The sequence below is a fragment of the Harpia harpyja genome, chromosome 11 (assembly GCF_026419915.1).
Source record: "Harpia harpyja isolate bHarHar1 chromosome 11, bHarHar1 primary haplotype, whole genome shotgun sequence".
Taxonomy (NCBI): Eukaryota; Metazoa; Chordata; class Aves; order Accipitriformes; family Accipitridae; genus Harpia; species Harpia harpyja.
In genome coordinates this window covers 6,955,476-7,026,077 of record NC_068950.1, presented here as the reverse complement: position 1 = coordinate 7,026,077, position 70,602 = coordinate 6,955,476, and the positions used below count along the sequence as shown (strand labels likewise).

General features: G+C 52.4%; 1 protein-coding gene across 2 annotated transcripts; it reads left to right on the top strand.

Annotated features, from left to right (window-relative positions):
• Positions 1-32,843: 32,843 nt before the first annotated feature.
• Positions 32,844-70,216, top strand: TMEM121 (transmembrane protein 121). Of its 2 annotated transcripts, none has more exons than XM_052802272.1 (2): positions 32,844-32,942; positions 67,468-70,216. In XM_052802272.1, the coding sequence occupies exon 2, from the start codon at positions 68,109-68,111 to the stop codon at positions 69,045-69,047; it is 939 nt and encodes a 312-aa protein (XP_052658232.1). In that variant the 5' UTR covers positions 32,844-32,942; positions 67,468-68,108; the 3' UTR covers positions 69,048-70,216. The 2 variants fall into 2 exon arrangements, with proteins under 2 accessions (XP_052658232.1, XP_052658233.1); XM_052802273.1 differs by lacking the exon at positions 32,844-32,942 and adding an exon at positions 51,434-51,730.
• Positions 70,217-70,602: the final 386 nt, after the last annotated feature.

The window sequence follows — 70,602 nt, the reverse complement described above, 5'->3', positions numbered from 1 at the left end:
AAAAAGCAAGCAAAGTTTCCGATTAATCATTTCTTATGTTTGAAGAAGAAATTCTTTGGTTTTGAGTTCTTCTGAAAACAGAGTCCTTCCATGCTGGGCAAACAGAGTTACCCAGCAACAAGGCAGGGAAAAATAAAGGGAATGGGAGGTGAGGAGGGAGAGGAGCAGAGCCTGTTTTCTCCTCAATGTCCTTGGAGGGCTCTGCGTGCAAATGCAAGGCTGGGTGGCCTGAACTGCTGCATCTCCTGGGCCATCAGCCACTGCCTGGCTGTCCACTGTCCTCCACCCCAACACTTTGGTTAGAGGCTGGTGTGGAACAAGCCCGCTCCTTGGCAAGGAGTGGGAACAGCCCCCAGCCATCCATGGATGCTCCTTGCTCCATGGAGGGGCACCTGCTCCGAGAGACACAGCACTGGGCATTGCTCAGACCCCCGCGGAGTATTGTTTGCTTGTTCCAGCCAGCTCAGCAAGAGGTTTACCTCTAGCTACACCATGACTCTTTAAAGAGTCCTCGAAATCTGGCTTTGAAATGCTGCATAATGGAACAGCTTGCCTGGAGTTGTGGTGGAGCATCTGAGGGTCAATTACGCTCCCTGCATAAAAACATTAGGACATCCTGTCCTTAATCTTTTTTATGGCTTTGCTTGCTAGATTTAAAAGCCCTGTATATAAACAAGCCCTTAAATAAATAGGCCTGGAAGTATAATCTCCTCACATAGATTCTTACAAAATTGTGCTCAAACCATCTCGATCTTTGGACAAACTAAATGGATTGAGACCATTAGGTTTCTCCTTGTAAAGTGGCTTTTAGAGATGACCCTTCTCTGAGCTCACCCAGTTTTCCTACATGTGCTTTTAGATGCGTAGGCAAGTCAGTAAATGCCAATACCAGCCCATATCTCTGCTTAGCTTTTTCCTTTTTATTCGGCCAAGGATCTCATCAGTCCATTTGTGCACAGCATTAAACTCCTCACGAGCACTCATAATTCCTCTGCGTCCTGACAGTGTCTTCATCCACAACTGCACAGCACTTTGGAAGAATTACACTGTATTTGCTACCTGGCTGATCATCACAGTCCTCCATCATTAATAAAAGCCTGCATGATCAATGCCCCATTGGATCAGGAAGGTGATATTTTTAGAGGCATAATCCTTTAAGAGAGGTTTTGGGGCTAACCTATGCTCACCCAAGTACCAGCTGGAAGCTGTGAGCTTCTTTGTCCTGACCAGGACAAAGTGCTGCTTCCACCCTTCGACTGTTTTTCACGTGAGAGAAGTTGTAGCCGAGCCACGGTTGGAAGAGGGGTCAGGCACATGATTTATGGTATAAGTACAGTTCATTGTATCTCCAGCTGGCAACTTCATAAGCCAGACATAATTCATCTTTCCATCTTGTGGCTGCTGGGAGCGCTATTTAAGAAGGAAAAGATTGCACCAGGAGAAAACAAATGGAGGTGTACAAGCAAAAACCCACGTGAAGCACTCTGCCAGTTCAGGGGGGCAGGAGAAAGGGAGCACAGAGACGTGGGGATGGTGGGAAGCATCACAATTCCTTCGGGTGTGTTCCTCAGGAAGCTTTACTCTGAATTTCTGCGTGTTGCATTCATCTGTCCTCTCAATAACCCCCCCTATTTTGTAGGTGCAGACAGCAGTATCATCCCCCAAGCCTCCTTTCCTGAGCAGACCCGGTGCCCTTGTCCTCTCCTCAACTGTCCAGTGCTCTGTCCACCGCAACATCTTGGTGGCCTCCACTGGACTCACTCCAGTATATCCACAGCCTTCTTGTGCTGCTCGTTTTTCTTGTGTCCAGGGCAGAAATGCTTGTCTTACTTCTCTCTGAGCCTTGCAGCCATGTGGCCAGGCCTGGTTTAGAGATGAAAGGCTTTCCTGACAGCCTGCCTGTGACTGCTGCTCCTTAGATATTGTTGTGCCTCCTTGTGTTTGAGCTAATATCAATATCCAGCCAAGCCTAAGGAGAGGAAAATCATTACAGTGCACCAGTTCCTCCTCTCTTTTACTTAGTGAAGAAAAAAAATCATGCTGGCAGCAGATCTGGAAGCAGTGTATCATGTACTTTTAGGCAGAGACATCAGCTAAGTCCTTCCCAGGATGAGAACAGCCCTGAGCATCCTGAGCCAAACCAAGGACCTCCAGGCTCTGCAGGGGCAGGGTTTGCAGAGTCCCCTCGGTAGGACCATGGTAGGGACAGGATAGCAGCAGTACAGAAACACAGGCTGCTAGGTCACTGACCTGCCTGGACCAGGCTCCCTGGCCAGCCGTCCAGCTGCTGTGGCTGGCTGCACAAAGATGCCAGCAAGCAACCTGCGTTAAACGCTCCAGAAACGGTCTTGGTACAGAGCACGTAGCTTTATCACAAGTGGTCTTTCAGCAGGAACTGAAGCCACCACAGCTCCTCTCCTCAGCTGCCCTGTCCCAGGCTCTGTCCCGGGCATTTATTCTCTTGCTGGTCCCCCAGACCCATTTCTTTCTCCCTCTCCCTCCCAAAGGGCAGGTAACACCCTCCCTTCATGTTTCCCTGGTTCCTTTGCTTGGTGTTAGCTGCCTTCCTGGGGTCCATCACCTGCAGAGCTCTCCTGGTCAGATGACCAGGTACTCACCAGTGCTGTCTGACACAGCATCTCATCTCCAGCTCCTTTTGGTGTCTGTGTATCTCCTCCTCTTCCCAGCCTGCCTAATGGCCTGAAAGGAAAGGGACATTATCTTTTCAGTCCCATGGAGCAGGCTAAGCATTTGTATGTAGGGCTATATGCAACTCAAAAGTCATCATTAGCCTAATTCATTAAGCTATTAATGATGCTAAAGCATGCAAAGTACATTAAAAACCTCTTCTTAAGCAGCAAATTCATCCCATGGCTTTTAGGGTCAGTGCAAATTTATATGCACGGCATTAGTGCCGCTGCAGGATTTAAGAGCTCTTGCAGAGCACTGGCCAGTGCTGCCCTCTCCTCCCCACAGCAAGACACAGGAACCTCTGACCCGCAGAGCTGCCAAAATTGCTCTGAAGTTCTACAGCAATCTGCCCTACAAGGCATGCCTGGCCAGAGAGATTTATTTTTTCCTTTCTGCAGGTGACAGCAGTTAGACATAATTTATGGTGCCAGGCCAGCACAGGGAAATGTAAGAAGCATTACCTGCAGCACGGATCCAGCTGAAGGCATGCCGAGGGTCACAGCCCACATGCCTGCCCCAGACATGTGCTCAGCGAGCACCGCGCTGCTGGGGCTTGTCTCTGATCCCCCAAAGGCAGGAGGTGGGCGCAGGGGCCCAGGGCAGAGGCTGGGGTGCCCACAGTGGGGGGAGCACCGTGTGGAGCAGGCGTGGGTGGGAGGTGGCTGCGGGATGCTTGCATTCCCTGGGAAATGGCAGGCGTGGGCTGGAGCCCAGGAGGTTGGAAGAAGTTTTCCAGAGGGATATAGTTTGGGGATAGCGCACGGGCTGCACATATCTCCATCCGTATTTGGTGGTGCTTCTTCTGGACAAAGCCATTTGTCTTCTCCTGAGACACTGCTGCTGTTTCACTGGACTCGAGGTGGCAGTTACAGTTGGGTCCGCGAGCTTTTCTGGAGAAAGCAGATTTCCATCTTTGAAGAACCCGAAGGGCTACCTTCGGCTTTTGAATTGCTGCCCAGCTGAGCAGAGGCACTGAGCAAACCCCTACCTCTGTCAGCCAAGAAAATCCAGCCACATCCTGCAGCTTTACTCTTGGTGTAGCACAGGGTGTGAGAGCATGGAGGGAGGAGGCAGCAGGTCTTTATGTAGGTGAACTTTAAGGGTCCCTCTGTAGTCCTAAATAACTTGGTGCTCTCCAACACTTACTCTTTTTCCCCCAATGTTTGAAGTTACATCGATCTGGCCACCTCAGTAAATAAACGGGTTTGTATCAAGGGAGCCATCTGAAAAAAAAAAATTGAAGAATTCACTTTTTTGGGAATAAGTATATCATGCCGAGCTTCCTTTGTTGTCCTCTGTCACAGGGACCTGTGACAGGCTTTCTGGTGAGATGCTGAGATATTGAGGCACCTCATCCCATTTTCTCACTTCCAGGATTTGAAAGGAACATCATATGACAACTTTTATTCTGCTTGAGAACTGCAAATTAGGATGTCTTCAACACACAGGGGATGCAGCACAGGGCTGGCAGGGCTGCCACCACCGAAGGAATTGGTGTTTACTCTTGCTGCCTTCACCTTGTCCCAGGGCACTCCTTCAGAGAAAGCAAATGGAGGCAAGAAAGGAGTTCGGCTTCTGCCACTTGTTCCACTCTCGGATGATGCCGAGATTATTTCTGTAGCGGTGCACAGCACCCCGGCAGTCGGGACCTCCCATTTCAGGCAGAGCATCACCCCCTCCTGAAGGCTCAGCCTTTGTGCATGGTGCTGGCCAGCCAATATCAGCCAGCTCCAAACCCAGCTCCCGAAGCAAGTGCAATCTCAGTGAGGCCTCTGCGGCTTCTCCCAGCACAAGATAAAAGTGGTTTATTGCACAGCGCTAACAATGTGATTTGCTAACACATTACCCAGGGGTGGCACAATCTGTACTGGTTAAAGGGAAATGTTAAAACTGTCACTTCAGCAGGAGACGTTCGAATGTGCTAAACGGGTCATGTCGTTAAAACAAATATTCCCAACCTAAATTTATAAAGTACTGTAAAGGGACAGATATCTGAATGCTGCAGCATCCGGAGCCGCTCTCTAGCCAGCAGCCACAGCATCAATCAGGTGCCGGCGCATGGCTGAGACTCCTTTTGTGCAAACATAGAAATTCCTGTACAAGATGACAAGTGGACTGGCAAGGGACGGAGCGGTCACGACACGGGCAGGGGCTGTCGGTGTTCCCAAAATTTCCTTTTCTCCCTCATCTATTCCACAGCATTATTCTCAGCTGGCCACTTCAATGGGAAATAAAACATTTGAACCAGTGTCAGACACTGGTGCTGGCCTGGCCCGTGGTACATCTCACTGGGAGGAGAGCAGAGACCCAGCCTGGAGCTTGTGTGAGCCGCAGCTCGCCCTCTTCTCCCAGCTGCGGGGAGCCCATGGCATGCAGAGATCTGAGCCCCCACGGGCTGTTTCATCCCTCGTATGTCAGCTCAGCTGCGCTCTCACATCTAGCCCTCGCTGCTCATCCGTTCAAAAGAGCGAAGAGAGTTGTTGCCCCCCACGCTGCCTGCGAGAGCAATCCTGCCTGTGCCACAACCAGAGCTTTGGCCAGCAGCGCTCAGTGGGAACGATACGGCAAAAGGTGAATCCTGCCATTCCCGTGGATGGGTAGTGAGATGAAGGATTCCTTGAGGGTCCCTCAGTCTTCCTGCTTGCACAACCCCCTGGCATCTGAGCAAGGCACTCTTGCTCAACCATCCCCTCCAGGTACCTGCTTTGCTTAGATTAAAAAGAAAAAACCAGCTGCCTCCTGTCCCAGCTGCTCCAGGGACAGCAGCTTTTGGGTGCAGAAGGAGCTGTGTCTTCCTCTGCAGCCAAGGTCTTTGCCTAGCTAACTGCCCCGGGAATGACTGGGAACTTCTGTGAGATCCAGCCACTTCAATCCACACTGGACCCCAACAGGGTTTGTGCTTTCTGACCCCAGGGAAGAAGAATCTTTGAGCTCTGGGTACCCCTGCAACATCAAGGGACCTAGGGATATTCCTTCAAGAGCTGCTACCAAACGGCACAGCTGAATTTGCACGCCTCTATCTTCCTGTATTACAGCTCTATTATCTGATCTTTTCTTCCTTGGACATGCTGATAAGCACATAATGAAAATGCCTCCTGCGCTATGAGTAGGAGCACAGTGAAATGCATACAGTAGTTTGTATCTTGCAGTAACTATTTCAGGCTCTCTGCAAATCCTAGCAGCTGTCTCCAATTCAATGACACATTTTCCATTCTGAAACCATCAGTTACAAAGTAAGAAGCATTATTTTTGCTCATGCAGAAGGTCAGGGATGGGGAAGAATTCCCATCTTTGATGGAAGAGCAAAAAATATATTCAACATTGCCATGAACTCCAAAGCTCTAAAATAATGCAGTAGCGAGCCAAGTGAATATACTGCCTCTTAATAGAATATAAAGCAATCAACAGCAATAGAAAAGTATCTTAAAACTAGATATTGATTTCCTGTCCTGTAAGATATATCTCAGCCATTTCCCAGCCTCACTGAAGTCACAGCCATGGGGCTGGAGCCCCGTGCTCAGGCTGGCACAGGCAAGGAGAGCCCTGACCATTAGCGAGACCCAGAGTTGCCCCCTTGCCTTCCGGAGAGCTTAGATCAGAGTAAACCAGGAAAAATGAGATGAGGTCTGTTTCAAAAGCATCAGAAGCAGAAGTCCCATACCAACAGCAACAGCCTGGAAACATTATTTTAAATTAAGAGTCGTTGCATAGTGCAGCCCCCAGCTGCTTTGTCATCTACTGTCCTCTTATCTCAGTCTGTAACAGAAGCGTCGCCACACACCTGCCTTTCACAGAGTACTGGAAATGCTGCAAATATAATTCCTTTGGAGAAGTCTCCTTTGCACGCATACCTGTGCAAACCCCAGGCCTGTATGCAGGCAGCTTGCTGCAGGGCAGCAGCCGAACTTGCGCAGAGATGCTCGTGCAACCGGTGAACACCATCGGCTGCATGGCAGAGTCATGGGCAAAGCATGGGCCATGACAGAGCATGGCTATCCAAGAGCAAAACCAGCCCCGCTGCTATTTATAATTGTCCATGAGAGGTTTATTTTCTATTAGCTACCTAGGAACTTTTCAAAGCCATGTGGATGCTTATTACTGACTGCACCCTGTGATGTTGGGGTCAACCATTTAAGTACCCACCACGTGGAAAGGAGTAAGGATGTCCCATATGCAGGGATTTGTCCTGGTCTTCCAGCCCTCACCAGCACAGACCCCTAGGCTGGCACTTGGAGTCACGCTGGCATGTGCAGTAGGAAGCTTTATTCAGAGGATCTCAGGATTGCATTCCTGCCCCAGCAAGGCACAGAGCCACTCCCAAACAATTTATTTTTGTCATACCAGTACAAAAGAAGTATTTCTTTTGGTTGCTATTTTGGGAAATCAGGAGAGGACTAATGGACCAGCAGAAAATGCAAAGGGACTCTTGTATGCTGCCCATCATATTCTTATTCCTGACCTTCCATCCGCTCTTAGCTGCTCAGGGTGCCTTTGGGCATGAGTGAGCCTTAGTCACCCCTGGAAACACCCAGGGCTGAACAGCAAAATGTAGAGTTCTTGGGCTGCTTTGATCATGCTCTGCTTTTCCTGGGATTTGCTACCAAGGCCATTAACCAAAGGAAGAACTGGGAACGACTCTGCTGCCCGCCTGTCACTCCCACCTGTGGTAATGCCTGCCATTGTTGCAGATTTGCAGGCAGATGAACTGGCAGGGATCTTTCTCTAGGCAGAGGGAGACAAAATTAATTGGCATAATTAATAGCATAAGGAACGTCTTTGGTTTATCAGTCCATTGACCAGAAGAGAATTTCTAGCAGATAATCTGTGGGTTGCCAGCATGCTAAAACCAGGAGGGAACAGACTTTTCCAACTTTGCCATTTCTAATCTTTCAAATGTTATACTGAGAGTCACTAAATATGGATAAAGATGAGCACTAGTTGGATAATAGGACCTAGGTGCATAAAACCTGGATTCAGTAAAGCAGAAGATCAAGGTATGCCAGAAGAGTAGGGGACATTGGAGGGAAGGCTGAGATTTTGCTTTTTTTTGTTTTTAAATCTGACCTAGGGTTATTAAACCTTGAGTTGGGGGTGATGTAGCATACTCAAAACACATTCCCATGGGCAAATGTACTGTATTTTACCTTATGGAGCTCTCAATTTGGCAGCAGAGATTTGGTATACTCATGTAAGTCAACATGTAACAGCTAAGTATAGTCATCTCGTTGCTATTACCTTGTTAACGAACAACCTATGCTATTCTTGCTCTGTATGACATCATTCTCTGAAACCCCCAGGGCATTACACTGTCACTGCAGGTCACTGGTAAGGAAAAAAAAAAAAAAAAAAAAATCAGTGGAGGTTTTTCACAGGTTGGCCCTGCAGTAAGAGAAAGGCAGAGCCCAGGCTGGGTTCCCCTGCATGGCAGAGACCATGATCTTGCACCACACCAGGCAGGTTTCTGCTCCCTGAGCTGTACCAGCAGCAAGTGCCCCACTGGGACCTCAGCCAGACCTCAGCCTCTCTGCTAACGAGCAGCCCTAAGGGAGAGCAGAGCTCTTCACCTCTCCTGTGATCCTGGAGGCAAATTACTCAGGCTTCAGAGGCTGCCTGGGGAACTTTATTTTTAGAGGATCCTCTGAATTATGCATGAAACATAGGCAGAGAAGGTGGCATTTTATAGGAAATTGTAGCGTGGGGCTGTATCAACCCCTTCTTGACATGGGGACTGGGAATTCAATCAGGCACCTGCACGGAGTGCAGGACCGCTCCGGCAGGAGCTGGAAGGAAAGGTTTGCTGCAAGTACACCCTCTGAACCCACACCAGCCCCAAAGCCAGCTGCAAGCTCAGCTTAAAGCACAGAGAAGCTTAGAGGGGAGCTATAAAGGATCACTGGATTGGGACCCCAGTGCTCAAGGTTCCCCTTGCCCAGTGGCCACCAGCCCCGTGCAGTGCAGGGGTAGTCCCAAGAAACACGGCACTTGGATCCCACTCATCTGAGCACGGTGCCTCCAGGCAGAAAACTGTGCCAAGGAGCAGCCTAACACATCCCTTAAAGCAGCACTGTGCGGGGAAGCCCACCAGTGCTCACCCTGGCTCCTCTGGGACCCTCCTCAGTAGGGCGCCTGCACAGCTGGATGGAGAGGTCAGATCCCAACAGCTGTCAGAGATGGGTCCAGCTGCTGCCCGTTTGCACACCCATCCAGCTGCAGGGTGGTCTCCAGTAATTGCCATGCAGGCTGCAGGGATGGGGCAGAGGTGGAGATACAGCAGGGAGACCACAGCTGGGAGGTGATGCAAAGCTCTTTCTCATCTGGTCTCCCAGGGAAATAACCAAACATGAATTTGCTACAAGTCAGGGGTAATTTGGGGGTGTTTTTTCCCCTCCCAGCTACACTATTTGGAAAAGTTCATCCCTGCTGGCTTGCTTTCCTTAATCCTCCTTTCCCTGCTTTTGCAGAGGCAGGAAACCTCCCAGAGATTTCCGAGATTCAGTGATCCAGGCTCTGGCAGCAGCAAGCAGCTTTGGAGCAGCTGATCCAGCTCACGGTAGACAGGAGCATCCACAGGGTAGCACTGACTCTTCCTGAGATGGCATCAAGCCTGCAGGTTTTGCTCTTAGAGGCGAGTTGCATTTCAGAGCTTCAGGCAAACCCTTCCCATCTCCCCCAGCAGAGCCAGCGGTAAGGGCACAGCCATGCTGTGATACCCGGCTCCGGGCAGGGGGACCGAGGGGACATGGGAGGAGAGGGGCCAGGGACAACCCAGGCATCCAAGAGACCGGACAGGGATGGCGATGGAATAAGTAAACACGTTGCTAGGAGACACCAAACTTGGGATCAATAATTCATGAGATCTCTGCAATGAAGTGAATAATTCAGGGGTGTGGCAGGCAGGGGGAGAAATGGGGAAGAGGCTTTAAAGCCCCTCACCCAGCCCATGACTTGGAGCAGGGAGGCTGGCACCCAAAGAGCCAGGATGGGGCTGGGGGTGCCCCCAACCAAAATCAGTCACCTCCTCCCAGCAGGAAGCCTATCATCACTGGTCCCCTGCCTGCACATCATGCCAAAACAGCACCCAGCCTCACATGGACGAAGAGAAAGACCTGGGGCTTCTCCATTCCTGGAAGGAACATCCAAGACACCAGCTCAGCCTGGCCACGTCGGCGTCAGCGGACCCCAAACAAGGCTCAGGAAACACAGGCATCTGTTTAGAGGCTGTTCACCATTTCAGACTCACCTAAATGATTGTACATTTGGCAAAGTGTTTTTCCTTCCCCCAAATATTATAGTTTCTAAGTCATAATGTTAAATAGAAGCAATCCTGAAAGGCTCCAATGATCCATTAGAAATGTTTCATTTAGAAATCAAGCTATATTTAAATGAGAATGGTAAGTACTGCAGAACAAAACCAAAGTGTTTTCTTTTGAGTTGAATCGAGTGCTTCATTCAACATGAAATAAGGATTATTTAGAAAAAAACAACTCTGGTCACTGAACCAGTAAGAAAACCCAATCTTTTTTTGCAGAGCGCTGCTCAAAATGCATCTCTGCAAACGAGTTTAGGGAGGTAACTTGGCTGATAACACATGCATGTTTGGATGCTTCCCTGAATATGAGTTCAAGGCTCTACCCAGCCTCTCAAGAGACAGGACCGAGCCTGACATCCAGTTTTTCCCCCAGCCACACAGGTTCATGTCAGCTTCCCTGTATATCCCTTCCCCACTTTGGAAGTCAAATAGCCCACTGGAGGATGGACCAGCTTCTTTCCCCTGGGAAAGAAAAGATGTCCTTGGGGGTCTCAGCACTATGTGCAGAAGCATGGAGGGACCTGGGAACCATCTTAACCACTGCTGGTTTGAAAAGGGTACCAAAGCTAGGAGAGGAAAAAAAATCTCCCCACCTGCCCCACCCCCCTTTAAGAAAGGCCAGTACATTGGGTCTGCTGGGAAGATCTCCGATAGCCCCGTAAACCTCACTATTCATTAGCATTCAAGAGAAAGACCGTTGTTTGGAATTGCCTCAGCTCCTCACAAGCCAGAAACACAATTGGAAGAAAACAACCAGAGTTTGATTTGCTCTGAAATGAAATGGACTTTGGACAGGGACTGGTTCCAAAATTGCCTGGTACTACCCAAGCAGTAAAAGCTGAATGAGTGAGCTGTTCACCGAGCAATGAAGAGGGGTTTTTTTTTTCCCCACAGAAATATCACTTTGCCAGTAGCAAAGACTTTGTGAGCAAGGAGGGTCAAATGTCATTTCCAAACCCGGTTACATCCTACCGTCAGGCTTGGGAGTCCTCCTGACAGCAAGGCTTTCTGCACTCCGCAGCTCTGAGCTGGGCGGTGGGGGTGCCGACCACCCTGCGGGAAGTGCTCTGGGAAATGGCTGAAATGGAGAGAAATGAATTACTCAGAGCCTGGCAAACAAGCCAGTGACCTGAGGGGTTTTCAGTAACAGAGAAACCAATTCTACTCTAGCTGCAATATTATATCCCCTTGCTATGGGCTTTATAAAGTGCTGGACCCTGAAGAGCTGACCTTTTCCTCTGAACACATTTTTGGGGATAGAACTGTAAGAAGCTCCTTGCAGGAGACTGAGAGTAAATTAAACAAAATAAGTACTGATGTGCTTTTGGATCCAAGAAGACTGGGAAATGCTGTGGCAATAACTCCAATTTGCACAGCTGACAGGAGGGAGAGGGCTTGGCATGAGGAGCAGCCCACACACCCATCTCCTCCAGCCTCCCCATCCACCACTGCTGGCACAGGGGCTTATGAGCATCACTGAGCTGTCAGAGGTCTTCAAAGAGGGAAATAGATCAACTCACAATTTCTAAAAGGACAAAGCTCAGCTGATCTCAACACCCCTTTCTTGCACACACTGTGCAGTTGTAAGACATAGTCACATTACAATGATCTACAGGATCTTTTGCTGGAGCCTTGCCACATCCTGGCTGGGTTCCCAGAGGAGCTTGCACGCCCTGCAGAGGCAAAGGCTTCAATGCTCTGTGGCCACATTTCCCTCTCCCCATTAGATCCCATTTTCCTCCTCCCAAAACGCATTCATTGCCACGCTGCAAGTAGACATCCCTTTTTGGTGCTGCATCTTGTGCTGCCAAAGCAGTGCTTCGCAGCATATTCAACAGCAAGCGGTGGTGGTTTTACTTTCACAACAATAATTACTCTACAAGGCGCTTGTCAGTTATTGTGCTCTGTGGTAATCAAAACCTCCACTTTGAAAATACAGGGCGTATTCCCGTCTGTTTCTGCTCTGTTCTGTGTGGGAAGATCACTCATTCATGGCTCTGTCTTGCAGCCAAGTCATGACAGATGGGTGGGTTGGAGTGAAATTCAGGACTCGGTGACTCATGAAATTGCTCCGGCAGCTCAGGGGTTTCACTCTCCCTCCCAGTACCCAAAATTGTGGCTGCCGTTCCCTGTGCAGCGTCCCATCTCCCCAAGATGTGTGGTTGTCCCTCTTGCAGCTTCTGGGCCAGGCACCCTGCTGCATTGTGCCCCTATAGCACCTCCTGAGCAGGGCTGGGGGCTGCGGGGGAGCCCATCCATCTCGCCCCGACAGTAAGGAATGGGGAGGCATCACTGGTGATTCATCCCTGTTAAGGGAACGCAAGCAATCCTCACCTGTCTAACTCCACGGCTGGCCTCATTAACTCCCAGCTCCCTCCGTCACTGGATCAATCATACGATAAAGCTGCACGTCAGCACTTGGCACTCTCCTGGCCTCGACCCCAGCAAGATCCCACGCAGATGGCCTGACAGAGCTGGCTGAGCTCAGCCACTCGAGCCATGCCCTGGAAACCCTTCTCCCAGCTTGGGGGAGGTCCGGAGGGTCTGTGGGGTCCAACACAGGGTCCTGTGATGCTCTGTGCACCATCGTCCACAGCAGGCAGCCACCACTGCAGCTTGCAAGTGGCAGGTCCTGGGATCTGCTGCCAGACCTGGAAGAAAACCATACTGTACCGGCAGGCAGAGACACCAACCCAAGGGTCTGCGTGCAGCCACATGCCATGGCCACTTCAGCACGAGCAGAGCCCACCCCCCCATGCCCAGGACCGTGCATGCAGCATGCGTGACTGTGGGCCGGGATGTACGCCGCTGCCTGCTCCAGCTCCTCGCAGCCCTGGAGATGTTTGTGTGAGCTGAGCATTTCCAACAAGGCATGTATCCCACGGATCCAACTTTTCCAGCCTCTGATGTTGGGGCCGGGAGCTTTAAAAACCCAGCTCTCCTGAAATCTGTGGCTGTCACCAAGGCTTGTCTCAGAGCCCATTGAGTGTTTGCTACCAGGATGGCAACAGAATATGTTTCCTGATCAGCTAAACCTTCAGGCACTTTGGCTGAGAGAAAGGTGCATGCAAAAGGTCAAATTCTTTTTTTTTTTTCATGCTGGAAAATTGCTCTGCAGGGCATGCCACCTGGACCTGGTGTACCAAGGACTGCAGCAGGCATATCCCCTGGGAGGTGAAACAACGTGCAACCTGGGTGACAAGTTTCAGCCTGAGAAGCGTTTTGCCTGAAGGGCAGAGACTGCTTGGGCAGGGGGAGCACCGAGAGCCGAGCACAGCACGATGGAGCAGGCAGAAGTGACACATCTCAGCTGCGGGAGCACATAGCAGGCCCCTGCACCATGACCAAGGGATGCAATGCTTTCTCCCGTTTCTCCAGGATGGGCCTGCAGGCAGGGGCAGGAGGCTGTCCCCGAGAGGAGGACACAGCACGAGGAAGCCCAATGAACCAGGGCAGCCATCTGACACAGTGCCAGGCAAGAGCCGTTGAGTGCAGCAGCGACGTCTCTGCCACGATAGCTAATGCATAATACTGCAGTTGTCTGGCTACAGGTGCCTGAATCTAATTGGGTATTTCAGCACAACAACCATTTTACTTAAGTAAAGCCAACTGCCTCGGCTGGATGTGCTAGTATCTGAAATTCCCAGGCAAGTTTCCACTGCATCTCCCCCCACCCTGCAGTTCATTTCCTCTGCTTTGTAAACAGTTAGTTTGAACAAAAAGCCATTTTTTTCCCAGGTATGACACAACAAAACCAGCCCTCAAGAACAGGCACAACGTTCCCGAGACATCAGGGATGGGGCATGAAATGCACGTCAGGGGCTGTGCACATTGCAGGGTGCATGCAGGGCTTTGGTCCAGGCTGGACCCCCCATCCCACTGACCAGAAGATGGTAACACAATGGCAACAGCTTCAGCTGCAGTGGATTTCCAGCTATAAAAAGGCTGTCAGGAGCCTAAACCCAACCACATCTTTATGTGACAGCGAGAAGCAACAGGGGTTAGAAGCATGAAATGCAGACCAAGAGCACAATTCCCACCTCCTTTACAACTGATGAAGAAAAAATCAAATAAATTGCCAAAGTGACAGCTCTAAGGACTCAGGGTAGTCCAATTTCACTAGGGGCTAAGCCCTTCTAACGTATGTGATACATCTTATTTAATGTATGTACTTCCACCGCATACAGAACCCCCCTCCATCACTAGACAGCAGACTGCAAGGGACCCCAGGAGCTGTGCTGTGTTTTGGGAGGACTAGCAGAATTTACTGGCTGTCCCACACAGCCCTTCACCAGCATCTCCACCTCCAGGCTCACCCCAACAGAGCTCCAAGGGGCTTCATGCCTTGGTTGCTCCCTCCCAGGGAGAGGGGCTGTCCCAACAGGCTCAACCCACAGGTACTCACCATTTCTAGGTGTCATAGGAAGAAGCGAAACACTTTTCTCAGCCATGAATTCATCACGGTCTCTCCCTACAGCATCCCAGAGCTGGAGGGAGGACCTCGCAGCAACTTCCAGTTCCTCTTGAGTGCCTGTGCCACATCCCCAGCCCCCGTCCCACTCCCAAAACCTTCCTATGAGCCTGGAGCTGCCTTTTATCCCCCAGCACCCCTGCCCTAGGTCGATTCCCATCACCCTGGCTGGTCCTGGGAAGCCTCCCAGTGCCACCCAGGTGTGTTCAGCAGCTGTGGTCCAGCTTCAGGAGGTGCAGGGCAGGCTCACAGCGGGGAAGACAGCTTGCACAGGCAGGACCTGCCTTGAGCTCCATCATTCCCAACCATGGGAAGCCCCTGGGGGGGATTTGGGAGAAGTTTGGATCTGACCACCCCAACCTGGCTGGCCAAGCGGCTGCTGGGCTCCTGCCCTTGCTGATCTGCAGGCAATTTCCCAGGCAGGAGGCGTTTTGCCTCCGAAATCCTTGTGCCGAATGGCTTCTCCCTGCAAATCCCCATCTCCCTGTGCAAAAGTGGTGGCAGCTCCAGGAACTCAAATCTGTCAGCTTCTGGAGGAATAAATGGTCCACAAATAACAGTTTCTTCAAGAAATCAAATAAAACAACAATATATGGAAAGACCACATGCTTAAAAGGAAATCATTGGGGCTGCTTAATTTGTGAATCCAACCCTACTTAACTTTTTTTAATTACTCCCATAAAGCCAGCAGTTTCAAGTGCACATGCAATATTGTGAGCAGATTCAAATCTAATTAGCTGTGTTCACGTTAATTAGATTCATTGTGTATTTGATGCTCAGCTCTTCCTTCAAGTTTTATCTTGGAGCATGTGTTCATAATTAACCCAAATTTAGTGTGTAGTCAAGGCCAGTTCTGTAGGAAAGGCTCTGCTCTTGCTTTCCCTATGGACAGCCCCTCGCATTCCTTGCCTGGGGTCCGCAAGGGATGCAGGGAGGTGGTCCTGCAGGGAACATGGCAGAATGATGGCTCTTTTAACCCTAAGGGAGGTGTGATTTGGGGCTCCAGAGAGACCTGAAATGCACGGAGAAAACATCAAGCTTAATGAGTCGAGCCAGCGCAGCCCAATAGCAATAACCCCAGGGGAGATGCTGGTGCCTCTGGGTGATGTATGGGGGCTGAGCACCAGGACAGACCCCATTCTGCCCCTGCCTGTGGCTGCTTGGAGCTGGTGCACTCTGGCTCTGGCAGCCTTGGAAAGGCTTATGCCTCCCAAGCATCACCTCTGGCACACGGGTCTGCTTAGTCCTGCTCTGTGAGCACAAAGAGTAAAGCAAAGGCTGAGTGCCACTAAAAAGTGTGAGGTTTCATCGGATAACTGGGGGTTTCTGACTACAAACGTCACATATACTTCCCAATAAACGTGTCCCAAGCAGTTCTCACCAGTAGCACCCGTGAGGGTCCTATGCTGGAGCTGCATGTACCCACGGAGAGGGAGAAATGAGCCCTGGGGGATGAAGGGCGATGATGGACATGGGCAGGAGCCAATGCAAGGAGAGTGCCGGTGAGGAGCCATCTGAACCATGGCCGAGGGGACCGGAGCAACAGCACTTGGCGCTGCCGGGAGTCGAGCGTCAGTGCAAGCCAGATCCGAGGCTGCCCTACGGCTGGGCAAGGGGTCGGTGCGCTCCCCTCCCCAGGGCTGGCTCTGCCAGGGACGATGGGGTCTGTGGGGGGAGGCGATGCAAACTGCCCTTCTGCTGCTAAAGCAGGTGATCGCTGGCTTTGGGGCTCAGAGTTGTGTCGAGGTCCCTTGTGCTCAGTCTCCAGCTGGCTGAGGTACATGGCCAGGCAGAGGTGCTGTGCTGGGGACATGATGTCTCCATGAGCTCCATGAGAGAACAACATTGTTTTGGGGAAGGATGTCATTTGTATAAAGCCTGCTTGGCTCTATTTTAAACAAGCTCTTTTTTCCTTACCTTGATTTCACTAGCTAAATATTTGCTCTTACAGGACACTGGTAATTAGATTAATGTGTATTTCTTGCTTATCTGAGAGCAGGTTTTGTAGGCACAGATGTTCCTACAGTGTGTGCGCCTGCAACTTCTGAGAACCAGCAGCATTTGCCCAAAGTCTGGGTGGGAGAGGTCATGGAAGGGATGGAGGGGATGGAGGGATGGAAGGGATGGAGAGGATGGAGGGGCGGCACTGGCAGTCAGAGAAGGCAGTGGCGAAGCTCCTGGCATCACATTCCCAGCCAGGGGTTCCCATGCATCGCTGCCCGGGGCCAGGGAAACCTTTGGCCAAATGTCTTGGTGGAGAATTTGGAAAGCTGGATTTGCCTCCCCATCCCTGACAAAAGAGAAAAAAATAGTCAAATGTTCAGCTGCAAAAAAACCCCCTATATGTAATACTTCCTTTTTTTTTTTTAATTTTAAACAATAGAATTATTGGTTCCATTCAAAGGAAAATGTAAAGACTAGTGACAAACCAGTCAGATCTGAAAGCCTCTCTCATTTGAGATTCAAGGAAATGGTTTCTTGCATAATGGTAAATGACATTATTAATTTATTTGGTATTTCCGAGCCACCAAAAAGTCTGAAGAAGTGCTATGTTGTGTTGACACTGACACAAAATAACCATGACAGGTCATTCCTACTCTTCAAAATTGTCAGAGGAGCAAAAGAACAGAGATTTATTGACTTGTCCAGCTCTGCACCCAGAAAAAACAGGGTGGTGCTGAGGCAGAGCCTGGCCCTGGGTACCATCACTGGGTGGGGGCAAAGCACCTCTCTGAAAAGCAATTTTTAAGAATGGCATTATATAAAACAAAGCAAAAAGCACTGACTTTTAAACTCTCTCTTTTTTTTTTTTAACAGGAAAAAGGCTTGTGGCTTTCTTTTCTTTTCAAGAAAAGTAATTCTTTGAAAGGACAGACCCCTTTTTTTCTTTAATATCTACAGCGATACCTTCCGGAGTTCAAGGTATTTGGCTGCTGACAGATTCAGGCTGTCAAACGGATCTCCTGCCAGCTGGCACCGTGCAGGCAGCCTCAGCTTAAAGAGAGCTGAACCGAACTGCAGGCAGCACCGGGAGCTTGAAGGGCAGGGAAGAAACCCTGAAGACACAAAGTCAACCCTTTGCAAGGCAAGGATTAAGGTTTCTGGCATCGCTGATATTCTGCTCCTTCTGCCCATGTTTTAGGGGGCTGCCCTTAGCTAACTGGTGGGGTGCTAGGTCTGCAAGAGGAGCCCCCCCATGCACCATGAACAGCCCCGAAGGCAGTGGTCTGGGGGCACGGGGGGGCTGGTGGGTGGGAGGTCTGTGGGGCTCGGTCTCTCCTGTGCCGGGGAGCAGCACCTCACCTCCCACAGACCGTGGGCAAACGCCACGCTTGTGGCCGGTCCCCAACATTTGCAGAAGCCATTGAGAACTGCGATTGATGGGACTGAGCAAGCGTGTGGCTCCTTACCTGCCCCTACAGATGCCCCGCTGGGGCCAGCAGCCACAATCAGCGCTGCGGTTCCCGCAGCACTAATGAGTGCGTCTAGTGAGTGGAGGGGGCCAGAGATCGTGACCGGCCTGCATGGCAGGAGGGGATGGTGAGGGCACCCAGCGCCGCTGGAGTCACCTCAGTCCCCACTCGCTGCTCTGCTCTGAGCTGCCTTGTGGGCTGAATTGTCCCATTACCCAGCCCTTCACCCATCCAGCTACTGAGCCACGTCTCGCTGCTTCCTCCACCCTTAATGACATATGCCAAGTCCAATACAGCTTCTTCTATGAAGTTCAAACAAACTCTATAAGTCTGACCTTTACTAGGCAAAAAGTAAAAAAAGGGAATAGAAAGTCAGTCCTTGGTCTGTTGAGAGAAGCAGTATTCACACATAAAACAGATGTGGTAAAGCAGAACAGAGCTGGCTGGACACATTTTGACAGAGTCATTTCATCCATAAAATGCTATTTCATCAAAATCTTCTGGAGGAAGATGTGAATTTGGGTATAATCTCACTTCAGAAGAAAGAAGAAACACGTACCCTACAAAGCTCCCCATCTCCCCATTTGTTCCTTTTAGAGCATTTGTCCTTCTTCTCGGTGGCTTTTCCTTTATACTTTAACAAGCCCCAGTACAAGTAGGCAAAAAAACCTGTAGGCATTGTGCAAAACTGGTGGGGGTTGCAGGAGGAGCGGGTGCACCCGCTGCCTGGGGTGCTCGCAGGGCACTTCCCTGAGGATGACCTGCAAAGGAGCAGGATAAAGCACGGCAGGAGACTCTGGAGAGGGCTCAAGCAGAGACCGAGGTCTGGGATCCAGAGCATCCCCCTGCCATACCCAGAAGCACCCATGGGCTCTCCACGGTCCCCAAATTTCCCAAGCAGGAGCAAGGCACCGGGCACACCCCAGCCTCTTGTCTCCTTCATTTTGGCGTGTGATGGCATGGAGGGAGGATGTGTGGTGGGAACTGGACTTCCCTAAGGCTAAAACTCTGTTTTCAGGGCCTGAGTGTAGGTAGGACGTGGCACAGACGGCAAAGGCAGAAGGAGAGTTGGATGGCTTTCAGAGGTGTCTTTTGAACGCTGTCCGCTTCGGTTTGATGGAGCAGGTCTGAGGATGGCATCGAGTGGTCAAATATCTAATTAGAGTCAAAATTTAGATTTCTGCTTTCTGAATGAAATAAATCTCAGTGTACTTTGGCAAATCTTCAAGTCATTTTTTTCCCAAGACTTTTCTGGGGGAAAAAAGGTAAAAAATGCAAGCTAAATTCCATTTCATTTCAATTTCACAGTTTCACCAATTCAAAATGATTTTTTGGGGTGGAGGAGGGAAGGGCAGCGATTTGCTTCATTCCCCTATATTGCTAACAAAATCCAAATTATTTCTAGCAGATCTGTGCCAAAATTAATTTCTCCTGGATTTTCAGAAAACCCTTCAGCAGTTCAAGCCTTCCTTGCAGTTTCCCATTGCCGTGTGCCGCTCAGCTCCCTAATGAAGAATTGCAGTAGACCTGGCATCTAGCTATAGAAATCAATATGAAATTCATCTTTGCAGGGGAGTCCTCCCCGGCATGCTTGGAGAGCACAGGAGAAGCTCAGGAGAGCACAACCTCTGTGATACCATGCATCTCCAGTCCCCATGGGGGCAAAGGAAACCTGCCCCTGGAAACAGCCTCCCCTGGGACTGTCCTGCCTGATGTTATACATCAGCTATTTTGCTGCAGATTATTTTGTCAGAAATCACCTGGCACTGGAGTCGGAGGGGCACGACACCAGGGAGATGGGCTGGGGGGGTCCAGCAGCCTGGCGGACAGCCTAAGCACCCCGGAGGCTGCTTGGATGCTGTGCCATCCAACATGCCTGCTGCGGAGGTTTTATGTTTTTTCCCCTTTCTGATGGATGGCTGGGTGATTTTTCTTTGCTTTGGAACAAGATGCAGAAAGCTTGACAAATGGCAAGGAGAAAAATTTCTCACGCCAGAATAATTCAATTTTATTGTAATTCTTTGCCACGCACCACGCTCCCTTGAACTTGCTATGGGGTGAAAATCACTTGACAGAGAGTATAACACGCAGAAAGCCTCAGAAAGCTCGCTGGAGCTGGCTGTGCTTTCGTCCTCCCCTGCTCCCAGCCCCGACTGCACCATCAGGGTGGGAAATGCAAAGTAAAAGGGCTCTGGGTGGTGTGAGGTTGGTGTTTGCTCCCCAAAATCCTGGTCTGGGTGCTGGACCCGAAAGGGAGCCCCACACATTGCCAACAAGTGTGCATTTCCTTGGCAAACTCCCAGCTTCTCCTCGTTCTACAGCTCCAGCCACAGCCATGGTCCCTTCTGGGTAATGGCATTTTCATCTTAAAAATTCTGCTGGAATTTCTGGTGAATGAAAAATTTCCCATTCCTCCCAGTTTGGGAACTGGAGGTGCAGGACAGCCACCGTTCCCCCATGTTTTGTAGGATGGCTTGTTAAGCCCTTTGCAATGCTCTGCCATTAAGGACACAGAAATGGCAAACACCACTAGCTTCTTTTTGGCAGTTTATCACTAGAACATCTAAGGGACACTCCAGGCAATCAGAGAAGGATAAAAATTGCTTGGAAAGAAAAGTCAGCCGTCCGTTCCTTTGTGTGATTATTTTCAGCCCCTTGGACTTAAAAATCAGGGCTGGAGTGTGGAAGGCGATGGTGTGTAAGGTGAGCAGAGACACCCCCGGGTTGGGATGACGCTGTCTCTCCCCCTCACTGGGGAGGCAGTGGACCACCTCTGGGGCTGCAGGCGCCCACTCCCCAGGGCCAGCTGGCATCACTCACACACAGCTCTGCCCCACAGGGCTTCTCATTTCAGAAGGGTTTCAGCATTTCTTACTGCCACGAGTTTTGGACAGAAGAGTTGCTGGTGCCCGCTCGCTGCAGGGGACGTGTCTCTTTGAAGGTCTCTCCGTGCCGCTGCACTTTTAAAAGCCTTATGGGCTTGTGCTGCTGGAGAGGAGGAGGAGCAGGGAGGGTAAATTAGAGCCGCGGAATTGGAAGCACCTCAAGGAGTGCTGTTAGCAGGACTTGCACAAAGAGGAGCAGGAGGCTCCCACGGCAGGATGGGCAGCAGGAGACGGATGGCACAAGACAAGAAAGACTGTGCACGAGAGCTCTCCTTCAGTCCCTTGGAGCAAAGACGTGGCCCCGTCCCCTCGAGCATCCGTGTATGTGTGTGTGGGCGAGGGCCCATGCGTGCCTGCAGGACTGCTCCTGGGCATTGCCTGCCGCAGGGCATCTCTCCCTGCCCGTGGCGTGGAGCACAGAGGCCTCCCTGGGCTGGCGGTGGCAGCCATGGGTGATGACTCCCTGCTGATGGCAATTTCTAGCCTGGCCAATTTTTCTGCCTCTTAACTTATGCTTTATTGATGTTAGGCAGCAGTATTTTTTTTAATCGAAATGTCATGTAATGCTTGAATCAAGTGTCTTACAAAGACCTGGAAGGCTAAATACGGTTAATTTGCACAGTAACCTTCACCCTCAAGCCAGTGTAAGGCAGCAGGAGAGCCAAAACCATGGCTTTGCGCAACGGGGAGCCAGCGGGCTGGATTTTAGCTCCTTGATGTATAAAGGCACTCATGGAGCAGGGAGCAGGCAGAGGAGCCCAGGGGGATGGTGGCAGGAGGTGGATGGTATGGGAAGTCCCCAGCAGGGACGGTGGGTGCCACAGATGCTGGGTAGTTTTGGAAGGATGTAGGCTGCACCTGGTTCGCTGGCCTGGGGGAGAAAAAACGATCAGCCTTGCCGGTGTGGAGTAAGGTGATGTGTGGGGTAAGGGGAGACGTGCAGGAAGGTGATGCTGCCCTTCCCTGGCTGTCACAGCTGGATGCTGTCTTGCCTCAGGCCATTCACAGCATCTCTTCCCTCTCCACTAATAGGATTTGGGAGCTTAGCTACCTTTGTGCAATGGTGACAGCTCACCCCAGAGTCTTTCAGGCATGGCTGCTTGGCTGCCTAAAAGCCTGGAAAACTGTTAATGAAAACTAATTCCTGCCCTGAGCCGTGGCACTTGGCGCACCTTGGGAGGATGGTTCGGCTGCACGTGCGGCCACCCCTTCTGCACATGCTGCCCGCTGGGGTTGCCTGCTGCCCACGCGGCTGCCGGCCCCCACACCGCCCTGCGGTGCGTGGGGTCCTTCGGGGTTGTCCCCGTGCCACCCGTCCTGCTCCGTAAGGCTCTCAGGCACAGCCCTCCAGGGAGCTGCAGAAGGGCAGGGGCACTGTCCTGGTTTCAACTGGGATAGAGTTAACTGTCTTCCTAGTAGCTGGTACAGTGCTATGTTTTGAGTTCAGTATGCGAAGAATGTTGATAACACACTGATGTTTTCAGTTGTTGCTAAGTAATGTTTAGTCTAAAGTCAAGGATTTTTCAGCTTCTCATGCCCAGCCAGCAAGAAGGCTGGAGGGGCACAAGAAGTTGGGAGGGGACACAGCCAGGGCAGCTGACCCAAAGTGGCCAACAGGTATTCCATAGCATGTGATGTCACATCTAGTATAGAAACTGGGGGCAGTGGGGGCGGGGGAATCACCGCTCGGGGACTAACTGGGTGTTGATCGGCGGGTGGTGAGCAATTGCACTGTGCATCATTTGTATATTCCAATCCTTTTATTATTACTGTTGTCATTTTATTAGTGTTATCATTATCATTATTAGTTTCTTCTTTTCTGTTCTATTAAACCGTTCTTATCTCAGCCCACAAGTTTTACTTCTTTTCCCCGATTTTCTCCCCCATCCCACTGGGTGGGGGGAAGTGAGTGAGCGGCTGCGTGGTGCTTAGTTGCTGGCTGGGGTTAAACCACGACAGGCACCAATCGTGGCTGCAGAGCCCTAGCAAGGAGGGCATCTCTAGCAGCAGGGGGGCTTTTAATCTCACAGCCAAGGCTTAACAAAATTCAGAGGCTGGAGCATTTCTGGCTGGAAATGAGGAAGATGTGAGTGTGCAAAAGCCTTTGGCTTTCCTACGCCCAGAGCCTGGCATCCATCCTGACCTCCTTGCAGATGCCCACAGAAAAGCTCATGTTTTATTTAGACCTCTTGGCCCACTGAAGCAGTATTTGCTACCCCCAGCTCCCTTCCCACCCAGCTGGTTCCCTCTCCCCTCCTTTAACACAGCCTGATGCTTCCCCGAGCACCTGCCCTTGGTTTCCAGTCTCTCCGCCGCAGGAACGCGGTGCTACAGGCAGCCTATCTCTGTCCTGCAAGTGCTGCTGAGTCTAGAGATTTTTTTTTTTTTTGCCAAAAAAGATGAACTGTGCAATTATTATCCTAATGGATGTGACACGTTCTCCACGTACTGACACATAACATATGGCGCAAGATTACATCCCTCTAAATGATTCATGCAGTTCATCACCACTGTGATTATCTGCTCCTTTCCAGAGCTGTGTCTTCCCATGCAGCTACAATTCATGACCTCCCCTCCCCATGGCCCCTCCTCAGCTCCAGCTGCTGTGGTATTTTCAGCCTCAGGTAGAGACTGGGCAGCTTTGCCCATCGTACCGGTTGTCTCCAGCCCATCTACTTGTGCAACGAACCCAGTCCACAGAGCGTGGATGGCTTGTCTTCGCTCCTTGCCTTTTAATAGCACCCTTTGGCCAGGCCAGGGTTTCCCTGCCAGCACCTTCTCGATGAGGCTGTGAGGGTTGGGGATGCACGTCCCACAGGTGAGACGGTTGGAGCAGTTTACCCAGGAGAGGAATTTACTTCTCCTACAATGGAAAATTCCTTCAAGGAAAAAGTATTCATTGAGATGCAAATTCACCATCCTCTCCACAGAAAATAAACCCATTTTCCCTGCACAAAGCTCCAGTAACCTATTTGTAAGGGCACCACTCGACAGCGTTATCTCCAGGTCCCCAGGAAAATTAGTGCGCATTAGCACGGAGCAGTGTATGGGAACAGAGAGCAGCGTCCTGGGCTTGCTTATCCTTGGGACATTCAAGAAAGAATTAATACAATTTAACTTTTCTAATTCACACATTTTGCCAGGGAATTTTAAATGGGTTTTTAATATAGAAGCCTGGTCTGCAGCATGTGAATCAAGAGAGCCTCTTGGGGCATTTACCAACCAGTCTGCTTTAATAGAAAAACTGTACCACGGTGACATGCAAAGCCTCGCATTAGGGGAGGCAAGGTAATGATGCTATATGCTGCTCACTTATAACCAAGAGCTAATTATCCGATGAATTTCGTGGGAATGGAACTCATACCAAATTATTTAAGATACTACAGACAAAAAGCTCTGTTAAAAAAACATTGCTCAGGCAGCAAGTTAAGTACTCAAATGTTGGGAAAGGCCAGATTTGTGGTTCTTGTGCAACTTTAATTTTGCTCCATGTGCACTGGATTGAGAGAAAAGCCCCAGGAGAAAGGAGTAAGTGATCATTTAACTAAACACTGCATCGTAATGTAAATGGGGGCAGAACGAAGGTCAAACCGACTACCATAAAACTAGCCTTGCCGAATTTCTGAAGCTTGTGCTTGCAGCCTTTTAACGGAGACTTTGGCAAGATTTCCAAACCTCTATTTTTTTTAAGTTTTCCAATGACTAAAAAAGAACCCAAGAGAAAGGAGGGATGATGTGCAGAGCCTTCCCATGCCTTCGCCTCGCCAAGCTGGCAGACTTGCTGGGTGAGGTGCAAGGCCAGCAGCTCTGGTCCTTGATTGACTTGACAGCTTCAGCAGGGTTTTCGGATTAATAAATCTCAGCTGGCAGATCTAGCTCATCAGACAGAGGTTCTTGTTATCCAAATTGCTCCTCTGCAGCTCTGGGCCTGCATTATTTGTCTCTTTCTAAAACGCACTGAAAGGTCATCAGTTGCCTCCAAAGCCATTTCTGGGCGGTTTGTCCTCCTGGAGCCGTGCTGCTGCCCGAAGCCTGCCTGCCCGCTGCCCTGCCTGGGATGTACATGGTGCTGGAGTCATTACAGGCTGTGCAACCCCCCTTTCCCCTGGCCTTCCTCCTGCCTGGGACCTCTCCTCCTCACTGTGCAAAGAAATCAGCACCACCCAGCTTCTCCTGAAAAGCCCAGCAAGTGCCCATACACTGTTTGCAAAGAGCCTTAGACGTACCTCAGCTGTACCCCTATTACCTTCCAGTCTGAAATCCTCCCAGAAATCAAACAGGAACCTTCCAGGCATTTGAAATTAAATATAACCTAACTTTGCAGCTGCCTGGGCTTCTGGGGGAGCTGTTGTCTCACCCGCACGGTCTCCAGCTGTGCATTCCCTATACAGTCATTTGGTCTCCAATCATAAATTGCACAGTGAGACCGTGGCCTTGTCTCAGCCCTGACAGGTTTGGGTATGAGAGAGTATTTCAGGGTATCACCAGCCTCTGGCGACAGCTGCAAGCCGAAGCAGCCACCAGAAGCCTGTCCAGAGCCACCGATTTAAAAAATATTTATCTCTAGTAAATATTGTTTAACATCCTTAACATCAGTTAAAAATGAACTGGGAAGTATTTCCCCCAGCAGAGGAGCAAGAAGAGTAATTAGCAATAAAAAGCAAAGTCCACCAACAGCCAGAGTGGGAAAATAGACAGCAATCAATGTGAAATGCAGCAAATTGATCCGGGAAGCAAAAGCGATGAGGAGAACAAATCCCTGGTCCAAGGGGGCAAGAAAACAGCAAAGGGGATTTTTCAGGCTCTGAAGGAAGCTGGGCGATGGGGAACTGGGGACTGTAACCCAGAGCTATACTGATGTGGAAAAGGCAGAGGTGGACAGTAACTATTCCTGATTTTCCTATGAAGCACAGCCAGCTCAGGCATGTCCCAGCTTTGGCAGGAACAGCCTTGCCTCCCCGGCCCCCTGTAAGCTCCTGGCCCCCCGTCCCACCGCCTCCCAGGGGTGACCATTCCTGCACAGCCGGCAGCCTGCCAGCTCCTCTACACCAGCTCCATATAATTGCTCTTGCCGCTATAAATAATCTTTATCTCCCTCTCTGCTCTTCCCATGACGTTCCCTGGGATGCAGAGGCATGGCTTCCCCGTGACTCAGCCCCTCGGCGCTCCTCAGCCCCTGCCACCGTGGCTCTGCCTGTCCCTGGGGTGCTGGCGTGTCTCTGACGGGTGGCTGAGCAGCGAGGATGGGCTGGGGACGATGAGGAGGTGGCTTTGCCCTGTCTCTACAGCTGTGCAGGGCCTTGTACCAGCCATCCACAGGGATGGATTTGGAGGAGGGGGAAGGAATTTCAGGAAGGGAGACTCTTTTTAGTGAGTTTTGTTTGCAAAGGGGTAAAAAAGAAGAAAGAAAGGGGAAAGAAAAAGACAAATGAGCGTTTTCTTTTCCCTCCTACTGATGGAAGCAAGGAGAGCTTGCAGTGATTCATCTCCACGTTTTGCTTGTCTAGAAGGGAAGCGCTAAGAAACTGCTGTGTTTTCACCAGCTCCTCCCCTTGCCGTAAGAAGGCATCACTCGACTCAAATGGTTGACGTCCCTCTGAGGGCAGTGCCAGCCTTCCCCTGGCACCAACAGCAGCAGGAGGCACGGTGCTCATTTTCCCAAAGCGTGCCAGGTCTTGGCATCTCGGGGGCATTTCTCAGCCATGGCTGAGGCCGTGACTGCAGGAGCAAGGAGCGTCACTGGCATGAGCTCGGCCACCTCCCCGCCCCAGTCCTCACTCGGGGCAAGTTTGGACACGGCTGCGCCCCAGGGAGCCCACGGGGACAAGCAGCTGCTAACAGGCATGAAGAAACCGCTCGGTGGAAACATTGCTCTCTGGAGAACCACTTTTTCAGCAGCAGCTGTAAGATTCAAAGTCATTTTTCCCCCTTCCATTTAAGGAGATACCAATAAAAAACAAGCACAAAACCACATAGTAGCCCCATTTTTCAGCTTAGAGGAAAGCAGGAATTACACTGTTTCCTAGGGAAGTCACAGTCCAAATGCCCAGGGTTTGAAAAAGAAATTTCCCTCTGAAAACAACCACTTTAATCATTATCAACAGGGGAAAAAAAACCACAAGACTTTCCACAGACAATTTCCTGGCTCTTTGGGAGCACCAGCCCCCACTGGGTGCCCAAGTGTGCTCAGTGTCACCCCGCTCGAGGACACCACCCGCTGTGCCCTCTCCCTGGGCACCCAGCCCTGGGCGCTGCCCACCCACCAGAGCAGCCCAAACTGTCTGGTAATTGGGAGCTAATTGAATCCATTCCCAATTACCTCCCCCCCCCCCCCCCCCCGGGTTCTGTTTCCATCCTGGAAGGCTGTGCTGTTTCCGGCCGAGAGCAGCATCTGAAATTATCAGTGCTAATTCCCTATGGCTCTGTTTATTAGGCCAGAGGACTTCCCCAGAGTAATCAAACCCAGCCAGAGATCGCATTAAACCCACAAAACAAACACTGGTGTTTGCAGCACAAAGCCCTTCCTGTCTCATTAAGATCAATTAGGTTGTCTTGAGCAAACTTTCCCCTTTCTGCTAAGCCTGGACCATTAAGCCCATCCTCCACCTAAACAAGCTCAACAGCAAACCTGAAGGTGAAAAATACTCATGCATCACTGCCGTTAGTTCCAGGCAGGCGCTCTCCAAAGCTGGTTGCGAAGATAAAGGCATCAAGGTAGGGTGGGCATCCAGCACATCTCTCTCACACCCATCTCTCTCACACCCCTTTCTCCCTGGGGAAGGGATGCACGCATGCGAGACATCTCCTCTCCGTTGCTCTCAGGACCACCCTGGCTCACCCGACCCTGGCACAGGCTGCAGGAGCCTCTCTGGGTGGGCTGGCAGGCAGCTCAGCCTGGGTTAACGCCTCATGGTATTTATTGGAGGCCACAACAAAGTCTTCCAGGGCCAAAAGTCTCAGCTGGTGTGGAGCAGCATGGCTCATCTGCGGCACTGATTTACACGGAGCATCTGCTGCAAGAGGAAGGGAGGAATATATTAAAACACTGTAAATTCAGGTGGTGGAGCAGCCCTGGCAGCCCCGGCTCCCCAGCAGCCAGGGTTAGCCGTCCCTGGCAGCGTGCAGAGTCCTGGGGGAGGATAGCCCCAGGAGAGAGAGAAGGGAGAAGGGGTGTTGGCTGGTCCCTCTGCACCAGCTGTGAGTGGCCTGGAAGAGCTGCCATCCTGGGCTGCATCCTGACCCTCGTGGGCTCCACACAGCGACAGAGCTGCTGCAGCCCAGTGCGGGGGGATGCTCCGAGGCACCAGGGGAACTGGGGTCCCAGACCCAGAGGACTGTGCACATCCCCTCTCTCTGGGCCATAAGGACTACATGCAAATTCCCAGCCTGGCATCAGTGACCAGTGGCTGGAGGTAAGCACTCAAAGCAGGGACTTGAGCTGCAAACCCTTAGATCTGCAGCCTCCGTCCCCCACCTCCCTGCTGTGTAACAAACCCACTTCCTCGCAGGCATGGCTGAGCATCGTGCAGAGCAGAGCAGAGCAGACGTGGCTTTGCTGAGAGCCAGCAAAAAAAAAAGGAAAGACATAATTAAACTCCTGACTCTGGCTACAAGCATTGCATAATGAAATTAGCCCCCCGGTCCCAGGCTGTGAACTTCCTGCAGAGCAGGCGGGCACAGACTGCAGCCGCAGCCCTCTGAGGCTCCAGCAGCAGCGCCAGCTCACATTTAGGGCCCTTCATCGGCCCTGCTCAAGGCTGGGCATCCTCTGAGCTCTCCACAAAATCACTCCCCCAAACCGCTCAAGGCTTGCGGATGCCAGCACAAACTCGTGGGGTTCCCACAGGGAAGGAGCTCACTGCACCCGAATGGGGACAGCAAGCTCGTGTGCTCAGACAAGTGTCCTATTTCCATCAAACTTAAACATAGCGGGACTTCCATAGGGGTTTCTAAATTGCCACAAGTTCAACTGGAAGACAATATTCTCATTCCCAAATAAGAGCAGCCTGGCACAGGAGCGCACACATGCCAGGCAGCTCCTGGACCCTGCTGCTCAGTATCCCCAGCCACAGAGAGAACAAATTTGTGACTGCCTGTGAGCCCAGGAAATCACTGGGAGAGGATGCTGCAGGGGAAAGATGATGTTAATTCAATGGGGAGGGTGCCTGTGTGTTGCCTGGGGATAGAAAAGGAGGAGGGAGGGGAGCTGCCCCCACCGGATCTGGGAACCACAGGAGAATCTGATAAGATTTCTGCTAGAAGGCAAATCACATCAACCAGCCTCCCAAGATTGTTTGTTTTCTCAGAAATCTTAGCATGCAAGAACTGGAAAACAAATAGCAAGCCTAGAGAAACCCTAAAGTCTCTTTTTTCCCTCTTTTTTTTGGAATCCAGAAGAGGTGGCTGTGCAGGTCTTGCCTGCTTACTGGGCTAGGTGCTGCAAGGGATGCCTGCAAAGGGAGGACCAGGACTCATACAGATGCAGGAAAAAGGACAGGCTTATATGTCCTTCTTAAAGGTTTAAACTTAAAAACAGAATTGGAGCCTAGTTCTGCCCTGGCATGTCTGGAAGCCGATGTGGGATAGTCCTCCTCTGCTGTGCTCGCCCCAGCCCTCTGCTCCGTCCCTTCGCTGGCCCAGTTGCGCAGGCAAGGGGCGGCATCTCTGCCCTGAAGTTTGGATGCACAGGTACCTTTATGGGACTAAATCAACACAGCAAAGTTGCCACTTGAAAAGAGCCAGAAGCAGATGGTGTCATGCACATGTGTGCTTGCATTTTCCCCTTCCACCAGCAAAGCTGCTAAAAACCTTGATCCTGCATGGAGGATGTTTGCTGAATCCAACTTTGAAAGTTTGGTGCAACCCAGAGGGCCCGTACTTGCAAGGACATGGGCAGGAAGGGGAAGCTTTGCAATGTGAGGATGAAGCAGAAAAGAGCTCCTGCCAGCGGCACGCAAAGTAGTAGATGAAGCAGAAGAGCCATGGTGAAGTGCTCAGGCTGTTTTCAAGAGCAGCCTCTGCACCGAGCCCGGGAGAAATCCACAGGGAACTACACTGGAGGGTGAGAAATGCGAGGTGTGTTTGCAAACGGACAAAGCCATCAGCTGAAAAATTGAGTGTTTGCAACTAATTATTTTCAGTAACTGACCAGCTTTACGGATGGTTGAATAATATTTGTCGGATAAATTATTCATGATTTCTTTCCACTGATCAGCAAATCAATTAGCTACAAACCTCTCTTCAATTATTCATCCAGCTCCAGCAGGATAAGTGGGGAGATTTATGACACAGACAACCAACCAACGCGTATTTCCAAACAGGGACCCTTAAAATCCTTAAACCTTGTTCTGAACTGGCTCAAATGACCCAGCGCTTTGATTCACAGTTAAACTCTCCGAGCTCTTGTCCTGTATGCTGCCTGCTCTGTAACGTCTCCTGCCACCCAGCATACCTGGGAGGTAAGGCAGCGTGGACCTGTGGGCATGGAGAGACATGGTCTCAGGAGGTTCAGCAGGGCTCACAAGTGATCTGGAAACACAGATGTGCTCCACGATGAAGAAATAGGTAGATACGGCCAAGTCAAATACAAGACCTGGTGTAGAAGTAACTGGGTAAGCAGCCTGCGGTGTGCATGAGGTTGGGTGTGATGACGTACAAATCTCTCCAGCTATAAATTCCACAAATACGGGCCTGTTGGAAAGCTGCATTTCTGCAAATTAACCTCTACTCTTATTATTCACTGTAAAAGCCCTCTCACACCAAAATTAAGGAGTGTTGACAATATTAAGCTGCACAGTAAATGCAAGTAAGAGTTATTAGACTAACAAATAGTCAAATTAGCATAAGAGCTGGCTTTGCCTCACTGGAGTAGCATCTTAGAGGTTGTGTAAGTGAAGCATAATTCAGCATAAGTGTGATAAGTGACCAGGACTGCACAGAGAGATCTCTAAATTGCCCTGCTTTGCAGGACTTCACATCCCAGCTATATTGGTGCTTCAACTCAGAAGTGAGGCCTTCCTGCCATACCTGGCATGGCCACAGGTCCCTCATAGCAATCTACAGTATTGCTCATTAATATGGTTGGAAATCAGGGTTGTGCCTGGCCTGCATAGATAAAGCGGGTCCAGATGTAGGAGGGCAGCTGCTGTATATGCCAGGCAAAGCTGCTTTTCCTGCAGCGACGTAGGAACAGGCGCAGGAATAGCAAGGCACTCCAGGGGAAAAGCATCACTTGCAGCTTTGATTGATCTGGTTAGTGGATTAAGCTCATATTCATATAAACACACTTGCTGCCTTAATCTGCTTCCATTCAGCTGCCTGAGAGGGCCCCCTTCCCACATAGTCCCATCCATAACTGCAGAGGGTTCATTCATTTGGAGCAGCTCTGGCTGCAGGCGAGAGGCTGTGAAGGCACCCCTTCTGCTGATGCTCACAGCCTCCCCTGGGGATGCGTGCCCAGCCCGGCGTGGTGACCCGGAGCAGAGCAGCCTCCAGCCTTTACCTCGAGAAACTGTTGGCTCTGGGTTCGATAATTTTCCCGTAGTTAGCATCTCAGTGCAGAGGAACAGTAGCCACAGCGGGGAGCTGAGCCAGTCAGCCGTGTCAGGGGTAACTGTGGCTTGAGAGGCAGTAGGAGACTCTGGGCCAGCCAATTCTGCATCTCACAAGGGTCCTCCATTCATGCCACGAAGGGATGGTGATTTCCTTTCCAAACAGTGAAGGTGCAACTGGTCCTTCTTTGCAAAGCGCTGTCAGCCTGCGAGTAGGAGGGGTGCGAGCAGGGCTGCAGGCTGGAGTCCCTCTGCCCTTCACCTTTCAGTGCTGCGTGTCCTCGGTGACGAAGACAGCTAACCAAGGAGCCAATTCTCCTGGATCACTGGCTCTGCACCCGAGGAAACACTCAAACTGAGGCTGGATGTCTCAAACAGGACTCACTACACCTCAGCTGCTGCTGTCAAAAGCCAAGGTCTGTGGAGTTAAGAGGTTTCTAGTGGCATCGGTTCCCATCCCTGTCACCCACATGCAAAGCCCACCTATTGCAGGGGTGCCTTCAGCGCCGTTGGGATCAGCGCCGCCACAGCAATGACCCCGCTGAAGCGTCGCACCTGTGGCTGGGCAGAGCTGGGAGAGGTAGGAAGGCACAGCAGGGGCAGGAGTGGGACTGGAAAATTGATACCGAGACACGTGCCTGGCCTGCGCTCCCCGTGGGATGGTGCGGAACCTCTGCTACGGGGGGAGAGGCTGCAGGATGGGGGAAAAGACTGGGCAGCCCCCTCCCCATTTTCCAGCAGAGCAGCCGAGCCGCCCCCGGGGCTTAAGGACAGCGTCATGGGGGCTTTGGGACTGCTCAAAGCTCCTCAGGATAGTGACAGGGAGTCCCGGGCCCTGGCACTGATGTCAGCTCCAGGGGTCGGGGCTGAGGAGTCCAGGGCTCTCGGACCGACCGCAGCCCCCAGGGATGGGGACGGAGGCGGGGGGATGGAGGCAGGGGTTCTGGACTCTGATGTCACTCTTCGGTCCCAGGGATGGGGCCAGGTGTCCCGAGGTCTGGCAGCAGTCCCAGCCCCCAGCGACACAGGGACGGGATCCCGGAGGACGGGTTGCTCTCGGATGCCGGGAACGGGGATGGGGCTCCCCGGCCGCAGGATGGCGGTGGAGAAAACCCCAGCTCCCGGGAACGGGGGGCCCGGGGGACGGGGCTGCGGACAGGGGGACGGGGCTCGGGGGGGTCGCAGCCCCCCTCCCGCCGGCGGGCGGCACGGAGCGGAGGGGGCGGTGGGGACGGCCCCCCTTCCCCGCCGCACCGGCGCGCCGCCCCGCCGCCCGCCCCCAGCGCGCCTCCCGCGGACGGCGGAGCGCGGCGCGGGGCCGCGGGGCCGGCGGCGGGGCGGCGAGCGGCGGCGGGGCGGCCCGCAGCCCCCGACGGCAGCGGCGGCGATGCGGCGAGACGGGGCGGCGGGCGGCCAGGCGGGGCGGCGGGCAGCGCGGCGGGGGCGGCGGGCGCCGCGGGGCTGAGCGGCGGGCGGCCGGGGCTCCGCGGCCCCGGGGCGGGTGGGGGGGGAGGGTGGCGGGGGGGGGGGGGTGTGTGTCCGTGCACCCGCCCGCCCGCCCGGCGCCGCACCCGGCACACGGATTTACGGCGCGGACTGCAGCCTCCGGAGCGGCTCCCGCAGGTAAGGCACCGCCGGCAGAACCGGGGGGTCCCCCGCCGCCCCCGCGGCGCGGCGCGGCTCCGAGCATCCCTTCTCCCGGTTGCGCCTCGCCGGGCTCCGGACGCGGCACAAGTTTCCCCCGTTGCGGTCCCACCGGACACCATCTCCTGCCACCCCCTCCCCCGCCGCTCCGGTATCGGATGCTGCAGGGATGGGGCTGCCCCGGGCTGCGCTCCCCCCTCGCCAGCCGCTCGCCCTCCCCTCCGCTCCCCGCTGTGCCCCAGCACCCCCGAGCCCCCCCCCCCGGTGGGGGGGCGGCATGGGCCGGGGTCCCGCTCGGGCAGCGCCGAGCACCGTCCGGACGCAGTGGGGGGGGGGGGGGGGGGGCTGCGGCCAACGCGCTCCCCAGCAGGAGGCTGGGCGGCCAGGTGGCGAGGGGAGAGCAGGGCTAGCTGCTTGGGCTGATGCCGGAGAAGCCTCTGTTGCTTTTGGACCAAAGTTGGCTGCGGGCAACCTGCCCTCAGCCCCGGAGCCCCGGGGTGGGACCCGTGGGATCGGGGTGTCCCCGAGGGGCATGCCCAGAGCCTCCTGCTGCTCGGGGTGCTGGGCGCCTCGCCTCGGCGGGTGGCCGTCCCGGTCTCAGGGATGCTCTCCGGCTAGGCCTCAGCCGGAGGATGCGAGAGCTGTGCTTGGTCTCCGTCCTCCCCAGGGAACATGAACTCCCTCCAGCCCTCCTCCCAGCGGGGCTGTGTGCCGGGAGGCTCGCCTTGCGGGCAGGGCTGCTCCCGGTCTCCACACTGGAAACGTTTCCCCTTTGCGGTCGACCTCAGAAAGCGAGCGTGGGAGAGGTGGCACAGCCCGGTGGTCACCGCACGCCCCGGGGCACGGGGAGGGAGGGGGTCGGCCCTCCCCTGGGGATGCTGAACGTGGTTTGAGTGGGACCTTTCCCTTTCCTACCAAGCTAGCAGAGGCGCTGCCCACCCGCGAGTCTGATGTGCACGGGAGGACGTGGGTACTGCTGGGGGTCCTGCCTCGCTGGCGCTGTCGGGTGTAGATTTTACTCAAGGGGGGAGCTTTCTTGCGCCTGGAAGATCCCCGTTTGCAGCCTTTTTCTCTTTTTTCCTGCACGGTGGCAGACCGTCACCATCCGTCGGGCAGATAGGCTATGCAGCTGAGCTGTGACTTCCCATGGGCATGGGGTATTGATCCGCGGCTCCACTGGAGCCTGTGCAGAAGTTGAGCTCAGCCCGGTGCATCACCTGGGGAGCCTGATCCAATGCTTCTGAGCCGGAGGTCGGTCGGATCCGGAGTCCTTACTCTGGACGTGCCACTGTCATACTTCTCGTCAGGCAGCAGGGCAGCTGGCACAAGGGTTTAGGTGTCCCATGGTGGTTTATGCCAGGAATCTGAATGCCTCTTTAGCTGTGAGCTGCCTTCACCTGGGCCCACCATAATGCCCAGTCCCGGTACCATCCCCTCCACCTCTGCCAAACTTGCTGAGCCCCATGGGTAGCTCCTTGATCTACCCCCACTGACGCTGTGCCATGCTGCATTCAGGCTGCAGGATGTCCACCCGATGGCCGCACACTTGACTTCTCCCCTGGGTGAAGAGGGTGCCCTGGGTTCATCTGCAAGAATGGATGTGAGTGTAAGAGTCTGATCACTGCATGCAAAATCCTCGTCCAGAAATCCCCCTCTCCTGAGCGTTGCCGATGTAAGATGAAATAAGCACAGATCCTGCAGTTTTAGGGCACTCTGCAGGTTTTGCTGCAACCAACAGTAGACCGGGCAGAATATAAAATGGGGTTTTCTGTTTCCCAATGCAAAGCTTTTGCCGTCAGAATGAAAACAGATGTTTGGCTGCCTGTTTAAGCCAGTTTTACAGAAAAGCGCCTCTGGTTAAGACACTAGCAATGCTAGGATCTCCAGTCCCATCCCGTTTACCTGCATGGCTTCAAAGCCTGCCTGAGCGTAAGTGTTCTTAAACTCCCCTGGACCTGGCAGAGCTAGGGCTGCTGCCAGAGAGGTATCCCCCTGCTCCCTTTAAAAAATAATAAGGGAAATAAATACAAAACAGTGTGCAAATGCTGGAGGAGGGTTTCAGAGCGGTGAGCTGAGGAAGCAAGCGTGGCTTGGCACAGCATCACGGTTGGAGCTGTAGTCTGGAGCCAAGTCCCCGATGCCGCGTCCCCATGTCCCCGTCCGGCTCCAGGTGCCCTGCTGCGCACTGCAGGCACTCCGAGGAGCTCTTCAAAGGAAACCCAGCGGAGGATCTGGGCCCCAGCTCCTCTGCTGCCTTGCCATGAAAAGGCGGTGGCAGCAGCGGGATACCCCCCAGGAGCGCCGTGTACACATACCGACCTGGGAGACAGCCCTGCTTATTCAGTTATTTAGCACATAGATCCAGAGAGAGAGTGTTTTCCTATGCCTGTTTTTCTGCTTTAACAAATTGATAGATTGCTGATGATATTTTGCTATGGGCCACCTACAAGCACAGCCCGTGCACTGTGGTGGAGCTCATCGTCTTGCTGGTTTTCTTGTAGCTACTCAGATCGTAACGCCGCCTGGGGGTGGTGGCAGGAGGGGGGTACAGGTCCTGCCGCAGGCTTGGGGTGTCCCCTGTTTGTGCACAGGGGGACGGGAGCAAGCTTGAGCTGGCCCCGGCAGGGCTCTGCTGAATCACAGCTACCTGGGCGCTCCTTCTGCCTTCGCAGGTTGCTGCTGGTGCTCTGACAAGTAGCTTAGTGTGTAAACGGGGATTTCTTCAAAACTTCTGGGAAGAGCAGCTGGCAATGGAATAGCTCTGTGGCAAAAATGTGTGTGTGTGTGTGTGTGTGTGTGTGTGTAACTCCAGTCTTAACGGGAAGGGGAAAACATCCAGAGTTACGGAACTAATGCAAATGGAGTTGGCTTTCATCTCTCCCTGCAGCATCCTTTGTGGAAGGCATTTGCATTTCCCCAAAGTCAGTTCCTCCCTACCTGTCCCTCAAGCAAATCCAGAGCTATAGAGCAGAGGGAAGCCTTTTTACAAGGTGAGGGGAGGCTCTCCAGATCTGGAGAGAGGTGAACTCACAATATTTGAGAAGGAAAGCTCGTATTTTAAGGTAGCAACTCTGGACATGGCAGAGTTGGGCTCCTTCCCAAGCCCAGACGGACTGCGGTGTGCCCCACTATTGAGCGCAGGGACGGGGACCATTCCCGAGCTCCTACCAGGCCACTGCATGCGGGTGACCCATCCGGGAGGGGGACGGGGGGGGCTCACACACGCCTCTGACCTTGCCCCAGCACAACTCCGGGATGCCACCAGGCTGTGGTCCTGCGAGCGGGGTGCTTGGAGCGGTCCAGCATCACCCCATTTAGATGTGCTGGGAGACCCCCGTGGCTCCCATCTAACAGCCACCTGCCCTGGGGTCCCCAGGTGTCCTCTTCCCCCCACCCCCAGTGGTGCGGGGGGCTGCTGGGCCTGGGGTCTGCAAACAGCTCCAGGGTGGACTGCTGCCATTTCGGAGGAAGCCTCCAGCTCAGCAGAGACACAAACAAAACAGGATTTCATGAGCACTCTAGCAATAGCTATTAGCTATGCTAAAAGGATTAACAGCTCTGCAGGACTCATCAAGTGTTTAAAACATAACTCAAGCATCAAAGGCGGCTCTTACAGGCTCACATTTTCACATCAAGTAACTCTGAAAATTCCTATCCAACTTAATTAAAACATCCACTAGGCTCGTTAAAAGCAAAAAAACAAAGGCCTTTTTTCCTTAAGCACCAAGCCATTTTGAAGAGAGGAGTTTACAGAAAAGTATGCAGACTTCTTTGTTAGAGAATCACCTTTGTGAAAGTCTCCTATCCCCAGACCACTGTGTCTGATTAATCTCAAGCTTTCCAAAAAGGAAATAAATATGGGTTTTGTTGGTTTGGGTTTGGTTTTTTTTTTTTCCGTGGCTAGGGACCACAGAAGAAAGATGAAAAATTGAGAAGAGCTTTGTAGAGAAAGTTAGATAAGAGGGTGGGGGAGTGTCAAAACCAGACCTATAATAGGAAACAAGCCACTGAAGTGCTGGTGAAAGTACCTTTCATCTTGAAGGCTCCAAAGTGCTGTGCGGTGCATGAATACGCACAAGAGGTGGAAAATAATTGACAACAACCAGCATCATGAGATGAAGTCACCACCTTTGCTGGCAGCAGACTCTCCACAGGCAGGTCACCGGCTCACTCGCCATCAGTCCCTGACTGCCTCTCTCCTTGCTCTGCTTGCTGGATTTGTCACCGGTGTCGTGAGCCGGCTCAGCCCAGCAATTCTGGAAGACCCTAGGCCAAAGTTTTAGATGCCACGCTTGTGTGACACTTACATGAGGACGTGTGGTCCTGAGCTGGTCTGGCATGGCCGAGGTGTGACGGTGCTAATCAACTCCTTCCCGAGCCTCTTCCCTCGCATGCTTGGTCCCAGGCAGCATCACCATCATTTCCCGTAGGGTCGTGATTTAATTCTCCTTCCCTGTGATGTGCCCAGTCTCGGTGACGTTGGGTTGTCCCCAGACTTCAGCATGTATCCTCTCTGACCACTCTCTGTCTGCCCCAGAGGCCTTTGTTATTTCAAGTGGCCTGGGGAGACTTAAAATAGGTAGAGAGGCTCCCTCTGTACAAGGTGTAACTGGGGTGGTGTCACTGGAGCTATGGGTGCAATAAACACAATATTTAAACTTAGTAAATGCTTTTTTGACATCCATAGAAGCCTTGGAACATTTTAGGATTTCTTCCCATTATGCTAATTTTGTTGGTTTTGATCAATAATGAATTAGCATCTCCCAAAAAAGGATTAAATAGCTCCACTCTTTCCTCTTGTTTATGGGTGAGTTTGATTTCTTCCTCTTCACACTGTCCTATGTGGTCAGGGGGTGCCTGAACTGGCAGTGCTGAGAAATGCCATCAGGAGCAGAGCTGCTCCTACTGCATCTTCCCGAGAAGATTTGCAGCACACCTTGCCTCTTTCCTTCCCACTTGGCCATTTTCTCGAGGCAGACTGTAGGACGCGAGCAAACAGCCTCCTGCCCCTGGGGACCCTCTGGGCTGCCACTGGGGACCCGCCATGCTCTGGTGCCGGGGACAGCAAGCTGCTGTCATGCAGGGCTGGTGGATGAGAAGGTGTGTGAGCACAGACTTTATACCCATGAACTCAGTGCACAGTTGGGATGTGAAATGCAGGAATTAGGAGGTAGACAGGGTTTTTACATCAAGTGTTTATAGCACCTTCCTCACTTTGCGTCTAGACATAGCTATAAATGAGGGAGAGGGCTATTACCTAGGAATAAAACTACTGAAACCAGCCCTGGAGAGCTTGTCGCTGTATTTCCAAGGAACTGGGAGATTCCTTATGATTAATGTAACAATATCAAAGGCTATAAACTCACCACAGTTGGTTACTGAGTCAGGGGACACACTTACAATGTACCTGCCACTTGCAGCTTAGACTAAGCATTAACTATGGTCTCTCGCCAGCCCTTGGCCATTCCTAGGGCTGCTGCTTACTTACAGATCATGGGTTCAGTTCAACTGACTCCACCAACAGCAATGGCATAATAAAACAGCCCAGTGATCGCCGAGGTATAATTTCTCATTGCAGCGTGGACCGGTGGTGGTGTGGAGGAGAGGAGAGGCCATAAGCTGAGCCTGGACTGTGTAGCTCACTGGGAAACTCTGTCTTCACGCCTGCTAACTTCAAGCAGGGAAAGCAGGAGCACACGGGTGGACAGCCTGTGCCACCGCTGACCGCTCCGAGGGGGGCCGTCTGTGTGTGCGGGGGTAGCATGGCAGGGGGCTTCCAGCGCCTGCGTGGATGGGAAACGCCTGGGATCTGAACCCAGAAACCCATCCCAGGCCTTACTTGCAAGATCAAGCCCAGTAAACAGTGGTGGGAGAAGTTAGACTGCAGGGATCTCATTTTTTTGGATGCAAATTCTTTTCTCTGATCTCTGCTTCTACCACGTCCAGCACAGCAGGGTCTCAGTCTCTGCCTAAGGCTTTGCGATACTGTTACAGCATCAGCAAAAGTAATAAAGAAGAGGGTGGACTCCCTGGTAGAATACCATGAAGCAAACCGCTGACATGCTCTTGACAGTGTCCACAGCGAGAGCACAAAGACTTATTTTTTCAGCTAAGAGGAACCTACCTATACTAGGTCTGAATGATGGAGCGGAGTGGCAGGGGATGTCTTTTCGGAGCCCTCGGTTGAGGGGCTGTCATTAGAGGACACAAAAGGGGATGGAAAGGGTCACGCGGCGGTTGGGACCTGTTGGGACCTGCTAGCCCACGGCTGACCTGCCTTCCGAGGGAGGAAGGTTGGGAAGGAGCAGCAGCGCGAGCGGTTGGTGCAGGAGTCAGCAGGTGGGGAATTTGGGTCAGCACTTTTGTGTCTGCAGGAGATGCTCCCCAAGTTAGGTTTCCTCCCCCAGGTCAGGGTTCCCCCCCAGATTATGTGCCATGTCCAGGCTTTGTCCCTCCTGGGAGTTTTCTTGTGCCATGTAGGAGGCACTTGGGTAAAATGGGCCTCCTATGTACCTAAGATCTATGAAAAGCTGCTCTCATTTGACTCCATAAAGAATGCCGTTGGGAATACAGCACACTTCTTGGATGTGAGTAAATATTGGCCTTGAATGAAGTCGCTGATAATGGGAGATAAGTTATCAACAGCTGTTTAACCTAATATTACTCCCATACAAGATAACACTGAGCTTTTGCAAGAGGTTAATAACTAGATGCAGAATCCATCACTGGATACAAAGACACCTGACAAACTGCAGCCTTAATTTTTCCCCTGGAGCTTTATTACAGCTGAAGAAGCACGCAGCAGGGAAATGTCCTGATGGGTCAGGCCCGGCTCCGGCAGCAGCCAAAGGCGATACTGTTGAGCACGTGGCTCTGTGCAGTGACCGGGGGACAAGCGTGTTTCCCTGCAGGTCTAGCTCCTCCAGATCAGAGCGGCTTGGATGGCATCATTATACGGTTCTATCAGCGGAGCTTTTGCTGCTGCTAATCAGGCTTGAATCCCTGTGCTGGGCAATGCCTGCATTGCACATCCGAGCACAGTGACCACAGAGCAAAGAGTGAAGGAAGGTAGGTTATACCTGGCATTAATACTGATATTTGGGAGGCAGTGTTGAAACACAAAGTGTGCATAAGTTGCAGATCACAGGATTCCCACGAAAGGGAATGCAGCTGATCCTATACAAGATTTTAGCCCACAGTTACGAGTATATTTTCCACATCGTCTTAGATGGCTACTGGTGTCTGGTGTGGCTGTTACAGCCTGCTCTTGGACCTGTAATTCCACAGGGTTTTTAGAAAGAAGAGGTTGGCAAGGGCCAGCAGCACTCAGGGAGATTGGAAAGGCTCTGCTAGCGAGCAGTGCTTGGCTCTGCAGCCAGCCGCATGCACTGGACTTCTCCGCAGAAGGGCTTCTCCCCCGGCATTACCCAAAGCGTAGAGCCGAGGCAGAGGAGATGTCTCCAACCGCCTCCCCACCGCCACGATGTAGGACTACACCGGCTAGTTTAATTACGTTCCTCTCACTTGATCCCGGCCACGGGTGCTGTAGCCTTTCGGCATTCAGCTTCACAAGTCAGAGCCGTCTGCTAAGGGAAGGGCTGGGGTGGGATGTGGAGGGAGCGGACCACCGCCTGGCGTCCTTCGCCTGTGGGACCCACAGGGCTTCTCGGTACTTTCCCTGAGCGTCAGGCAGACACGAGGTCACCGGTGTTAATGCCCGGCTGGGATGTGCCTTGGATGTCTCCAAAGACACTGATCAGTTCAACCGAGCCCTCGGTGGAGGCTCCTGGCTCCCAGCCCCTGTTTTATCCAGCAGACCACACTGCTGCTTAACAAAGCTGGCTGCAGATGCTAGGATGGCAGCTGCAGTCCTATTGATCCCTGTGGGGATGATGAGCCCAAATGAAGACCCTTGGGAAATCAGCACAGAATATAAAAATCTGGCTGCAAAGCAGAGGCTCGGACTGTGACAGCTCTGCAGATAAACCTGTGTGAGAGCCCAGCTGTGCAGAGCATCCACAGAGAGCCTGCTTTGAACATCAGTTTGATGCTCAAGATACATAAGGAAATCTTCATCCCTTCCCATGAGCCCATCACACCTTTCCCTTCTCCCAGAGGAAGCATCTGGAAGCGGATCCAGGTCCCTGCACCCATGGAGGGGACAAGTCTTTGGTTCCCCTGAGGCCAAGTGGTTCTTCCTCTGGTTGTGAGGCTGGAAGGAGCAAACAGACAAGCACCTTGGAAACATGCTCTCTCCAAACCTCCCACGGTCTCAGGGCTGGGAGGGTCAAACACTGTGGCCTGCAAAATGAAAGAAGTCTCTCCATTTCCTACCGCTGCAACAGCTGCTGCACAAGTAGATGGGGACACGTGCGTTCACAGGCCATGCTGCATTCCTGGCATTTAAATCTTGTCTAGTGAAATAGCTGGGTATAGGGGCTGTGTGCACCTGAAGGCACTTTGGCCTTGCTCAGGTGAGTAGTAGAAAGCTGCTGCACTACCCAGCTTGTTAGGAGCTCTGGGTACTTGCTTTCAGGCTAGCCCTATTACATAGTTTATAGCGTTACCTGCTTAGGCAAGCACATGTCTGGGGTCTTGCTAGTAACTCCAGTTAAGAAAGCTGCTATTATTAATCCTTTTATGTGGCTGCTTTTTCCTAACTCAAGCATTTCAGCTGAACTTTTCCCGCCCGTGCTGTTGGCAAACCACACAGTGTGCAAGTGTGCCCTCGCCCTTCCCACACACCAGACCGAGCAAGACAGCAAACAAATGGCAGGTCCCTGGTTGTCCTTAGCAATTAGCAGATAGCTCAGGCTGCCAGCTGCCGCTGCCCTGGGATGGCTTTTCTGTTCCCTGTGGATTCATTTCTGCAACAGCAGCAGAGCCGGGTGATTTAGGTTAGCTTTTCTATAGCCACCCCCTGCCCTTGTACGTCATTTATATTGTGAGGTTAAAGTGTAGTCTGATAGAAACTTTATTATTAAAGATCCTGAGTTCTTGCGTTATTAAAGTTAGGGCAGCCTGGGTTGACCCCTGTGGACTTGTATGCCTGCATTTAAAAAGCACAAGAAATTCCTGTGGATCTACTGGCAGCACGTAAGCGATTTCCTCGTGCTAAGGCTGGGCAAGTTCTGCGTCCAAGCAACTGCTCCCTGCTGCGGACTGTAACCTTGCGATTCTCTTCCAGAGCGGGATTTTAAGCTCCTGCTACAGATTACCTCTGCGAGCAAGATCCTGGCTGGCAACAGCTTCCCTGGTTTTATGCATTTCCAGGAGAACCTGCTGCATAGTGGTTCTGCCGATCAACACCTCCCCTTGTCCCGCACAGGCTGCCTGCCTGCACTTCGGCTTCCCAATCTGCTGGTTCCGCACACCAGTGGTGCTAACGAAACTTTCATTGGTGCTACACGTCCTTTTCCTGGGCAGCTTCCACAGTATTAATTTACCTGTGGAGCCACTGGCTCCTAGTTTAAAGCTTTCTTTTAATCCCTTTGCAAAATACCCAGCTTCTGGGTTGCTCTTGTTTGAATTCCCTTGAGGTATCTTAAATTTTGGTGAGCATGACCGTAGGTTTTCAGTGTTTGGCACAGCAGTGAGCCACCTAGGGCTTCCTTCCACGCCTCCCCATCCCTTCTGCAGTTATAGGAATATAATCACTGGTTTATTCAGTTCTTATTTCCCTGATAGAAATCAATCTCGTGTTTTCTTTGCTTTCTCCTCTGATTTCGTAGCTTTTCCGATCTTCCCATGTTTTCGGCAGCTACACAACTCGTCCCACCTAATAGCCAGCACAATTTTTCACCTCATGTAACATCATGTGCCCTTAGACTTCGGGCAGTGCTTGTGCCTCCCTGGCTCGGGGTGGAGGTTATGGTGGGGCTTAATCACCTCTTAGTTAATTCTGTCCTCCTGTGTAACCAGGCTTTGGCAGTGAAGCCTCGCTGTCCCACGCGGATCTTGCCTCAAATTCACGGGAAGAGAGGAGCATTGCTTTGAACTCCCTCTTTGCACCCAGGTCTAGCAGAAGGAGTAGAGGAAATTTATAGTTGCAAAAGAACTTTGCAAAGTTGTGCTGTGCTCGATTTCCTTGGCAAAGGCAAAATAAAACCATCCAGGGAAGAAGGAAAAAAGAGTAGAGGAAAATGCAGCAGACATCAAAGGAGAAAATGCTGAAGGAAAGGGGAGAACTGACACCCTGAATGTGAATTTGGGGGGAATTTATAAACCTGAAGTCAAATAATCATAGAGCTCAGGTAGTTAAGGTCACGTTATTGGGACTCATTACTCTTCATTAACCTTCCAGCCACCCAAGTTCATGTGTCAGCTCAACATCAAACTGCAGCAGATCAAAACTTTCTCCGTCTGAAAAATTGCTGGAAAATTGGGTTTTCAAGTGACTGAATGTGATTTTGTGAGGCACCTGCCATCCTCAATACTGTTAAGTCATCCAAGATCAAAAATCTGAAAATGGATATTTGGGCCTGAAATCCAGTACTGGGCTGCAGCCGAGAAGAGCTGAGAAAATGCTGTTGCATTTATTTGTGAGGCATCTGTATTTTTCCCCACGTGCTATGGGGCCTTTCTTCCCCCCACCTCCCCAAAGAGGTGGGGCAGGATCCAGGCACTGTCTTGCCTGGAGAGCAAGACAGAAAGCAACTTTGATTATTTCCACAGTGAATAATCTTGTTTTTCAGCTGTCTCTACTGGGGATACTCTCCCGTGGCTTGGCGGCACAGAGTAAGGGAGACACCTCTGCAGGGACAGAGTAAGAAAGACACCATCAGGCTGGGAAGGACGGCTGGCTCAAGCAGCTCTGGGATTAGGGATGTCCATTGCGGCCATTTATTTGGTTGGGAGAAAAAGTGGAAGCAGGTCTGGAGACTGAAAGAGGCTTTCCCAGAATAACTATGACTTACCAGAGGCTGAGAGAGACACGCCGTGCAAGCCCCGGGTCTGCTGTTTTATTTCTGCCTCGCCCCTCTGGAATATAGGAATTACTGCTGGAATGACAGAGGTATCAGATGAAAACTGCCGAGTGAGACGTTACTTACGGTGGATGCCATGTGAGGAGTGCCCGTCTTGGAAGATGCGGTGGAAGCCCGGGTGAAGAGCCCGGCGGCAGGCAAAGTGACTTGAGTTCGGATCAGCAGCGGGTGCTGATGCCACCGAGGCACGCCTGATCAAGGGCTTTTGGTTCCACAGTGGCCTCCTACAAAATTTGTAGCCATTGTGCAGCCCGGAGTGGCTGACCACACTTTTGCATTACATTCACAGCAGAGCGACCTGCTCAGATCGAGTCATAGCCAAAACGTATGCAGTCAGGCATGCAATGTTCTTGTAGACATCCCAGAAGCTTGGTGGGACCCTGTCACTGAATGCTTGCCTGATGCACGCAGCAGAGGGAGTTAAGGGTCCCTCCTAAAACTTGCAGCCTGGCGTTGTGCCGCTGCTCAACGCCGAACGGGGCGAGCCCTGCCAGTCTCCTGCGGCGTGGGGGTCCGTTAGTGGCTGTTGCTGTAAAGATCATAGGGGACCCTGCAGTGGTATCAGCAAGTACAAATGCAAAATCCCACCAGTAGGTTCTACTGGTCTTCTGCATCACGTTATCTGGTTTAATATAAAGTGTCTGCAAGCCGTCGCTGGGCATGAATTCATTGTCAGCCAGCTGTCAAGCTTAATTGGGTTGTCCTGTAAAATATCTTGCATATAAGTAAATCAAAAAGAGTGGGGCCCATAAAAGGGCCAGCGTGTGGCACATTCATGTTATTTATAGGCTCCTCTGTGGTGCTCATCACCGTGGCAGCTATGAAGGTCGATGCTGACACTTGTAAGGAAATGCCACATGTTTTAAAAAAGCCACGTGTGTGAAATAAAGCAGGGCTTATGCATTCCAGTGGAGCTGGGAGGCAAGGGTGCGGTGTCCTGCAGGGATCCCCCAGCCCCACGACAGCAGGGAAGGGGACATGGCAGGCGATAGCGGGTCTGTGGGCTGAGGGCTTCTGGGGTTGTAGAGCCCACAGCCCTGGTGCCTGGGTGCTGCATCCTGCCATCTCCTTGGAAAAGTTGGGAATAAAACCCGACTCCCGTTCTCTGTGTCCTCTGCTCCGGGGCTGGCCCAAAGCTCCATCCTTCCTTCTTCCAGCCCGAGTTCATTCATCGCCAGTTTATCCTCATCTGTTCTTGTGACAGCACTGTGCTTTGGCTTAAATAGCTCTACTGCCTCGCTGGTGCTTAGGGCCCCGCTGCGTTTGGCAGTGCTGACCCTGTCTTGCCAGGCTGGTGAGCAGGGCTCACGCAGGGTGTGCTGCCCATGCAGCACGGCAGGACACGGCGTGGCACGGCCCAGCACCGTGGCTCAGCAACCCCAGCCAGGATCGCTCCTGGGCTGGCTGGGGCTGCCAACATCCCCTGCTGAAGTTGAGGCCAAAGGGTGCAAAAGCACCCATGTGGAGGAGGCCGGAGATCCCTTCGTCCGGTTTCTCCTCTTCAGGTTGAAGCCCTCGTTTACCAGCCTGTTTTTCATACCTTTCTGTTTAGCTATACTGAAGCCAGTGCTGATTGCTCACTCCAAGCTTACTTTCTGCAGCTGGCTTTTTTATAATGTTCTTTCTACTTAAAAAGCAAACAAAAGCAGCATCTCCTCGTGTCAGTTCTGTAATTGGCAGGTTAAAAGCCTGCTCCAGCCACATCCAGGCAGAATCAGTTCGAGCATCTGCGCTTCAGTCTCTGCCTGGAAAGCAGCCTCTTGCAAAACGATACCAGTCCCAGCAGTATCGCTGCCTCCAGCAGCATTGCTCCAAAATGACTCCCAGGGAGATGAATAGCAAAACCCTTAATGTGGTCCTTTTATTCCAAAACTACCTGGTCTCTCAGCTGGTGCCAGTGATCCTAATTCCTCCATATACCTGGTCAGGCTCTTTCTCTCAGTGGATACATCTCCATCTTCTTGCTTGCATCAAGCTGTTTCTTTCCCTCAGGGTGTCACAGCTCAGCCTTGACCCTAGAAACCCAGGACTTTTAAACCAGTCCTTTATGGATCTCTCTCTCCATGTGAGAAAACCTTTCTATAAACCGAAATATTCCTTCTCCTTAGCTAGCTGTGGGGTTTCCATCTTTTGTCAGGGTTTTCTTCTGTAAGGACTAGCAGAGGTCTCTTGAAGAGGGCTGTTTCTCAGTAGCTTCCCTGGTGCACACAGTGCCTTTCCCATCATCCTTGCTCCTCTGCGGCAGAAATCAAACCATGCCCATTTTCCTCTCTGGGGGGGATAAGCGGGTACTTCTTCCCCTCGTGTTCATGTCTCCTCTCCTCAGTCTCCATGGGCAGCCTTAGTTCCCTGGCTCCTGTTGGTGATGGACCTTTTGTTTCCATGGAATAAATGCCATATCCTCATGACGGCCACCTGTGGGCTCGGGTAACTGCTCCCGGCCCTGCACCTGAGCCGCAGCAAGGACATGTTCCTCACTGTGTCAGGAAAGCTCCAGGGGACATAAAAGTCATTATTAAAATCACTATTTCTGCCTGTTGATGGTAACCATATTTCTATTCCTGCAGGAGCATGGGGGTTCACACGTATATGTTTGTAAGCGTTCAATTTATGCTTTCTTAGTAACAGTAAAGTGCCTTTGCCAAAGGCATTTGGTTAAAGAGTTGAAGTAAATAAACACACTGGGAATTTTTTCTGGGGAAAGGGAAGTCACTGCTCCACTCACTTTTACTGCCCTGTCCCCTACTGCTAGTCCCATGGACACGATGGGTCCTGCTCTTAGAAATGAGTCCACGTGGGTAATGAATGTTAGGCAGTTGGTGCAATGCTTTCTCTGGCTCCTACAACTCCATTCAAGAGCTCTTCTTGCAGAGCAAATATATCGGGACTCTTTTTGCTCTAAGACTTATATGCTTATTAAGCTTTCTGCAGTGGAAAAAAGATTGCAAGGCAATTCAGCTTGCTAGCTAGGTCATGAATCCATGTATATGTTATGAATGGCAACGATATGCATGTGCCCTGGGCTTTACCCAATCATATCAAGCAGTAATACAAGTCAGGATGAAAATAAATCTTAATACCAACTGCCCTACATGAAGCAAATACTTATTCTACATAAAACCAAATTTTAGAATGTCAAGACTGTAGCCGATCCACTTTGTCTCACCATGACTTAGCATAATGACATACATATAGGTATGCATACAGATATATAAACAGATATATTTGTAAACACACTCTTTTTTTTCTCCATTTCTTTTGCTGAATGTAAGTGCCCCAAGAGCCAGCACTTGCTCTCTCGGTGAGGAATCTCTCTGCACGCTAGCAATCCTTCTCTTCCTCGCCTGGGCACAAGGAAGGCAGCGTGGGCGCCCATCCCTGCCATGTTAACACGCAGTTAGCGTTATTTCTTTGGGCAGCAGCAGCTGGGAAATGGCAAAGCATGGCTTTAATGCCGACTTCCAGCGTCGCTGGGATCAATGTGCCGCCCTGGGTAAAACGAAACGCTGATGGGCATCAGGCCCTGGGGATGCTGGCAGGGGATGCTGCCTGCAGCCCTGCCTCCCTTGCCTGCTGCAGCTGGCCCCCGCTGTAGTGATCTCAGCTCTGGCAAAACAGCAACGTCAAAATGCGCTGTAGCATGGGATTAAATGTTTTGCATGACCTTTGTCTGATACCCACAGAGAGCGTTAGGGGGAATGCCAGAGGTTTCGAGGGAATGCCCCAAGGGAGTCAGGGTGTGCTCAGGTTTTAAAGTGCTCTGGAAAAAGTAGCAGAGCGCTTTGCTTTTCAGCAAAAAAAAGTACTTTTCAGCATTACGCTTTCCTGCGTCCTCCCTGTACTGAGTGCCTGAGTTCATTTATGCAGCTGTGTTAACTTTCACTTCACCTTTCAGTGGTGTTTCCTTCCCCTGCACGCTTTTTCCTATGCACAGCCAGTCTCCTTCATCGGGGAGGCGGGGGTGCGGGGCTGGGGACCCTTACGGTTGCATTAAGAGCCCTGCGGTCCTCACCGCCTGGGACGGCGGCAGGCTGTTGTGTGGCTGCAGGAGGTTTTTGGCTTGCCTTGGAAGCCAGCGTGAAGAGTCTAGCGCTGGTGGCTGGAGAACAAGGCTCTACGCGTGAGCCAAGCGAGTCTTGCAGGCTCAGGAGCCAGAAAGCAAAGTGAAAGGCATGGCTTCGGATTCCTTTTTAAGGTGTTGCTGTGATCATGAAGCCACTCATGAAAAATCTGTCGTGGGAGGCCCAGATGCTTGGGACTGGCTCCCGGTGCTTGTGTGAGGCCATACATCGTGGTGCAGAGCAGCTCTGAAGAAGCAAACGCCCACACAAATGTGTAGGGGTGTGCGGATCCCCAGAAGCTGTGGGGAAGGGGCTGTGCTGGGGTGCTGCTCCCCCGGTGAATGGGGTAAGGTCTGCCAGAGCCACCCCGAAAGGAACAGAGAGGTGCTGCCGCCCTGGGAAGATGCAGTCCTACCTCTTTGCTGGAGGAGCAGAGCAGGTACAGGAGATGAAATGACCTGCTCCTCACTGCATACTAAAAGAAAATGGTGTTTCCTGGCAGCACTACAGATATGACATCTTGATCCATTGAAACGGTCTCAAAATCGAAATCAGGGGGAAAGTGATCAAAGCCCCCGGTGCGGGGAGAGGTTCTTCTCCTCCCTGCTGGCTTCTCCCAGGGTGGGCGAGCCCCCGTACCCCGCAGTGGGGTGGATGTGGACGGGGACACCCACCACAGCATCAGTTTGTGGGGAGGTTTGACTGCGCGATGCATCGCTGAGCCCATCGCTTCTGGCTCAGCCTGAGCAGGTCTGGAAGGAGAAACTGATTGTGATTTAAAGATGTCAGAATCAGGAAATCCATCATGTCCCTCGCTAATCTGCTGCTGTGATTAATTACCCTCACCATTAACTGCCCGTTACAAATATACACCTTATTTCCAACCTAAATTAGTCCCTGGGCATGGCTGCGCCGCGCGATGATGCATGGAGGACCATGCAGGGGCTGAGCGGCAGTGGGGCAGCACGGGGTGCAGGCACGGACACCCACTGCCACGTGTGCGCGGCCGCTGCCAGCACCCACGGGCCAGGAACAAGGGGGAGGGAGTCCCCATGACGGACACCCCCAGAGTGGCTCTGCGAGGGGGATGGGACCCCCGCCGAAGGGCTCGGGGACATTGCAGGGGTGGTGGGGTCTGCGGAGGGAGCAGGAGGGGGACGAGGGACAGTAACCTGCCCCAGCCCCTCGCGGGAGCATCCTGAGGACCCGCTCGCAGAGCAGTACATCACATACCGGTCCCCTTCCCACGCAGAAGGATCTTCCAGCAAATGCGCAGGAAGAGTCTTGCTCTGGCTCCGAACTAAATTGTGCAGTAAATTAAGCCTGATGTGCATGAAATTTCCTCCGCATGTACATTCCAGGGTGAACCTGGGAGCAGGTTTTATCCAAATACTCCTCTCTTTTGTCTTTAATTTAAAAAGTTAGAATCTCCTGTAATTGCTTCTTTGCCCATGGAGAATTGGGGAATACTAAGAAACCCTCCAGTGGCTAATTGAATGCCTTATAAATGTTCTGACTGTAAGCAAAGTTCTCTGTCTTACATTATAAAGATATTTAGGTCCAATTCTGTGCTAGGGTGATAATTTTATGAGGGATTTTCATATCTTTTGGACGCAATATGGAATGGATCATTACCTTTTTTTACACTTAATTGCTTTTATCATCCAGAAATATTCAGCGTTTAATGATAATAAAGCACTTCTGTGAAGGAGGCCAAACACCATATACATTATTGCCTCATGGTGCTACAGTGCACAGCTCGTCAGTACTGCATTTCTGTGTGTCATCCTCCCCCCTTGGCAGAGGGAGATGCTGTGGCCGGGGGAGCAGCAGCTCACCCCAAATCACCCTTTGGCCAGGAGGGTAGAGCACTTTGGTTTCCAGAGGCACAGGCCAGAGCTCCTCAAAATTGGGAAATTTTCTCGGTTTCCCTAGCATCCATATTTCCTGGCTTCCCAGTGCCTTCCCCGTGGCACCCAGCGCACAGAGGATGCTTCTGCAGCAGCTGGGGATGAGGTGGCCAAGCTTCCCTGTGCGGGCACTGCTGCGTCCCGCTGCCGGGCTCAAAGAGGGGATCAGGAGCGGTCTGCCTTGCTCCAGTCCGTGGCAGGCACAGAGTTTCTCTTGAATCAGCCGCATTGCCGTGAGCGAAGGAAACGTGCTGCTCTTCGGGCAGCCGGGTTGCCTGCCGGGCTGGGCTGGCATGTCTCTGCCAGCTTTGCTCCTCGGAGGCAGGGATTCAAACTCAGGCAGAGAAGTTTGCTTACTGTGTTGCCCATAGCTTTCCAAGAATGCATTTTCTGATGACCTTCTACAGCTTTTAATTAAAAGCACTCGCATAATTTATTATTTATTTATTAACTCTTTATAGATGCTACAAGCTCATCACAGACATCAGTGGAGTCTTACTGATGCTTATAAGCTCATCAGCAGACATTGTAATTGATGGCTATAAGCAATCTGCTGACCTGTTGGGCCCTGCAACAATTGATTAACTATTCATTAAAGCATCTAGAAATCATTTATGAACCTTTTATAAACTATTTATAAGTGAGCTGGGACAGATTTATTCATTACTGTTCATGGGCTTACAGTGGAGGGACAGAAGGAGCTCTGAGCTGAGACTCCAGCAGCCCAGCTCCAGGCAGCAGTATGTCCACGGGAAAAATGCCCAACGTCACAGGAAAGCCTTCATCGCTCCACTCATTTTCCCAAATTACACTGGCTTCCTGCAGGCCCAGGGGGGTCAAGTTCCCTGATGGACATGGGTCGTTCTCCCAAGGATCAGAAATGACACAGAATGGAGAATTTTCTGCTATTTTGCAGAGTCAGGTAGTTTAGCTAAGTAGGGGCTGGCAAGAATCCAGTAGCAGCTCTTTAATACAGTGTTGGGCTAAACTTAGAGGAGAGGATGAGCAGGCTTGTGTGTTGCTTTGCTTCTAGCGGGATAGGATTAAATTACCCATCCCATTTTCCTTTGTATTGGTATGCAGGGGTATAGAGAACCAAAGGCAACAGCTGCCAGCAAAACCCCGTTGGCTGCTGGGCGTTCTCAAGCGGTGAGCTGATTCCTGGTTAAATTGGGGACGGAGTGCGAGGCTCAGGTTCAGGGCTCGCATCCGAATGTGACTCAAGCATGGATTGTTTAGGTTTTTGGTTTTTCGTTTTTTTCTTTTTTCCAACTGGATGAATTTCCAAATGAATAATGAAAAAAACCAAATCTGTTTTCTCTTACTTTCAGTGCACTAGGGGAATGGAAGGTGGGGTGGCCTTGCTCAGCTTAGACTTCATGAATATTTTCCATGTTCCTGATATGTAGCATTTGTACCAAAAAATTGAGACTTTCCCTGGTGAGCACTGCCCAAAACAAATAATGCTGTTTCTCACTGCAGAGTCCCAAAACACGTACTGTCACTCTGGGTTATCTCCAGCCCACGGAAATGTGTATCGCTTGACACCGAGGAGCCTCCTTGTCTCTGGGAGCTCACCATCACCAAACAGAAGTTGCAGATATAAACTCCCCATGTGTTGACAGAAGAAATGACACCTGTAATGGGATCTTAGCATCTACTATCACTTCTAACAGTCCATCTATAATCTCGCCTGCAGCGGATGCTGTCTAGCAAGACACGGGGATAAGTGATGACTTCCTAGGAGCTGGTGTTCGGTGTAGCATGTCTGTCAGCTAGCAGAAAGGGGACAGATGTGCCCTGTGTTTGTTGTAAGATATTAATTCCTTCCTTCCTCCTTACCTGCATTGTTTTCTTACTGAAGATGCTCAGCCAACTGCTGTGGGCCAAACCGTGTATGAACTGGAGGGATGACTCCTTGCTCAGCAGAGAAGGGGATCCTAGCATTAGCAGCAATCTGACAGTGGCAGAGTTGTATGGTGATAAATGGTTAGTTGTGTTTCAAGACCTTGTTTAAATTTACAGAAGGGGTATATTTATGCACATATGATTCATTCAACGGGAAGCTGTGTATAGTTATTATTTAGTTATAAACTGGACTAATTCAGGATTTGCACTGGGTGTGTCCTAATCAGTTTAAAGCTGTCCTGAGGTCAAATTAGTGCAAGCCTGAATCTAGCTATGTCTCCCAATCCTGCCATTGCTCAGGGCCAGAGGCTTATAGGGTATCCTGTAGGATGCAGCTCACAGAAACATCATGCAGAATGGCACTTGTATTTCAGCTCAGAGGAAAGAAAAGCCAGCTCTCTACAGTCTCTCCTACAAGTACACTTGAGCTATTTTGGAGTACGGCACAAAGAAATCGGCTTTCAATGGGAAGGAAACACAAAGATGCACCCAAAAAGCCATAGATGGCTCAGTGTTCACGTAAGAACACTCAAACCAGCATGCTCCTCATCCAGCTCAGTCCCAGGACCAGGGGAGATTTGGAGGGTCAGGGGACCCACCACCCCACCCAGGAAGCGGGGCTGAGCGCTGCAGGGGGTTCCACCCCCCCCCCCCCATGAGCTGGAGCTGCCCTTATTTCTGGGGAGCAAAGTAGTACAGGAGGCAGGGAGCATGTCCTGCCTGGGCGAGCTCAATCCATTCCTGCAGCAGGACATCAGGGTTTAGCTATGTGGTTAGAAACACCTGGCCGTCACTGCAGGCAAGGTGGCCAGCCACCAGCCCCAGCATGTCACACAGGAGAAGGGTGATGGCTGTGACACACAAATGGGGCTGGGAAGAGGGGTTGGGAAAGAAGGGAGGTCAGGGAAGGGCTGTGGGGCTCCCAAGGTGGGAAGAAACCCCCCCAAAATTGAGCTGAAGCAAAATGCAGGGGGAAACAGCCCAAAGAGCATCTCACAGAAGCAGGGATACATCCCCGCTGGCCAAGAGCTCTTCTGAGCAATGTCCCCTCCCTGGGCCAGCGCTCGTCAGGGAGAGCAGCAGAGCGGGACGGAGCTAATGGCACTAATGGCTGTCCCCAGGGAAGGAAGCACAAGTGCTGTGGTGTCAGCCAAGCGCAGCCCAGGAGGCCAGTCCCTCCTTTGGCAGGAGCCCACAGTTGAGTAAGCAGAACGCTGAGCTAAGTGATGAACGGCTCGAGCCATGCTTTTATCAGGAGGGGGTCAGGGTTCTGTAGGGCACAGCCCAAGGTGAAAGGAGGGTCCCACCATCCCCGTGTCCTACAACAATGTGCTGGTGGTTCACCGAAGCCTGAAATAGCAGAAATCACATTGCAGTCAGCCCCCAGGGTGCTAGAACTGCTCTGTGCCTGGGGGGAGTAGGGAGCTGCTGCTGCTGCTGCTGCTACTTCCCCCAGAAGAGCTCAGCTGCAGTGGCTGTTATGTCTGAAAGCCATTCCCCAGCTGCACAGATCCAGGTCCTTAGCACCTCTTGTTTTCAGGGTGGGAATACTTGACAGCTGGTTTTGGGGTGAGCTAAGTCTGCCTGGTGCCTGCTCCACCGGGTGAGGATTGGGAGGTGTGAGGACCCTGGTCTCAATTGCACATTTCTGCTGCATCCCTCGGACAACAGAAATTCATGATTTTCTGTCCAATGGTTGGCCTCCATGCTCATACCCAGTCCCTCTGGGCTGCTTGTGCCCAGAGGCTGCACGGGACATGGGGACATCCCTGTGGGCAGGAGCTGAGCGCAGTGGTGGCTACAAGGCATGGGCTTCGTGGTGCTGCTGCGACAGATGTTAGCTACCTGATTACACAGGAATTAACTACCCAGAGACAGCTTGTTTCATGCAAATATGTTAATACAGGGAAGCGTTGTTGTAATGCACGGTGCTGCAGAGCAGACAAGCACCCCTGGAGTTGCGGTGGTGGAGAGTCCCCTGGGTACCCACACGCTGGGAGGTGCGCTGCCAGGAATCCTAATGAGAAATGGCTGCCTAACGAGATAAATCAGGCAGGAGGGGTGGGCTGCGACTGTGGGGAACCCTGTGGGAGGGCAGTGGTGTGCCCAGCCGGCGGGTGGCAAAGGGTAAGGCTGAGCAAGGGTGGGAGAGGGAAAATGGTCATGCAAAAATCTGTGCGAAGTGTTCACGTAGCGCTTAGGAAGGTCAGGAGGGCCTCCAGAAGCAAGTTTCGGAATGCAAATTAAAATAAAAGCTGATTGCAAGTGCACCCGCTGTGCTTCTGCAGCGTGGTGGGCTTTCTGCCAGCTCAGCCATCACCCAGGCTGCAGCAACCCCCCAGTCTCCTGCTTTCTTAGCAGGGTTTCATCATTGCCTGTTTTGTACAGGAGGGATGCCTGTTGCTGTACAAACACCAATTTTCCCATGCCTCTTACAGTTGAAAATTCAGTGAGAAATACCTGCCAGAAAGGCGTTTACCACATTTCACATGTTTTCTCTGAAAAACTGGGAAATGTCTGATCTGTTCCACACTTTCTTGCCACTTGCCCAGGGATGAGCTCCCCTCCTGCTGAGGGAGAAGGAGCAAAGATGCATGATGGCTCTGTGGCTGTTAGTGGATAGAAAGAGGTTTTACTGCTCTTTTCCTTGTCTGACATTACTTGGGAATGAGGTTTGAATCCTCTTCCCCTGGAACTATGTTTTCTAGCAAACCACACAACATGGTGTTTATCTTCTTTATTGTTCCTGAAAAGTCCAAACAGTTTACTACTTGAAAGTAAATCTAAAGTTAGCAGCAGAGAGGAGGGGGAGAATGGTAAAATAACCCGAGCGAGAAAGGACATCTTTCTGAGGCTGAACAAAACAGCACAGATTGACTCCTGACCATTCCTCACAGTTTTTTATTTCGCTCAAAAACCCAAGTGAAAATAATTAAATGGCGGTCAAACAGAAATAATTTATGTTGGATTTTCAGCCTGTCTGCTGGACCAAAACTAACCTGTCATTCAGACACCCCTAATGGAGACGTGGCCCCGAGGAGGAGAGCTGCTTTCCCTGCCCTGCCCTGGGGATGCCCTGCACCCCCCCCCCCCGGTTCCCCTGCCTCCGTTCTCCCTGGTGGGGCTCCCAGCTCTGCAGCTGCCACAATTTTCAGGTGCCTGGGGACTGCGTAGCATGGGGAGGGTTGCACACCCGGACACGGCAAGCCTGGAAGTGATGCACGCTAATAACTCCATGGCTGTGACCGTGCAAGGTCAATGTTGTGACGTGGAGCTGCTTAATATGGTCACCGCAGTGGGCTGATGCAGTTGTTCCTGCGTCCCGCGTGTGAGACGTGGCGTTAGCTGCCGTGCGTTTGCTTGGCTGTGATCAGCAGCAAGAGGGCTTTCCAGGCGCATTTTGATTTAAAATGTGAAAAAAGAGAATGAAAAATTAGTCTGTTCTGAGTACAGTTAGAAAGAAACGACTTCAAAAGTTGACAATTTGGGGCAAGTCTCCCTTCTTAAAAGCTGTTTCTAAATTAGGCATTTTGGGTCAGTCTCCATCTCTCATCCTCTGAATATCCCTTGTCCCTCCCATTTCACAGGGGGAAGAAAAACAGTTAGCAGTTACCGGCTCCTAAATAGCATCTTTCAGCAGCTGGCTAAGCTGCAAAACGGATTAGCTTTGCCTTACAGCTCTGTACACAACAATTTCAGGCTTGCACAGAAGTTGCATAGCCTTTCCAAGCAAAACATTCCCCATGAAGCCCCTTCTGGGGATACCAGGAGATAGAAACGAGACTGGGGCAGCAGCATGCTGGAAATCAGGGAGCGGAGTACACCAGGCAGGTGGGAGAGCTGCTGTCACCAAGCTAGCACTGAACTTAGGCAGGGCATGCTTTCCTGTCATCAGAAACCAGGAGGCAAGGAGTCAGCCCGGAGCCTGGCAGGGACCCTGGTGCTGGGAGCCTGGAGCCAGGGTTGAGGAGAAACCTTGGGCAAGCATCTCCTGTGTCCCCAGGCACCTGCAGTCATGGGGACAGGGGTGTCGGAGGGACTGGTGGCAGGTCCTAGCCCGTGGCCAGGTGGCCCACGGGACAGCACTGACACTCTCCGATGGGGGTTACTTAAGCCCTAGCAATGTGTAAAGGCAAGGCAGGCGCTGCCTCCAGGGATGCTGCGTCCAAGCACTTCAGCCTGCTTTCTTCCCTTGTCCAAGCACGGGCTTTTAAGCCTGCCAGCCTGCCCTTCTGCAGGGGACCTGACCCGGCCACATCCCTCCTGGCAGGACCTAAATTGCCCTTTTTATGATAGGAATTAGCTCCTGTCGCTTGCTCTGGTTGCAGTCCCACGCACAGCGTGGCTGGGAAGCGGGTGCCGTGGGAGCCGTGTGGACGCGCCGGCCGGGAGGCAGCCTCAGAGAGGATGGCAGGCAGCCTCTGCCCTCCACCGCCGGGCAGGGAATCCGTGTGTCAGCAGCACAGGCGACGGCCTGAGCCCGGGGGCATTTAATGCCAGCGCAGATGTCGGCGGCACAGGCCACGCAGACTCAGCCAGTCATTTTGTGGCCAAAGCGCATTCATCGTGCGCCCTCTCTCCCTCCCTCCCTTCCTCCCTCCACAGAGATACCCGAATAGCAAGAGCCTGCTTTTGAGGTTGGAAGTCAGGTTTAGAATTTTAATGATATCCTGTATCCCACAACCTTTCATTTGGGGAGAAACCACTCTAAATGACCCATTTTTCTTAGTATAATGATAATCATTACCAAGAGGAAAATGAGCACTGAAGCCGGGGACAAATGCAGGCACAGAGTAGATGGGGTAGCTGATTCTGACTGGCAAAACGCTACATGGAGAAATAAACCTTTTGTACTTAGAAGGAATGTAAAGATGTCTTTAAACATGTATGTAAATTTGTAACAAATAAGTCACCGTGGCTTGAAACGGGAAGCAAGAGAGAGCAGCCATAAATATTTTATATCCTTGGCAATGAGCTCCAGCACAGCAAATTGTCACATCCTCCTGGGGGCGAGGACGCCTGCTCACGCTGTCGCATGGGGAAGCCACAGCATCTCCCGATTTCCGTGCAGCCTCCGTGCTGAGCGCCCTTTTTGCCTGGGACCTGGCAGCGAGGAGCCCGGGAGCTTTCCCACTGCTGGGAACAGAGCTCCTGCCCCTGCCTGCTCACCCTCCCCAGCTCACCTTGCTCCACGGGCCGGCGTGACATGCGGGTCCTTACGAGCACGGATCCTCAATAAGGATCGATGACTCAAATTTTTTTTTTTTTAATGAAGAGGTTTTTTTGCAGGAGGGAAAGAATTTTCATTAGCAAAGAAAGCCTGAAAAACTAACGGTTCATGCAGATGAACAGCTAAGTCCAAACAGGCCCTGGGCCAAACAAGCAGCATACCCCTCTTGCATGATGGGGTGCTGCCTAACCAGCAGCTCAGACCCCTGCGGGGGCACCACATGGGTGTTTTGGCTGGGTCACTGGTGGTCTGAGCTGCCCGAGGCATACGAAGTGTCCCCAACTGGCTGGCACTGCAGGACGGATGCAAAGGAGAAGGTACCAGAGATTCTGACCAAGATACACAGGTTGTTATTTCAAATCCCGCAACGTATGCTCGCTCTGGCCACCCCGACCCCTTACCGGCTGCGTGCCTGCTGGTGCCTGTGCAAGGGGCTGTGGCAGTTCCCAGCACCTCTCCAGTCTGGCTCCCGGAGGGCTTGGAGCATCACCGTGTTGCTGCCTGGGAGGTGGGTGGAGGACCTTTGGGAGGGCAGCACTGTGGAAACACAAATCCCTCCGGCTGGGAGCTGCGTGCTAGTTTATTAGCAGCACATGACGCAGCACAGGTGATCCTCCTTTTGAAGATGATGAGACCAGAAGCCTTTGTCAGACATGTTCCTGGGAGCTCAGGAGAGCGCAAATCAGTCTGTCTGAGCCACGTATCGTCTGCCTCTGTGCTTACATTCCCAGAAGCAGAAACTGCCTACCCCAGAGGAGGCAAAGCTGCTGAAGATCAGGGCATTTGCAGCCCCGGCTCTGTGAGCCTTCAAGGTCTGCTGAATTGTGACCCTGCAGCCGCTGGGGCCAGGGACCAGAGGATGCTCCATGGACCAGAGCCACCTTCCTGCCTCTGTGCTTCCAGGTGCTGCAGCCAATCTGGGGAGCTAGGCTTGGTCACAACTCTCCATACGACCTTGGAAATCCTTTGCATCTAGAGCTGAAGTCAAAGCCCAGCCACTTGCTAGAGATGGTGTTAGGCTGCATACACTGCAGATTGCTAAGTGCTGCATGAGGGTATAAACAGGAGGTGCTGTGGAGAGTTGTCCTCAAGATGAAGTACAAGGCACCTCATTTAGCACCCAGACTTCAGGCTAGAAGTTGTCAGCTGCTTCTGACCATGGTGTTCAAGCATCTAAATAATTCAATTAGGTGCGACCCAAGGAGAACCTATAAACATATAATTGATTGGGAGAGCGAGTTCTGATCCCAGGTAATTGCTCTCTTCTGGAGTAGCCTGCAGCAGCCCCTTGGTCTGGCTGGTATGCCAGGGATGTAGCTGGTTAGGTCTATGAGTGATGCAAGAAGTCTGGTCTCTGGATGCTGGAATTGAATTAGACACCAGCAAGACAGATTTTATTAGATTTATTAGATGGCTGGCAGAAGGAAGGCTGGAAACCAGAGGAAGAGAAATGTCTCCTGGCGACCTCTGGGACTGGCATTATTTTTCTTGCACTGCATCGAGATGGGTGCAATGTTTATCTCCCAAACAATGTCAGAGCAGCAGATGCCAGCGTTTCCCCCACCCCAGAGGCTGATGCACACGCAGGATGGGGAGGGTGACCCTGAGCTTGGTGCCTACACGGAGGGCCAACCACATCTGCCTGCTGTCCTCCTGACCCTAACAAGCACTGCGACCCACCAGCACACCGTCCTGCAGAGCAGCTTTTCCAGAAGGATCTGGTGGTGGCATGGACTTAAATGATAGAGAGCAAACATAGAGCAGAGTCCACTGAGGCCCAACTGCAGCTCTGCGGTATCACCAGCACCCTACCATGACTCAACTGTGATTTAAGACGAGACAAATTAATAGCTGTCTGCTGGAGGATGTGCCACTGGGAGTTCTTGTCCTGCTAAGATTTCATGACGACCAGCAGTGAGCTATTGCCATCAATAATTAACATTGGACCAGCCTTGCCAAAATAAATTCACCAAGTGCATGGCAAGGCAAAGGTTCCTTGATTTTGCCTATCACTCACCAGTTTTCTCTTGCTTGCTGTCCCTGCATTGCTGAGGTTTGAAGTGAGCTTTGCTGCACAAGTCACTTCACTAGGGAACAAAAATAGCTGAGATGCCCTCTCAGCTTGTGGTGAACTGGCTCAGCTGCAGACACCACAGGCTGAGCAGCTCCACGCCTGTTCTTGGGGGACCCCTTGCCCCATGCAGGGCAGATGGCTGCCTTAGACCTGGGTGAGCAGCAGCATGCCAGGTGTCACCAGAGGATGAGACCTGTTGTCACAGGAGAGGCTCTGTCTCAGGAAGGTCTCCTCTGAGGAGTAGATGGAGGAATAAACCCTGTGGGAGCCAGCCAGGCATCATCAGCAACACCATCTCAAGGTAGTTTGGCAGAACAGACAGCAGCAAAATTACCCCGGGGTTAACTGGATCCCCCATCTCTGCCACTAGTTCACACAGCAGCTGAATCCTGGCATCGCAGGAGGAGGAAAGCTCCCCAGCGAGGTTTGGAGGTGGCATCACATGCAGCCCAGGTGCATGGCAGGCGAGAGGGCAGCTTTGCCAGGCTCAGTGGGAGCCAGCAGACACACTCTCCTTTTATCACCATCACTGGGCTCTGCTCCTTCATTCCACCAGAGTGGCCAGCAGCTGCCTTGTGTTAATTAAGAATAGAACAATCACTCTTAATCAAAGGCCAGACTGATGGCAGCAGCAGCAGCAGCCTGCCCATCTCATGCTCTGCATACTGCCTGGCTCATCCCACCTCCACTAACCCCATGCTCAGGGCAGAGAGGAAATAACAGGGCCATAATTGTTTCTCTCTGGTTGCTGCCCAGCTGCAATATGCCACCACAGCCTGGCAGCAGGGACAAGTCCCAGGCAGCTCCCAGGGAGGGCAGAGATGACCCCTTGCTTTGCGCAGGAGCTGTCTCTGGGAGCTGGCGGGCCTCCAGAGGTGCCTCCCCACGTATGCGATGCTGAAGTTAACTCCTCGAGCACCCAGACTCTCTGCTCGCTTTGGGAGACAAGGTGGGGAGCTTTCTCATGGCAGCAGGACACACACGGTTGTTCTTGCCATCCTTTCACCCTAGCACAGAGCTTCCTCTGGGAGCTGGCACAGCACTTCCCAAAAGCCACTGAGTGCAGAAAGTGCTCAGTACCTTCAGCATCAAGTAGCAGATGTCTCCAGGATTGCAGTTTGAGAGTCAGGCCCCTCTGCCCTCCCAGCTCTTCCCTTTTAAGCTTGCCCTGCTTTATATACATCACCCACTTGCTGCCCACAATCTTTCCTTGTGCCATGTGGCAGAATCATTCCCACCTAAATGCTGTCTCGCATAAGTAGGAGATGGCTGCAGAGCTCAGATCCATCTTCCCTGGGAGGTTTCTGGAGTTCTGCCCCAAATCCCAGAGCTCTCAGCAACCCCCTCCTCTGCAAGCATACTTTCAGCACCAGGAAACTCCCAGCACTCTCCTATTTATAGCTTCACACACCAGCTTCCATTTTCTTTTAATTAGCTGACTCCCTCTCAATCATGCCCAGATGAGGTGAGGGGCAGCCAGAGCTGTTTGGCTCTCAGGTACCTGATGCTGCCAGCACAGCACTGAGAGTGCTCTGGTGTGTTGGGTGAGGGTGCTGGGAGCAGTGCTCCCAGGAAAATCTGTGCCTCCCTGCCAGCACCCAGGAGAGTGAGGACAAGGATGAGGAGGAGCAGGGAGCTTTTCCATCCTCCGTCTATGGGGATTTCCAGCAGGCAGTTGGGGAAAGCATCCATGTGAGGACTGTGCGCTGGCTGCATGTTTTCCTTTCACCTAATACTGATGATGCGAGGTTATTTCAGGACCTGGCAGTGATTCCTGCACAAAAGTACAGCCTCAAGCTACCAAAATCGTATCCAAGTTTTACGCTCCTGGCCTGGCTTGGTCCTGGTGTTTGCATTTATGCCTCTTTGTAGGACAGAGAAAATCAAAGCTCTGTGCTTGGCTTGCAGGTGACACTTGGTGACCAGTTGGGTTAGGCCTATCTATCCAGGAAAGTACCAGCAGACGTCAAAGTTGGTGGTGTATTGCTGTATTTTAGTTAGGTGACTTGTGTGAATGCAAGTTGCAGGTATATTGTCAACCATGCAGGGCCGGGGAGAGAAGGACTGGCACTGTCATGGGTGACCTGGCTAGGGGGGACCAGCGAGGGTGTTGGTTATATCTGCTGACGGCACACTGTGGGGTGGGCTGGGAGCGTGCTGGAGGCAACACTTAAAATCCAACAGCATCTCGAAAAAGTGGAGAAACAGCCTGGAAAACAAAAGAAAGAGTATAGTTGCATCAAATTCCCCTGGCAGGGGCAAGTCATATCGCCACTGGGAGAGCCAATGCTGGGCACAGCGTTTGCGGGAGCACTGGGGCAGGAGGGGAGCTCAGGAGGGCTGGGAGGGCAGGGGCACGGGGAAGATGCTGGTGGACTTTGGCAGAGGAGGAGCAGGTCCCTGCTCCCCCAGGACCAGTGGGGAAAGCCCTGCTGAAGGGTGAAAAGAGGGTGCAGGGAGCCTGCAGTAAGGCACTGAGGATGGGGACACCTCCGTGACCAGGACCTGCACGCCATGGGCACTGAGCTCCACGTGCATCTCCCACTGTGGCAAATGCACGCACAACCAGATGTTTGGCAAACGCACCCTGTTTTGCACGCCCAAACCAACAAACCGTGGGGGATTTTGACACTTTTGAATCTGGGGTTTGGTCCAGATGAGAATGAAATCTTGAAAATCTACCTGACTTGGAAACACCAAGCAATTCCTCTACAGAAACAGCACGTTTTGCTGGGAAAATGGTAAATTGTTTTGGTAGTGTCAAAACATAGTATGATAATTTAACATTTTATGTACAAGTCAAAATGAATCATTTACCTTCTTTAAACACTACATTTAAACACCCGAAATGTCTGAAAAGCCTTTTTTTTTTTTTGACACGACTATCAAATATCATCAAACTCGGCGTGTTTGTGAATGGAGACATGTTCCCAGCAGCTCCAGCCGCCTGCATTGGTGGGAGAACCCTGGCCAGGACGGCCGTGGGGGACAGGGCTGCGAACACAAAAGGCCATCCATCCCGCACAGGGCTCTGCTTTGGGCAAGCAGCAGTTCCCCACCCCATCATAAAAATGATGTGCTTGAGAGGGTAGTTTTATTTTTTTCTTGCTCGGGCAACAGGTCTGATACTTTCTGCTTGGGTTTCTTTTTGGGAAAGGGAGGTGAAAGGAACCCCCTGAGGGAACTGAGGGGGTTTGCAGCATGAGAGCGCAGTGGATGCAGTCACTGGTATAAGCAGGAGCTGGTTTTGTCCGACAGCCCCGCTGATTGTTTATTTTGGGCAGGTTCTAGGACCAGTTTGCAGCTCTTTCCCCCTTTCTTGATGTGCCTACACGCTAAATTATCTGTAATCATTAGCAAGTGGGCTGTTTCCTCCTTCAGACACAATTAGTGGGCAGGGTCCGGAAAAATCTTCCTCAATCTCATTTCCTTCACAGGATGCACTTGAGATGCGGGTACTGCCTTGAAGGAGGAGGCAGGGCGCAGCCGCTGCCCAGAAGCGACCTTCCCCATTCCCCAGGGTACAAGCATCCCCCCCTCCATCAGTCCCCAGGGACTGCCCTAGGCGGGGGGGGGGGGGGGGGGGCAGGTGAAACCCCAGCCTGCGGGTCAGTGAGGCTGAACGAGACACCCACTGGCACCAATTTTCAGCAAGGTGAGGCAGGGAAATGCAATGGCACGGGGACGACATGATTTATGGTTTCTTAGTCAGAGGAGAATTTGCTCTCCCTGTAAACCCTATCCTCGCAAATAATTCAGTGGGTCACAAAAAGCATAAGCAATTAACAGCCGCTTCCCAGCCCCGACCTCTGCTGAGGGCAGGTCGCTTGGCTGTTAATTCGGTTGCTCCCTGAAGCACAGCCGGCTGCCGGTGAGCGATGCCATCGCCCGGGTGGCTCTGCCGCAGCCAACGTTTAGTCCCCGCAAAAGGTGGCCGTGCCCATCGCCTCACCCTGCGCCACACTGGGGACCGTGACGTGATTCAGGGCATGGCGGGGCGAGCACTGCCAGCCGGGGAAAGGGCTTTGTGGAGCAGCAGCTCTTCAGAGGGCTGAAGGACTAAGTGAAGGGGAGCTTTGGATTTACACTCAGGAAAGCTGGAATAAATCAAAGCAATTAAAGTGCAAATGAAGCTTTATGCAATGCAGCATCCTAACTACCTGGGAAGCACATTGTGTATACTTTTGCCTTGCTCGCTCCCTCTTTTATTTATAGACAGAATTCAAATCACTTAAATAATTTAAACTAATATGCCAGGTAGAGGCAGGGTTCGGGAAGTGCCTGCTGGCATTAATGAGGCTGTGTTTTGACAGTGGCTCTTGGGTGCAGTGCCTGGTGCCATGCGAGGAGATGCCGGGCACGGGCAGTGAGCGGAGGCGGGAGAGGATGCAGGAGAGCACTGGTGGTGAGTGGCTGTGGGTCACAGGCGCCAGTAACGGCAGAGCTAGCGGTAATTAATCACACCACAATGAGCCACCGGCATTGTGGTGGAAAGCACAGTTTAATTTTCTTCCAAACTGCCTGGGCTGATGGTGAAGCAAGGCTGTGACCGCATGTTCTCAGGTAACCACAGGTGCTGTATAGCAGCTGGGAGGGCTGGGAAAAACAGGTACAAGACCAAGAAATAACACCGCAGCCAGAGCAGAGGCACCAGAGTAATAAGGGCAGGGCTGGCTGCCCCTCTGCTGCTCGTTTTCCCTCCGGGCCAGAGGAAGCAGGGCAGAGATGAGGGTGCAAACCCTGCACTTCAGTTGGGTTTGGACCCACTGGCAGGACCCCGAGTCTCTCTGGGAAATCACAGCCCCCCCATTCCCACCTCAGCCTCTCCCACCCTGCAGGGATGCTGGGAAGGGGCAGGCTGGGCTGGGAAATGGGGTGTCCCCAAGCAAGCCGTGGAGATGGAGGGGGGACACGCTGCTGCTGCCTGTCCCTGTGCCGTGCTGCCAGTCTTCACCGGTGCGGCTGGACACTGCCCTTGGGCTGCGTCTCGCCAGCTGATCACAAGCTGCTGTAGGTGTTATCGAGTGCATTTGCTCACTCCAATGCAAGCAACGGAGCTGTTTGTGTAGCATAGTGGTAGAGGAGAATATGCAATTAGGAATTGAATTTTGTCCCAGTAAGGAGGACAAAGACTGTTTGTTGCCACAGTTGCCAAGACTGAAGCATCGCTGCAATACCTGCTCGTGGGAGCCCTGGCACCAAGTGGGATGCAAAGGCTGCTAGATCCCTTCCCGTAGGAAGCTGGCAGCCTGGCTCACTGGCATCTGTAACACTCTGAGCTCATTACGTTCAGGTGAGCTGCCTTTTATTTACAAGAATTCCTGCAGGAAGAAAAATTTTGTGAATACTTGTCTAAACAAATATTTGCCTCAGGTATGCTCTTGTGGCTATCTGACATGCTCATTTTCTTGTTTAACCAGCACATTTCTCAAGCGGTTTCTGAATGTACTGTCAAATGCAGTCACTTAAAAAGTATGAATCAGGATTTCCCAGAGTAATGGTTGTTTAAAAACTACCTGCATTTTTTGATAGCCCTCCGAGGAGAGTTTTATGTGCCCCCTCCCTTGTAGGATGGTCACACATCACTCAAATGAGCAAGCTCTGCTCCACAGATAGGCAGAGACCTCCATACTTCCATACAGCACCGGGGCTGCAAGAGGTGGGGAAAATACCAGTTATTGCACAGCTGGAAAATATGAAGAGCTTGCACTGCAGTGAATGCTTGGAAACTATTTACAAAAGGCAAGAGAGATGCTCGCCCTGGGTAATACAGGATTTAACCCAAGAGAAAGCAGCGCTCGAGCCCCGTGATTCAGCTCAGCCTCGCAATCCCCTTCCTCCGCTCCAAAAGGTCACCATAATAAATGAACATATTTATCAAACCCATCCCAAGCTGCTGCGAATCATTCAGGAGCAGACGGGAGGGAAGAATCCACCGTTTGAGCACAATTTTGCTGAAAACGTTCTGCTCAGCAGCGGTGGTGAAAGACTTATTTGCTGCTGTTATAAACACCACGAATTAATATTGTCTGGTGCCCTGGGTATTCACCATGAGGCAGAGTAGGGCTTTTCTGTGTGCTTTCATGTAGGCATGAGGATAGCTTGGGCTGGGAGCGTATGCCTTCCCCTGGCTTCCCAGACCACACATGTAACGCACAGGGGAAGAGCAGCATGATTTACAAGCAAGCTGCTTCCTAACCTTAACGTGCTGTGATGCACCCACTGCCCTTTAAATAACCACTGTCTTTTGAAGGCATAAATACTTAAGGGGGAAAGAAAAAAACCACCATTCCCTCCTGAAAGACCTAATTTATCTGGAATTATCCATCCTTGGCTATAAATCCCCTGTAAAACTTGGCATGAGTTTAAAAGCAGTTACAGCAATGACTGTATATTTTTATCCGAAACCTCAAGAAAGAACAAATTGAAGCCCTAAACGGCAGCTACAAGACGTTGCAGAGAGCCGTGCTGGTTAGAGCGGGGCTGCAGTGAGTGTCTTGCCTGGGAAGCACCATTTAGGGGTACACATGAACCCTCGCCCCCATCTTTTTGGTTTCTTTCTGAGCAATTTGTGCTTGAGCAATTATTTTAACACACCAGTTTTCCCTGCTGTGCACGAGTCTAACAGTGAACTCAGAAAAGCAGCCTCGGGGTCCCGGCTGGTGCAGCAGTTTTTAAGTTCCCTGCTAACATTTGCTGAGCACCACTTCCTTGCCTGCCACATCCTTTGGGAACCAGGGCACAGGTACGTGCATCCCTGGTGTCCACCTACTCAAGCACACGTCGGGGCTGGCTCTGACTCATCTGGCTTCCCACTTTTTCTTCTTTGTTCTTCTTCTCTCCCTGAAGCAGGAGAGAATCCAGGTTTTATTTAAATGAGGCCCCATAAACATAAGCAGCTGCAATACACTTCCCTGTGCAAAGTAGGACAGGTTTTTAATGGCTTACAATTCCTTAGGCTTGGCTTCTTCCCTTCAACCTCCACTTCTGTCTCTCTCCCTAAAAGATGAGAGAGCCCAGATTCGTGCGTGTCCTTGTTAAGCCAGCCGGTGGGGAGTAGAAGCAGTGCCACCGAGTCCCGGGTGGGCTCTGGCACCGAGTCCCTCCGACAGCTCCTGGGGCTCTCCCCGGTTCCTGGTCCCCCTCCTGCAAGCAGGGATGCCCCCCGGCCCCAAGGGATGGGCAGCCAAACTGCATGCATGTGCGGGGCTCAGCTCAGCACCTTTGCAGCCCTCCAAATCCAGGTGTAGGCTCAGCCTAACCCCAGCGGGCTGGGTAAGGAATGCTCTCAGTCCCAGCAGGCTGGCTGCGTCACCCCGGAGATGTTATCTCCAGGGCCATCGCCATTTCCACCGACCGGTGCCGAGGGCTGGCGAAGCGCGGGTTGCATGAGGGACGAGGATCCGTGGGCAGATGTGACCGCGGTGTCCAGGCTCCGCAGGATGAGATGGGGTGATCTATAGGGGGGTCTGTGGGGTCAAGCACTTTTCCTCTCAGGGAGCTGCTATGGCATAGCTGTCACACAGCGTGCTGGGACCTCATGCCACGCCGGGGACAGCTTTGCTACCCCCTCCCCTGCCATGCTGGGGACAGTCCAAGCCCTGTGTGCCAGCCCTAACCTCACGCCTACTCAAGGAGGGATGTGCCCCACACCCTGCGAGCTGCTTTACCCCCTCCCCTGCTGCAGCCACGGGCAGGGCTCTGGCAGCCTGTCATGCCGAGCACCTCTTCACACCCCGTCAGGCAGCTGCTCGAGCGGTGAGAAAAAAAAACCCAGAGCCCTCTCCGGAGAGCTCACCTTTATTTATTCCTCGCTGGAAGCTGAGCGCTCCTCTCCTCAGTAACTGGTAAAACCCCACTGCCCCCAGGCTGGGACCTCCACAGAGCGTGTGGGTCCCTCTCCCCACTGCAGCTGGGACACAGCTGGGCTGGGATACCCGGAGCTGGGGGTGCTGCAGCCCCAGTGGGAATTCGCCGTGTTAGGGGACACTCGTGGATCTGCCTGTCTCCACCTGGGTTGTGCTCCTGCTTTCTCTGCAGGAGCACCCAGGGCTTGAGCTTGCTGAGGAGTTTTGGACGGAGAGTGCCTGAGTAAGGGCAGCATGCCACGTTTCCCTGCAGGACACCCTAGGCTGTGTTCATCCTCAATAAAAAGCTGTTCTGCATTAAGCCACGCACAGGGCGTGGTGGTGGGTGTCCTGGCAGTGGGACAGTTCCTGGTGGGAGCCCAGCTCATGCTGCAGTGTGGTAGGAGCTGAGGGGGGGCTGTCATCCCCGCCATCCCATGGCCAGCACATGGAGGGACCCTAACGCTCGTTCTCTGCTATCTTTTCCAGGGATGGAGGGATGCGTGTACAGCTGGGAGCAGCAGGAGCACGGCATGGCCCTGTGGGGATAGGTGTGAAGGTGGTTCCCCGTGAGGACACAGCGCGACCCCCCCAGACCCCGGAGGAGCGTGGGTTCTCACTGGGAAGAGGAGAGCTCCCCTTCCTGCCCTGCCAGCCAGGTCTGCCTGGTGCCCAGGCACCGACTGCGTTTCCAGAGATCTGTACCAGGATCTGGGGCTCGGAGCCCAGTGCTGTAGGATCGCTGGAGACCCTGACAACAATGGGGGACCCGCCACGGAGGAGGGACGTCCCTCGAGGAGGCCCTACACTTCTGTGAGCCCTGGCTGCTGGTGGCAGAGGCTGCCTGGGGCTGGGCTGCTCGGCCAGCCTGGGGCCGGGGGCAGAGCCGCGGTGCTTGCAGGGCACGGCCAGCGAAGGGCGAAGAGCTGGGGACAGGGTCTGCAGGGGCAGCCCAGAGCCCCAGGAGAGCGGGGCTGCCAGCTGAGCCGCTGCTTCTCTGGGGACCTCTTCCTGGGGCTAGGAGACGGAGCAGCCCTTGGTGCCCGGGCTTGCCGCAGATGTCTCCCCGTGCCCCGCCGGCAGGACTGCTCCCCTAGTGCCGGCGCGGAGGGAGGGCCGCTCGTCTCACCATGGTGCTGCCGCCGCCCGACAAGCGCCACGTCTGTCTCACCACCATCGTCATCATGACCAGCATGGCCTTTATGGACGCCTACCTGGTGGAGCAGAACCAGGGGCCCCGCAAGATCGGCGTCTGCATCATCGTGCTAGTGGGGGACATCTGCTTCCTCATCGTGCTGCGCTACGTGGCAGTGTGGGTGGGGGCGGAGGTGAAGACGGCCAAGAGGGGCTACGCCATGATCCTGTGGTTCCTCTACATCTTCGTGCTGGAGATCAAGCTGTACTTCATCTTTCAGAATTACAAAGCGGACAAGAAGAACCTGGAGACGGTGGCCAGGAAAGCCCTGACCCTGCTCCTCTCCATCTGCGTGCCAGGGCTCTACCTGGTGCTGGTGGCCTTGGACAGCATGGAGTACATACGGACCTTTCGGAAGAAAGAGGACTTGCGGGGTCGCCTCTTCTGGGTGGCTCTCGACCTGCTGGATATCTTGGACATCCAGGCCAACCTGTGGGAGCCGCACAGGACTGGCCTGCCCATCTGGGCAGAGGGGCTCATGTTCTTCTACTGCTACATACTCCTCCTGATCCTGCCTTGCGTGTCCCTCAGTGAGATCAGCATGCAAGGGGAGCACATTGCCCCGCAAAAAATGATGCTCTACCCTGTCCTCAGCCTGGTCACTATTAACATCGTCACCATCTTCATCCGGGCCATCAACATGGTCTTGTTCCAGGACAGCAGGGTCTCCACCATCTTTATCGGCAAGAACATCATCGCGATCGCCACCAAGGCGTGCACCTTCCTCGAGTACAAGCGGCAGGTGAAGGAGTTCCCCCAGAATGCCATCGCCCTGGAGCTCCAGCAGAACTCCCTCTCCCACAACCAGACCATCCACAGCGTGCAGGGCATCCCCCACGAGCCGTCGCCCACCAGCGAGATCCTCGACACATGAGGGATCACCCCCAGCCGAGCGTTGGTTCAGATAGCCCCGCGCCGAGCGGAGGAGGGATGCTGCTCTCTTGCTGCGCGGGGCAAGGGTGACAGACAAATCCCGGCAGCGAGGGCTCTTCTAGGCACAAAACACCGACCATGTTTTAATTGAGCTATGGAGTGTCCCCTAGACGTCTTCATCTCAGGTATAACCCTAGGAGCCCTCCAGACAAACCAAATGAACTTGCAAAGGACCTGAACCAGCTAACCCTCTCTCTCCCTCCTGCCACCATCTCCCCTCCTGAGCAAAGACCACTAAGGTTGCAATGTCCCTTTTTACTCCTCAAGCACCTCACCTTTACTCCAAGCCTGGAATGAAGATTTTTGTTACCGGAGACCTTTTTATGGAGTGGGGACAGGGTCATAGGTGTACGGGTTGGGGGGGGGAAGGTGGGACTTTTGAACCAGTAAACCCTGTGATTGTAGATGTCTCTTATCTCCAATGGTTGTGTTTACAGTTTCCTATTTATAACGGCTCCCGTCAGCTCCCGGGCTGCCCCGGGGGCCGGTGTCCTTGCGGTCAGCGGTGGGCGAGAGAAGCAAGCCCTGCGGCGGGGAGCAGGGCCGGGGGCCGGCATGTCTCCCCTGCCCCGGGACGAGGAGGACTGCGCCTCCACCAGCGCGCTACGCCGACTCTGCCGGGAGCAATATTTGGCAAGCTAAAGCTAATCTAATGCTGGTGTTTTATGTATTTCATTCACTCCAAACAACTCAGCACAAGATTTCTATTTTTAGAAGGGTCTCTCTGTCTCTCTCCCTGCCGTTGCAAGCCTCCCTGCCTGCAGCAGCCGGTACAGCCACCCTGGCCCCACGGGCACTGCTGCAGGCAGGCACGGGCACCCAGGAGGGCTTAGTAATAAGGATGGCGACGATGCATTTCACTCCGGCATCGAGCGTTTATAAAGAGGGCTGCTTTCCACAGCTACTATATTTTTAAAATAAAATCTTTCAAAAAAAAAAAAAACCCAAAAAAGAGCCGGGAAGGATGTGCTGCCCCAGGCAGGCGGCTGGGCTCGGGGCTGGGCACGGGTCCCCTCCGCCGGTGGGTGCGGTGGCGAGGGGCTCGGCCGCCCGCGGGCAGCGGGGCGGGAGGCGAGGGCCAGCCGGACAATAAAAGCCCCGTGAGAGCAATGGCTTCTGGTGGTCTCTTTTCTGCCAGCGTGGGGAGGGAGGGGGGCAGCTTGGGGATCAGCTCCTGTATGGTCCAAATCACTTCTCTCCTCCTATATCCACCTCCCCTGGATCCCCAAGTGCCTTCCTGAGGTGCTGTGCCCTGCACTCATCCAGCGGTGGGCACAGAAAGCAAATAAATCATTTTTCCAGCTGAAATGCTGCCCCAGGGGTTGGGCACCTCTCAGCTGCCTGCACTTGGGGGGTGGTGTGAGGAGACAAGCAGAAAAGCTGCATCTCAAGCATGCTGAAACAGGATATTTTTGCTTTTTCTAAACCAAACATTTCGTTTTGCGGAGACAGAATAAAATGCCTGATGCTGTTTACATTTCTCTTCCACATTTTCT

Excerpts from the sequence above, each read along its gene's own strand:
- TMEM121 (XM_052802272.1), top strand. The coding sequence starts at position 68,109 with ATGGTGCTGCCGCCGCCCGACAAGCGCCACGTCTGTCTCACCACCATC.